The sequence below is a fragment of the Paramormyrops kingsleyae genome, chromosome 9 (assembly GCF_048594095.1).
Source record: "Paramormyrops kingsleyae isolate MSU_618 chromosome 9, PKINGS_0.4, whole genome shotgun sequence".
In the NCBI taxonomy this organism is placed as follows: Eukaryota; Metazoa; Chordata; class Actinopteri; order Osteoglossiformes; family Mormyridae; genus Paramormyrops; species Paramormyrops kingsleyae.
Window position 1 is genome coordinate 17,248,316 of NC_132805.1, and position 72,089 is coordinate 17,320,404.

At 44.1% G+C, this 72,089-nt stretch overlaps 1 protein-coding gene, 1 long non-coding RNA gene and 2 pseudogenes across 6 annotated transcripts; 3 read left to right on the forward strand and 1 right to left on the reverse strand.

The window, feature by feature from the left end:
* The first annotated feature begins 7,146 nt into the window (after window positions 1-7,146).
* LOC140592489 (uncharacterized) lies at window positions 7,147-8,971 on the forward strand (annotated as a pseudogene).
* A 20,797-nt stretch (window positions 8,972-29,768) lies between these two features.
* On the forward strand, window positions 29,769-43,343 carry tyrobp (transmembrane immune signaling adaptor TYROBP). Of its 5 annotated transcripts, none has more exons than XM_072716477.1 (6): window positions 29,769-29,988; window positions 31,151-31,171; window positions 31,298-31,441; window positions 31,800-31,867; window positions 32,104-32,187; window positions 39,100-43,343. In XM_072716477.1, exons 1-5 carry the CDS (start codon window positions 29,844-29,846, stop codon window positions 32,158-32,160), a joined length of 435 nt encoding a protein of 144 aa, XP_072572578.1. In that variant the 5' UTR covers window positions 29,769-29,843; the 3' UTR covers window positions 32,161-32,187; window positions 39,100-43,343. The 5 variants fall into 5 exon arrangements, with proteins under 5 accessions (XP_072572578.1, XP_072572576.1, XP_072572577.1 ...); XM_072716475.1 differs by lacking the exon at window positions 32,104-32,187 and having other exon boundaries at window positions 39,100-39,174; window positions 39,260-43,343; XM_072716476.1 differs by lacking the exon at window positions 32,104-32,187 and having other exon boundaries at window positions 39,100-39,174; window positions 39,353-43,343.
* A 1,734-nt stretch (window positions 43,344-45,077) lies between these two features.
* LOC140592638 (uncharacterized) lies at window positions 45,078-52,669 on the forward strand. Its single transcript, XR_011993009.1, has 2 exons — window positions 45,078-51,117; window positions 51,250-52,669. It is a non-coding gene; the product is annotated as an uncharacterized lncRNA (long non-coding RNA).
* Window positions 52,670-56,498: 3,829 nt separating this feature from the next.
* LOC140592490 (uncharacterized) lies at window positions 56,499-57,292 on the reverse strand (annotated as a pseudogene).
* Between the last annotated feature and the right edge of the window lie 14,797 nt (window positions 57,293-72,089).

The window sequence follows — 72,089 nt, forward strand, 5'->3', positions numbered from 1 at the left end:
TTTATTATATAATTTATATATTTTATTTTATTATATAATTTTTACTGTCTAAATATATGTATTTCGATAGTGTAAACATGCACGGTGCTATCACAGCGAATGAGAGGCTGAGACTGAAGCTTTACCCTTTGTTTCCACTGAGAGACGTGCGTGACTCAATTCCCCGCACGTACAAGTTATCTTAGGTCGGCGTTCATGGTTTGACTTCTGAGATTCAGATCGAGCTCTAGGTAATTTTTTTCAAATTGGTTGGTTAGACTTTTAAGAAATTCGAGTTCTAATGAGTTTGAGAACTGAGGTACCATTGTATATTTATTTATATGACATGAATGACACAATTGGTATTGGTTTTCACAAATTTTGCTGCTTCAGTGTTTGTAGATCTTCTTCCCAGATGTTTTTATGGTATACTGAAGTGTAATTACAATCATTTTATTGACAATTACATTAAGTTTATGCAGAGTTAGTATTTGCAGTGTCAGCCTTTCTCTTTGCAGACCTCTGCAATTCGCCCTGGCATGCTGTCAGTCAACTTCTGGGCCAAATCCTGACTGATGGCAGCCCATTCTTGCATAATCAGTGCTTGGAGTTTGTCAGAATTTGTGGGTTTTATTCTGTCCACGCACCTCTTGAGGATTGACTACAAGTTCTCAATGGGATTAAGGTCTTTGGAGTTTCCTGGCCATGGACCCAAAATGGCAATGTTTTGTTCCCCAAGACACTTAGTTATCACTTTTGCCTTATGGCACAGTGCTTCATCATGCTGGAAAAGGCATTGTTAATCACCAAACTTATCTTGATTGGTTGGGAGAAGTTGCTCTCGGAGGATGTTTTGGTACCATTCTTTCTTCATGGCTGTGTTCTTAGGCAAAATTGTGAGTGAGCCCACTCCCTTGGCTGATAAGAAACTCCACACATGAATGGTCTCAGGATGCTTTACTGTTAGCATGACACAGATGATAGTGACTGAAGGTAGCGGTCACCTTTTCTTCTCCGGACAATCTTTTTTCCGATTGCCCCAAATAATCATAAAGAGGATTCATCAGAGAAAATGACTTTACCCCAATCCTCAGCAGTCCAATCCCTGTACCTTTTGCAGCATATTAGTCTGTCCCTGATGTTTTTCTTGGAAAGAAGTGGCTGTTTGCTGCCTTTCCTGACACCAGGCCATCCTCCAAAAGTCTTCACCTCACTGTGCGTGCAGTTGCACTCACACCTGCCTGCTGCCATTCCTGAGCAAGCCCTGCACTGGCAGTGCCCCAATCCCGCAACTGAATCAACTTTAGGAGACGTGGTGTTTGCTGGACTTTCCTGGGTGCCTTCTTCACAACAATTGAACCTCTCCCATTGAAGTTCTTGATGATCCAATAAATGGTTGATTTAGGTGCAATCTCACTAGCAGCAATATCCTTGCCTGTGAAGCCATTTTTGTGCAAAGCAATGATGACTGCATGTGTTTCCTTCCAGGTAACCATGGTTACCAGAGGAAAAACAATTATTTCAAGCACCACCCTCCTTTTAAAGCAGCCAGTATGCTATTCTAACTCAATCAGCATAGCAGAATGATCTCAGTGGGCTAAGCCTGTGTGCTTGTAATCACAAGGTCGCCGGTTCAAACCCAGCCTCAGCATGTCTGCGGGTCCTTGAGCAAGGCCCTTAACCCCCAAATCCCTGGGCGCCCCAACAGGTGGCTGCCCTTCGCAGACAGCTTGTTCTACAAAAGAGCAAGTTGATGGAGGCGTAAAAAGAATTTCCCCATGAGGGACAATAAAGGTTAAATTAATTATTATAAACAGGCTATTTTGCAAGGTGTTTTGTTAAGTCAACACATATATGTAGCTACACTGTAAGTAATTGATGTAAATTTACAGGAATATTTTTACAGTAACCTACCATTATTTAAATACACTGCATGTCACTGTAAAATAACAGCATTTCTGTGATTTAGAATACATGTTTACAAATACAGTATTTAACTGCAAAACGCAAAGAATTTTGGGAACTTCGTCCACGAGGCGGGAATTCAAGAAGCAACTGAAATCGTCCGTCATCTTCTTTGTGGAATCTACAATCATCCGGTGATGTAAACTTTTATTTTTCTATCTTTTTATACTAATGTAAGAGGAGATTTATTTTCATTAAGATTAATTACTTTATGATTTCATGTTTATTTTGTTATTGATTCTTGTATATACATTACATAAAGATAAGGGAACTATATGATGCTTTGGGACTGGAGCGATAGAGTTATGGTTGTTAGGAACCGGCACTACTTGTGTGGAGCGGCGGGAAAACAAAAAAATAAAGAGGAGGTCTGTCTTCCATGTTTTAGCCCGGTATGTTGTCTCTGTGTCGTCTCTGTACCCACGTCCTGAAATATAGCTAACGCCGAGGTTCCAAAACCAGCGTTACACTAAGTATGCAAAATATAGATAGTACTTTTGAAAAATTAATCTGGTGCATTTAAAAAAAAAAAAACTTCCCGTTGCTGTGTGGTAAACCTACTAAAGTTATTTTACGCATCCAAAACAGCCCAAAAGCGAGCCCTTACTGTCCGACAGTAAATCTGTTAACATGTAGTTAAGCTATCCACTGCAATCGTGAGGTCATGGACAGTGCGCTTCTCGGTTACGTGTAATCAATAGTACTTTAACTGCCATCATTCCACCTACGTGAATTTTATCCGAGAACCTAGAACAGACGCTGAAGACTTTAACTCTGGAAAGAAAACATGCTAGAGTGTCAATTTTGCGAACAAGTTTGCACTACAAAATTCTCGTTCGTCAGACATATGAAAATACATTCAAGCCTTCCAAATGCACCGTTTTTGATTGCACCCGTTCTTTCAGTAAAATAGCAGCTTTAAAATGCCTGTGCTGCCCTCCTGATGGTGTCAAATAACCAAAAGTAGACAGCCAGCCAAACTCCCTCAATAAGCAACATCAGAGCCAGGACGTAGCTTCTTTGCTGTTTAATACTGACTCTTGTAGAGCATGTTGTTTGTTAGATGAGTGTAAAACTGAAATACCGGAGTTAATGATATTAGAACAATAAAAACACAAACATCACATTAACAGTAAGTGCATCAGCACTGAAAGATAAAACTACAAACTACAAAAAAAGAACTCACAGGCAATGCTCACGATGGGCCAAGTCAATGATTACAACAGATTGAAAGCGCTGCACTGGGCCTCCCTGCTCCCAACATATGGCACCACTTCCTGCTTCCTATAAAACTGCAGTACCACTTTTAACCAGGGGCAGTGCCAAAACCATCAAACATTAAACAGACTGCCCCTGGAGGCAGAACAATGCCACATGTACAGAGATCATCCTAGGGACAGAATTAAAAAAGCGGCATTTTCTTCTGAACGTGTATCATGTAATGTCGAGCTCTGCAATGTTAAATGCAATGATTCATCTGATTTAATTTGTCATTTGAAGTCACATATGAGAGAGGGTAAGTTGGTTTCTTGTCCTTTTCAGTTGTGTTGGAAACATTTCATAGTTATATCTTCATTCACTTCACATTTGTCAAGAGTGCACAAGGGATGTACAGTATCTGTTATGAAACGCACAGAATTAAATGAACAGGATGCGGCAATTGAAGAGGAGAGTCTTACAGAGCTTGTACATGCTGACATGGAGGAAGACCTAGGAGAGGTTTTACCAGAAAAAGCTGATCAGTCTCTGTTCCTGAACAATTTAGCGCTGTTTTATTTAAAATGGCAAGCTAAATTTTTACTTCCAGCATCAGTTATTCAGTCTATTATTGAAGACTTTCAGTCAGTGCATGATATCAGTCAGTCTCACTTACTTCATAGTCTGGATGAAAAGCTGACATCATTAGGCATCTCACTGGCACTTTGAAAAGTGACCAGAGACGAAAAACTGTGTTTAAAAGTCATTTTAGATATGTTGAACCAGTCCCCGTTTACCTGGGACAAAATGAATCAGGATAAGAATCTTTTATTCAATACATTCCAGTGAAAGAGACACTTAAATCACTCTTTCAATGTCAGTTGGTCATGCACCAGTCTTGTTGCTATAAATAGCAAATAAAATACTCATCTAGATCAAAAGATATTTTAGAAGACATATGGGATGGGAGCAATGTTGCATAAAATGCATTTTTTCACTCAAATGATAACTCATTGGGCCTTGTATTGTATCAGGATTCCTTTCAAGTGGTAAATCCACTAGGCTCTGGCAAGAGAAAACATAAAGTGTTAGCTGTATACTTTACTGTAGCAGACATACCACCTCATAACGGATCAATTGTGGATCAGATGCAGCTGGTAATGCTTTGTCGAGAACAGGATTATAAGTACAGGGTGGGCCATTTATATGGATACGCCTTAATAAAATGGGAATGGTTGGTGATATTAACTTCCTGTTTGTGGCACATTAGTATATGTGAGGGGGAAAACTTTTCAAGATGGGTGGTGACCATGGTGGCCATTTTGAAGTCGGCCATTTTGGATCCAACTTTAGTTTTTTCAATAGGAAGAGGGTCATGTGACACATCAAACTTATTGGGAATGTCACAAGAAAAACAATGCTGTGCTTGGTTTTAACGTGACTTTATTCTTTCATGAGTTATTTACAAGTTTCTGACCACTTATAAAATGTGTTCAATGTGCTGTCAATGCAACCCTCTTCTCCCACTCTTCACACAGGGAAAGACAGAGGGAAACACATCATCATGTAGCAATTTCGCATATCCAGTGGCCTTGAGGTTTCCATTGATGAAGAATGGCCCCACTATCTTCCCACTAAATTGATGGTATGGTGTGGTATACAGTATGGGGTACAAAGATAGTGGGGCCATTCAAACCTCAAGGCCACTGGATATGCGAAATTGCTACATGATGATGTGTTTCCCTCTTTATGCACTGAGGCTGGCACGTTCCCTGAGTTTTTCCAGCAAGATGGTGCACCACCACATTATGGGTGTCAGGTCCGAGCATTCCTAGATGAACAGTTTCCTGGAAAGTGGATTGGTCGTCGTGGGCCAGTTGAATGGCCCCCAAGGTCTCCCGATCTGACCCCCTTAGACTTTTATCTTTGGGGTCATCTGAAGGCAATTGTCTTTGCTGTGAAGATACGAGATGTGCAGCACCTGAAACTACGGATACTGGAAGCCTGTGCTAGCATTTCTCCTGCGGTGTTGCTATCAGTATGTGAAGAGTGGGAGAAGAGGGTTGCATTGACAATCCAACACAATGGGCAGCACATTGAACACATTTTATAAGTAGTCAGAAACTTGTAAATAACTCATGAAAGAATAAAGTCACGTTAAAACCAAGCACACCATTGTTTTTCTTGTGACATTCCCAATAAGTTTGATGTGTCACATGACCCTTTTCCTATTGAAAAAACTAAAGTTGGATCCAAAATGGCCGACTTCAAAATGGCCACCATGGTCACCACCCATCTTGAAAAGTTTTCCCCCTCACATATACTAATGTGCCACAAACAGGAAGTTAATATCACCAACCATTCCCATTTTATTAAGGCGTATCCATATAAATGGCCCACCCTGTATTTTGGTTTGGAAGGACACTCATCTCAGACTTAAAAGACCTAGAAGAAACTGACCTAGACTTACCAGATGGACACATATACCGAGCTACATTGTGTGCTATTGCTGGTGATAACCTTGGCTCACACAACATTGGGTGGTTTATGAAAACTTCAGTAAAAGTAACTACTTCTGCCGATTTTGTACTATAGATCGTGCAACATTTCTCTCGTTTCCCTTCACAACAGGCAAGCAGAGAATTATAGTCATACAACAACAGGTTACATCACATTGATGTAAGTGGTTCTGAGTCATCACTGGGAATTAAATTTGACACATTGTCTCACTTTCATGTGTGCCAACCAGGTCTGCCTCCTTGTTTGGGTCACGACCTTTTTGAGGGTGTTGTTGCATATGATTTAGCGTTATACATCAGTGATTTTGTCACAAATCAAAAACTGTTCACATATAAAGAACTGAATCGGCAGCTTAATCAGTTCAAGTACATTGGCAATGATTCAAGCCCAGTGAGGTAAATCCTGTCAGCAATAAACTCAGTGGACATGCTGTTCAGAACTGGTGTTTCCTTAGACTCCTGCCACTCTTGATTGGAGACAAAATTAGAAATCCAGAGCAGAATGAGGTTTGGCAACTTGTGTTGCAGCTGAGGCAAATTGTTGAGTTTATTTGTGCTCCAGCCATTGCAACTAGTCAGGTAGCCTACTTAAAAGTCCTTATTGGGGAGTATATTCAAAGTCGACAGGAAGCTTTTCCTAATAATCCACTTAAGCCTAAACATCATTATTTATGTCATTATCCCGATCTAATACTTTGCTTTGGGCCTCTTATTCGTTTATGGACACTTCGGTTTGAAAGCAAGCACACATATTTTAAGCAGTGTGTTCGCAAACTACACAACTTTAAGAACTTACCTGCCACACTAGCAGAGAGGCACCAGCTTTTACAAGCATACTTCTGTTCTGGTGATGTATTTCCACCAAATGTAGTTTTTGAAAGAGGTACAGACTTCTGTCCCAATGACTATAATGAAAGCATTAAAAACTCTGTTGGTCACCTTGGCCTCCAGACACATAACATTTTTACTGTACATGAAGTCACTATTAAAGTTACTAACTACAAGAAAGGGATGTGTGTTGTTCTAGGAAAAGATGGTACGGGATTAGTTTTTGGCAAGATTAAACTGATCCTTGTTTACAACACTTCTGTTTATTTTGTCACAGAGAAGTGTCAGTGTGACTTCCTTGTCGATCAGGGAATTTTCTGCCTAAATGTGGACCGGCAACACACATCTTCAAATTATGTCTGTCTTAAAAATTCAGATCTGGCAGACTATTACCCTTTGCAAGTGTACAGTGTGTTTGGCCTGTCTGTAATTGCCCTTCACCATTCCTTTCCTGCTCTAGAATAATGTCTGATGTAAGCGGGTTCATCAAGGAGGCAATAACTTCTGTCCTTCCAAGCTTATCAAGGGAGACACTTGATCTGTTGGTAGAAAAGATTATAAACCAGGGAGTAGTAACCAAAGATGACTTGCGGTATGTGAGAGAAGAGGACATTGCAGAATTCATTCGGCCGATCCAGTGTAGAAAACTTCTTAAAGCATGGAAATTGCAAGGTATTAGTCTGTATTTACTCATCTACCATGTTCTTATTAATATTTGCATATATTTAATTTTGAAATACTTTATTGTTTGTTGGTTTTATGTATTTACTCAGTAGCTTAATTTTATTTTAGCAGAGGGAGAAAACTGTCCTGCTCCGCTACACCTGGCCCCAGTGCATAGGTCACCAATCCCAAGTTCAAGTTACAGTAGGTCTTTGTCTCCTCCCTTACTTTCACCAAGGTCAACAGTAAAGAAGAATTGGCCCGAATCTTTCCAAGTCCCGTGGGAGAAAATGCCACCTGGAATTAATGCTGCCACCACCAGTGGAAAGAGGCCTTCACCAGCAGATAGAAGGCAAATGGTGCGCGTCTTGGTAGACAATATGCGAAAATATGAGCCCAACCCAATGAAGTCACAATGTCTCATAATTGCTGAAAGGATAGTCAAGCAATTTCCACAATCCTTTGCTGATATTTTAGACGATGAGCAAATGATTGGGGTAGGATATTCCTCACTTCTGACTCAAATTAAGGTTTGTGTGGAACATCTAAACAGAAACAACACATTAGCACACCTGAGGTCTGTTAAAGTTAATGCAGTGAGGAAGCAAAATAAAGGTCCTGCGGACAGGTATGGCTGTACACAGTGGCAGCCAGCGCTTCCTCCTGAAGAGACAGAAATGATATTGGAAGAAAAGAGGCTGAGAGTTATGGAGTTCTGCTCTCGTGAAGGCTTGTCTGGTGTTGAAAGGGCAGAAGTACAAAACCTCATTGCAGACACATACTATTTACAGCGCAAGATGATAAATGCATCGCCAGCGCACTCCCTTGAGTATTTACTTGTTTGTACCAAGGAGCATGAGCACTCACTTTGAAACTTTAACAGACATCAATGTTCTCAGACAACTAGAGGCCTCTATTGAAAAATATGGTAGAATCATAATGGAATTTTTCAAGCAAAAACCTACCAATGAAGCAGTTAAAGCTGTTCTGATGAGAAGCAGCACCAGTGTGGCACCTCCCTATGTTCTACAGATACTGATGGCTCACTTCAAAGAGCAGACTGATGCTCTTATCCTACAGGCAGATGTAAGTGTAAAGAATATAAACAGTTATCTTTGTCTTTGTAACAGATTGGTTAATATTGCAATGTGGGTTAATATTTACCATCACATGTATTGATATTTTAAACAAAATGGGGTGATTTTTTTTAGGTAGCCGCCTCTGCAGCTGATATTGAAGGGTCTCTGACATTGCCTGATTGCCTCAAATGATTGCCCTAGGTATGGATATATATATATCAGAATTTTGGTTTAAATGGATCGATATTAGTCACATGCTCGGTCAAGGACAATATTATATTGCTCTGAATTGTCCTATTGTAGGCCCAGTGGAAGAGACAAATCGCTGGATGGTGTCCATAGAGGGCCAAGTAGTGACTGAGGGAGAGTCATTCACTGTGGGTCTTTCCACACTGTTCTCCAGCTTTTATATTTTTAACCTGCAGTATCAGGACGAGGCATGCTGCACACTGGAATTTATTCAAAGGTACTATGGTCATTTATATCACTTCATACATTGATAAGTGCATTGTGTTGCATTGAAGGCCAGGGGTAATCATGTAAAAATGTCCACCTTTGCATGTTTTGTCAATATGTAGATGCTTTATTGACATCAACCCAGAACGTGGATCTAAAGCTCACCATAGAAAAGTCATCAGCAAGCGAACTGGCAAGGTGGTGCAGAAGAAACAAACTGTCCTAAATCCACATGTGTGCATGTTCATGAGGAAACTGATGGACTTCCAGTGGGATTTCATATAATGTGAGTGTTGAGGAGATACACAGTTAACCAACACACTGCAGGGCAAACACAATCACAGTCATTCACTAGTGCACAATTTAGAGTTGTCAATCAACCTATAGAACATGCTTTTGGACTATGGGAGGAAACTGGAGCATGCAAAATCCACACGGAAAGGCCCAAATGCTGTTGGACCCAGGGATTGAACCCAGGACCTTCTCACTGTGAGGTAGCAGCACAAACCACTGTGCCACCATGCCACCCACATATATTTACAAAAATCATCGCTTGTATTTAGCCATATACACTCACCTAAAGGATTATTAGGAACACCTGTTCAATTTCTCATTAATGCAATTATCTAATCAACCAATCACATGGAGGTTGCTTCAATGCATTTAGGGGTGTGGTCCTGGTCAAGACAATCTCCTGAACTCCAAACTGAATGTCAGAATGGGAAAGAAAGGTGATTTAACCCTTAGGAGTCTGAAGGTGTTTTGGAGCCCTGAAGAGATTCTGACATGTCCTGATCGAACGCACCATAATGTCACTCAACTCAGAATTTCCGAGATCCGAGAGAAAAACGAACGCACCATTAGACTGTATGTGTTTTTAAGCCGGGGGGCGTGGCCTTGTACGCATGCTGCCCGGACTGTTTTCCGTGTGAATGGCTGTGGGCGTGCCCTGCCTCGGGTCATTAGCACATAATGAAGTGCGACAGAAATTCTGTGCCTCTCCTTGGTTTCACATGAATTACATAAACTGAAAATATTTATTTTTAATTTAAATTGCTTTATTTAAAAGTAGACACTTTAAGCTTTCTATAGATATATTTCTCATGTCTGTCTGTGCAGTATTTGCGGAGTTTCAGTTCATTTTAGTGACGTGCTTCAAAAAGATTTTCGCGGAGACTGAGACAGCTGAAAGCGCACCCTGTTTATTTTCTTTATTTTACAAAAGCACAATGTTTCGTGGATATTGTGAGTATACATGAATAAAAGTAGACCATTTACAGATTAAAATGATGTACTACACTTACGTGTATGATTAAGCATTTTAAGTTCTTTTCACGGTTACCAGAAAAAAATGCAAGTGTCCCCGCCGGCGGGTCCGCCGACTCATAAGAACATAAGAACATAAGAACTATACAAACGAGAGGAGGCCATTCGGCCCATCGAGCTCGCTTGGGGAGAACTTAACTAATAGCTCAGAGTTGTTAAAATCTTATCTAGCTCTGATTTAAAGGAACCCAAGGATTCAGCTTGCACTACGTTATCAGGAAGACTATTCCATACTCTGACTACACGCTGTGTAAAGAAGTGCTTCCTTAAATCCAGTTTGAAATGTTCTCCCGCTAATTTCCACCTATGGCCACGAGTTCTTGTATTTGAACTAATGCTGAAGTAACTATTCGGTTGAACAGCATCCAAACCTGTTAGAATCTTATAGACCTGGATCATGTCCCCCCTCAGTCTCCTTTGCTTGAGGCTGAACAGATTTAGCTCAAATAACCTTTCCTCGTATGACATTCCTCTAAGACCAGGAATCATTCTTGTGGCCCTACGCTGCACCTTTTCTAAGGCCGCTATGTCCTTTTTAAGATATGGTGACCAAACCTGTACACAATATTCTAGGTGAGGTCTCACCAAGGAATTGTATAATCTTAGCATTACCTCCCTTGACTTAAACTCCACACACCTGGAGATGTACCCCAACATCCTATTGGCCTTTTTTATTGCTTCCCCACACTGGCGAGAATGAGACATGGAAGCATCAACATACACACCAAGGTCTTTCTCATAATCAGCTACCTTTATTTCAGTAGGTCCCATAAAATACCTGTACTTTATATTTCTGCTCCCTACATGGAGTACCTTACATTTGTCTATGTTAAATTTCATCTGCCAGGTGTCAGCCCAGTCACTAATTAAATTAAGATCCCGCTGTAGCTGCTGAGCCGCTAGTTCAGTATCTGCTACACCACCCACCTTGGTGTCATCTGCAAATTTCACCAGTTTACTGTATATATTGGTGTCTATATCATTTATGTAAATTAGGAACAAAAGTGGTCCTAAAATTGAACCCTGCGGTACCCCACTATGAACGCAGGCCCACTGTGACATCGAGCCTCTTATAACTACTCGCTGCTTCCTATCCGTTAACCAGTTATCAATCCAAGTCGCTACAGTTCCTAAAATACCTGTCGCTTTGAGTTTAAGTGAGAGCCTCTTGTGGGGAACAACATCAAAAGCCTTTTGGAAATCTAAATAGATGACATCATAGGCCTTCTTATCATCAACTTCCTGAGTAGCTTCCTCAAAAAACTCCAACAGATTTGTTAAACAGGATCTACCTCTCCTAAATCCATGCTGGCTATCCCTCAAAATGTTATTTGAGTCCAGGTAATCTACCATTTTCTCTTTGATTATAGCCTCCATAACTTTACCAGTTATACAAGTTAGACTGATTGGCCTATAGTTTGACAAATTACTTCTATCCCCTTTTTTGAAAATGGGCGTTATGTTGGCATGCTTCCAATCAGAAGGTACCACACCTTCAGATAAGGATTTTTACTCCTAAGGGTTAAGCAATTTTGAGCGTGGCATGGTTGTTGGTGCCAGACGGGCCGGTCTGAGTATTTCACAATCTGCTCAGTTACTGGGATTTTCACACACAACCATTTCTAGGGTTTACAAAGAATGGTGTGCAAAGGGGAAAACATCCAGTATGTGGCAGACCTGTGGGCGAAAATGCCTTGTTGATGCTAGAGGTCAGAGGAGAATGGGCCGACTGATTCAAGCTGATAGAAGAGCAACTTTGACTGAAATAACCACTTGTTACAACCGAGGTATGCAGCAAAGCATTTGTGAAGCCACAACATGCACAACCTTGAGGCGGATGGGCTACAACAGCAGAAGACCCCACCGGGTACCACTCATCTCCACTACAAATAGGAAAAAGAGGCTATAATTTGCACGAGCTCACCAAAATTGGACAGTTGAAGACTGGAAAAATGTTGCCTGGTCTGATGAGTCTCGATTTCTGTTGAGACATTCAAATGGTAGAGTCAGAATTTGGTGTAAACAGAATGAGAACATGGATCCATCATGCCTTGTTACCACTGTGCAGGCTGGTGGAGGTGGTGTAATGGTGTGGGGGATGTTTTCTTGAAATGCTTCCTTACATGAGCTCCTGCAGACAGTGAACATAGACAGCAAGACAGACAACAGGATGACAAGAGATGACATGAATGATAAAGTGAATTTTAAATAAGTGGTCAGGCATAGAACTACCACTCCATTTCGAAATTGTGCCTCTAGTGGTCAGCCATAGTAATATAACAACATCTGAGTTGGGTCTCTAGCGGTCAACACCGGTAATACCAACACACATAATTGGACACACAGGTTCTTCCCTGAAAGCAGGAATCAACTTCACAGACCAAATCGATTAGATCACAACACATTAACATCTAATTAGGTTATTGCTGCATAACTAATTGATGTTTACAATTAAACAATAAGAAACAATTAATTTGGTTTGATTTCTGTTTTACCTTTTTGATCTATTTTAGGTTTTATTTCATTTCATGCTTTCATTCACTCCCTCTCCCCCAACAAGGAGACTTGCATAGAAGTTCAACCATTATTAATAACAGTAAACCAGTTACATACACAATCACATCAGGGAGGCATTGAGGTTTTGGACGTGATCGGTTGAGCTTTTCCTGTGCTGGGTGCTTACCATTCGCTCTCTGTTGGTTGAGCTTGCCTGTGGCTCTGCTGTCACTGCTTACGATCGTACAGTTTGTCAGAACCGAAGGGGAGTTCTCAGCAATTGGACACCCAAAAGCGCGCCAGCCCGGCTGCACCCGCTGACTAATTAAGGGCAAGGCTGACAGGTACCTCAGGCGGTCATTACAACTTTTGAGGAGGACCTCGTCTAGGGTGAGTTCTGAGAACGGCCCTAGCTTGGACTCTCACTAGGGTGGGTGACACCTGAAGGCTATTTTGACAGCCTTGGTCGAGTCAGGTCTCAGGTAGTGCAGCCAATAAGCTGAGCCCCACCTGGGTTGTCTCAGTTGTGCGTACAGAACACCCCCTTCCAAGTTGACATTGCTGGGGATCGGGGGAGTGGGAGCCAGACTTGGGCCTGCTTGGCTGGGATTGAGCTTGTGGGACGTGCCCTACTCAGGAGGGACACCTGACAGCGTTCAAACCTCTCTAACTGCATGACTAGCTTAACACCGCAACACCTCATATAGGGACAAATAAAGCAGAACCTGCTAATGGTCCCCCTTCTGGTCAAAGCGGAGTTGTACAACAGAGCCCAACTCAGGGGTAATCTGATCTGCAACAGCAAGCTACGTTTGAATGCAGTCCCATTGGTTTAAAGCTGTTATTTCTCATTTCCTGTTCCCAACTTCTCCTGTGGTATTCTGACACTGTCAGTAGCCACAGATCTGCAATTTCCAGGATAAGGCTTTATCCTTTCCCCCTCACTAGGGCATCTCTCAGGCCCTAGAGTAACTCACACTGTTCTAACCTGCAACACCTTCTCCCAGGGAACAATTTTTGTTTGTTTATTTTGTCGTGGGCAACTATTCCCGTGGTTCACTACACCCTTCCAGTTACCCATTGACAGGCCCCAGTTCTACTTTATTTTATTTTGTTGGTTTAATTTGTTTGCCCAGATTTAGGTGTTAGGCCTCCCACCTAGGCAACACCCAGCCTGAGTAATAGATTTCTGCGGCCACCCTCCTGTTGACCGAGTCACAATGACCCACATGGACAGCCCACTGGACCAGTGGAAAGATTTTGGTATCTGGCTTGAAGATGTGACTCCCAACTTGCCGCCCGGTCATGTCGATCTCACATGGTCCAAAGAAGCTGACCAAATTGAGGACGACATTGCCGAACTTATGGACATGCCACCCACTCAGAAATGCGGGAGTAAAGAGCTAACCAAAATACTCGGCTCCCTCGCACACAAACTCCTAGTCAGGCTGAAGATGAATGAAGAGGAAATGTCCTGCCTGAAACAAAGGGTGCAAGCACTGCAACAGCAGGAGGAAAACACCCAACGACTACTGGCGGAGGCACAGAGAGATGCTGCCCAGGCCCAACATCACATTGGGAATCTGGAGCAAGAACTCCAAAAGAGAAGCTCTCCACCCCATGAAGAGGAGGAGACGGAAGAAGGCGAGAGGCCTCACACCAGCAAAAAGCTTCAACACACCCTGGAAGAGCTCAGAGCTGAAGCTGACCAGCAAGAACAGCAAGCCAGAGCCACCAGAGAAAACCTCGAAGCCAGACTGGACCAGGCCGACACCCTGCTGGACAGAGCCCACACGGAGCTCAAGAACAAGGATGGTCGGATCCAGGCCCTGGAAAACCATCTGGTCAAGGCACAGAGACGTCTGCACAAGATGAATCACCAACTGATCAGCTCCCAGGAATAGCTCACCGATGCCATAATGAAACATCGGGCTGTCGCAGAAGAGATTGACGGGTGAGACAGGAATTGAAGCAAGCATATGAGGTGAAGTTGGAATTCGAGGCACCCTATGAATCAGCAATGAGACCGACATCATCTCCAACAGTGCGTTCGCTCCCAAGGCACACGGGGATCTCTCATCGGGACGAGGTAACTCCCTGCCCCACAACAGACCTTGAGGAACCAAGAACCCAGAAGGTCTCTCTCAGAGAAGACACCCCAGATGGAACAGGCCTACCAAAGCGAACGTTACACCAGCACCGAGTTACCACAAAGGAGCATGATAAACTAGCTCGGAATATCAACACGTTTACCCCGAATCACGGAAGAGGCCACGACATTCACGCCTACCTCCAGGACATCGACTTCCACCTCCAAAGACTGGACAATGTGACCAATGAGGACAGAGTCTACCTCATCAGGGTCACATCTAGTCTGGAGCTCCGCAGCTTCCAGGATCGACAGCCCAGTCGAATCAAGGCCAACTCCAAGCTGCTACACAAAGCCCTGATTCGAGAGTTCGCTGATCCTGAGTCAGAACAAGGTATCGGCGTCGCCTTCGATGTTAAACAGAGCAGACAAGAAGCTCCCCAAGCCTACTACAATCGCCTCCGCCGGGCATATTTTGGGTCGAGAAATGAGCCAGACATGGAAGAAGATGCGAACTTCAAGGCTCTCTTCATTCGGAACCTCCACCCAACCATTAACCACTACCTGGGGCTCATGGCTTGTCCCCGCACCATGACAAGTCAACAACTGCGAGACCTGGCGATCAAAGCATACCACAATCAAAGAGCAGCAGCTGAGAAGGCAACCAAGGCTCCGGCAGTGCTGAACCTTAGCACTACAGATCCCAACCTAGCGTTGGAAGGTGGGTACCCTCATCCGCAACCACCAATCCATGACCGAGGTTGGAGAGCAGCAAGCCACAGTGAGCATTACCCTGGTGCACCCCCACAGCAGTCAAAGACTCAGCCAGACTGGTGGGAGACACTGCGCTATCTTAACCCCTTGGGACCGGCGGTCCCGCCGGCGGGATCTGACAGAATTCTCGCGAGACCGTTTAAATACCTCCACGAGTTTGTGTCATATACACATTTTAAAAATACCCTCGGAAACTTTGGACGGTCTACTTTTCAAATATATATAGGTAGAAACTAAATATATTTTTACAGCTTCGTGATACGAATAGAAAGAACAAGAGTGACTGACTTAAGCGTCTGCGTCTCGAAGCGGCTCTAATCACCCACCCACTTGCAAATCGCGCTATTCGCATGATAATAACATGATAATCCGACAGTTAGTATTGGGTGAAGAAATATGTGAATACGCCCATTGTGACCGAAATAAACAAGAGCACATGTCTGGGTAGTGTTTACACTGAATGGCTACAATATAGCACACGGATACGTCTCTGCCGCTGAAGCTTTGCGCCAGTGTTGCCACTTTCAGCAGCGAAGCTCATACCTGTGTTCATAGCTCAGTGGGCTAAGCCTGTGTGCCTGTAATCACGTGGTCGCCGATTCAAACGCAGCGTATTTAGAACGTGAATAGCGATCTTCCGCTGAGAGCGGTCCTACACGCTCCCGACGCAAGTAAAACAAAGAAAGGTGACACGATTGGCTTTTTTGCCTATTTAACCTAATTTTAAAAACTTTAATACTTCTGACAATGGAAGTTTTGAAAAGAAGACAGATAACGGATTTAGTCAGTGTTTTTTCATGATTCTACATAATGATTTCAGCGAGATATAAACTGAAATACACGAGAAAGATACGTGGTCGATGATGCCCTCGTCCCCAGAGCGTCAATAATAGTCACTGCATCATATTTATCGCTTTCTATATTTATATAGTCACAGTTTTTCATTTTTCATTCCATCTATCAATAAACTGTGAAAGGGATTTTATTGTTGCTACTTTTCTTGCGTTTCAAACTGCCTTTCCAAAGTGATGGGTGTGGGGTGCAGTGACATTCCAGACTGATGGGCCATTGACAGTATGCAAACTACTACAGGTGTGAGGACACCTATCTCATCAATATTCATTGTGAAGACCACTGACTTTGAGAAAAAGAGTGTCACTCCAAAGTTCTAACACTTTAGTAATCAAACCATATAAAATTTCTGAATGTCACTTTCACCTATGTGTAGCCAACCCCTGTGTCTATAAGCTTCAGAGCTCAAAAGTCTTACCTAGAAATGTCTATAATGTGATTTTTTACAATTTCTCAGCATGTCTGAAAATAGGTTTTTGAAAAGTATATGTTTAAAGTTGATTTTAACAAAAAATTGAATAATAACATTCTAAGAGGTCTCAGATTATTGGTGCTGAGTTTGTGCTGAATAAAAGCAAATGTATCACTTTGGGATAAGTGTTTTTTAGATAGGTGAAATATTTTAAAATGTCAAGGCATGTCAGACTACCTCGAAAGTGGAAAAAAGGCCTCAGGCCCCAGGGGGTTAACAAGGGTAAGCTAAGACCAATGGAGCCATGGAACAAGCGGAGAGACCGACAGGGAAACCAGTTTCCTAAGCCAAGCTCTCCCCCAAGTTCCCGACGGAATCCACCACAGAACTGGCAAGACAGAAGGAGAGGTTACGATCCAGACTCGAGGCCTGGATGAACCAAGGAAGAAGAGGAGTCTAATCTACTACAGTTGCTGCGTGATTTCTTTACTCAGCATCCCCTCAAGAGTCAAGAGGACTTTCAGAAGAAAGATCCAAAATGACTAGGACGGAAGCACAAATCAAGCAGGACCCCACAACCCTCATCTGAACCCACACCAGACAATGCCTACAAACTCCCTCAGAGGTCAGCCCCAAATGATGTTCAACAGTCATCGGCCTTCCCTACCAGAGATATTGGAACAACTGAAGAAGTCCCACCTCAATTAGAAAGTGCTACTTACTCATGCCCAGTAAGAGCACCTGATGTTGCCGTCACCAACACAGAGCTTGATCAAGGGGATGAGCCCCCGCCGGTGCCCGGCAGCACTGTCCTGGTTGTGTGCCTTGACTCAGAGCACCAATCCGACTGTGGCGACGCCTCACCAATTCCTGGCCAGGCCCCTGTGCCACAGCTTCTGGGTGACCTGATGGAAAGGGGGGTAGCCAAGAAATTCTACCTCTCCATCACCCTGGAAGATGTTCTCACCCGCGAGGCCCTCATCGACACTGCAGCAGACATCACCCTCATGTCAGCCAGTCACTTCTACCAGGTGCAGCACCTAGCCGCCCAGAAGAACAAAACCCTCCAGCCGAGGGTTGGACGTGCAGGCATATTCACCAGTGGGCACCAGGATGGATCACATGATCCCCCTCAATTCGTCCATTGGCCCCATGAATGTAATGCACCCTGTATACATTTCCCAACTTGAGTCCATTCCATTCCTCATTGGGAAAGATTTGCTGAACCTGTTCGAGCCATTGTTAGACTTCCAATGTCAGAAAATGTGAGCTCAAGTCAGAGAACCGCTGCCACTGGGGACACCTGACGCAGCCACACAGGAATGTCAAACCCTGGCTGCCTCCTCGGACCTCACTCCACACCATGGAGAGAATGCAGCGGGAGATCAGTGTCTTGACGCAAGAGACCCATGCCAGCATCATGACTCCTTCCTGTGCAGGCAGGACCCTACCCTGGGATCCTTCTGCCCCAAGATCAGGAAAGGCATGTGGCCCCAAGGCATGGAAGTCACAGATGTGGTAATGACCATGGAGGTAGAAGAGTCACCAGTGACAAAAGAGACTGTATGTCACGTGGAGCTTGCTGACGACCAACACCTGACAATCCATGCCATAACTGCCCAGCCTGACGCAGTACAGTCAGCCAGCTGCCACAACGGCTCGTGCCGCGGCTCGTGGTCCCTCAGGCACAAAGGGAGGTCATGCTACTGTACGCCCACGACGCACCCTGTGCAGGACACCGCAATGCCAAAACAACCTACGAGACACTTAGTCAAGTAGCCTACTGGCCTAACATGCGACAGGATGTAACAGAATATGTGAAAGGATGTCTGGTCTGCTGCCAATTTCAACCAGCAAACCCAAACCACAAGGCCCCTCTGCAGCGACGGGGTATCAATTTCCCATGGTCAGATCTACAGATTGACTGGGTAGGACCCCTGACGAGATCAGCTCGCGGAAACAAATACTTCCTCACAGTCACCTGTCAGTTCACTAAGTGTGTAGAATGCCTCCCGGCACCCAACGACACAGCCCAGACAACGGCATATCTGCTCACGAACCATGTGTTCTCCAGGTTTGGCCTCCCACTGAAAGTCAACTCAGACCGAGGCACCCACTTCACAGCCGAAGTGATGCAGGACATCTGGAAACTGTTGGGCATCAAAGCCCAGTCACACATCAGCCACCATCCTATGGCATCCGGCCAAGTAGAACGGACTAACCGAACCATCGTCGGTATGCTCAAGAAATATGTGGCATCCAATCAGAAAGATTTTGATGTGAAATTGCCTCTGGTGCTCATGGCAATCAGAGCCACACCCCACAAGTCCACAGGAGTGTCCCCCTTCGAACTGATGACAGGACGACAAATGACACTCCCTCTCCACCTACTCTACCAACCTGGTGACAACAATCTCATCACAGCCTACACCACACAACAATATCTGGACAACCTGCACCAGCATTTGAGAGCTACCTTTACATTCGCCCAACAAAACTTGCAAAGAACCGCAGAGGGCAGGAAAACCTACTATGACCAGAAAACCTCACAAGATGAACTCCAAGTGGGAGACAAAATCTGGTACTATAGGTTTGTACAACCAAACTCAGCACAAAGACTTTCCAGGAAGCTTCTACCACGCTGGTCAGGACCACATGAGATCGTGGACAAACTGTCACCTGTGGCCTACCGAATCCGAACCAACAAAGGCACCCAAGAAACATGCCTCAAGTGGGTTCATCGGAATCAAATCAAGAAATACCAAGCCCAAAGAAAGCCTGAAACACCCACCAACCAGCCTTCTCAAGACGAAGCCAGCAGCTTGGAATAAACCACATTCCAACCAAAAGAAAGTCATCTTTTCAGTATGAAATCTCCTCAAACTCCCAACAAGAAAGACCAAAGAGAAAGGGGAGGAAAGATGGTCACAGATAGGGTAGACCAGGGTGGTGGACTTGACTACTGACATCTGGGTGACCTTGACGTTTTTGTTTAATTGTTTGTTTGTTTTGACAACTTTTCATTTTATTTGGTTGTTGTTTTTGGTAAGGACCTGGGGTGGCTCGAAATTACTGAAGAGGATCCGGTTTTGCAATTTTCTTTGTCCTGTTTGTTTCTTTGCAATTGTTCTCTGGCCAAGAATTGTTGCCCACTATGTCTTTCTCCTGTTCTCTTTTGCACCGGTGTGCACAACATTCAGAGTCTCGACTCACCCCCTCAATCCTAATCTGGTCTTTATTTTCTACCCCCTATTACTAGGATGATGCTGCCCCCGCTATTAGCATTACTCTGCCTAGGAGGCTGAGGCTCCAGTCTGACACGGCGTTCCCTGGACCTCCGCCTGGCATCGTCTTCCGGGGACAGCCCGGTCTCGTGATTACCAACTGTTGTACCCACACAGAGAGAGTATTCGTCGGACGATGTCAACTGAGCCATTACCTGCACAAGAGACGCCAAACTAGTGGGACAGGTGTCCGATGGACCCAGGATGCCCTGCATCATGCTGCCGCTGACACTACCCACAGGTTGGAGCAATAACCCAACGACCGTGACCCAAGCTGAGTGCAATAAACAGCCCAAGAGGCTCCTGAGCACCCTGCTGGGAGCTGCAGCAGCCGTTGGCACCCTGTTTGACCTAGGATTCACCACTCCTCGCGGTCCCAGAAGCCAGGCGCCAGCCCCTGCGCCTGCTCCCTGTCCATCCTGTCACTGTGCCACCCAGAGTGCCAAACAATGGGATGTCAACAATGCCTCGTCGCATGTTGGTGATCCTGTTTCAACTTCTGTCGCCTGAATGATGGCACTGCCATCATCAGCCGAAAGGGGGGATATGTAGGATCACACATGCACATATCACTGGGCCTAAATTCCAGGTGGCCTGAGACAAGGCCGAGCCTGGTACGAGAGGCACCAAAGGGGGGTTACACACATGAACACACACACACAGATAACAAGGGAGGCCAGCACTCCAACTTTTATTGCCCTTGACTTGGCACACAACCCCCCTCCACATACACTCTGCCTTACATCTCACTCACCCAACAGACGAACACCCTAAAGGAAATTTCATTTAAGTTTGGCTTTTGTATATCCTGTATATTGATCTACTCACGACTACTAGTCTCAATATACAGATAGGTTATGTTTGTATGTGTCCTTAGACAATCTTAGTGTTTTGTGTGCCACCCTTATAACCATGTTCACGAAGTATCACCTATTTTACCCCTTTGCACTTGAACACATATAAATTTAAATAAATAGATAGGTATAGCTACCATTGTATATATGTTCTCATGGTATACCAGAAGAATCTGGAAAATTAGTGTAACCAATGTGTCCTAACTTTTAGAGAGTCTTCTTTGTTAAAACCCCTCCTTCTCTTCCAACATTCCGTTGTGGTCCTTATCTGACAGTCACCAAGTTTCTTTGTTTCTACCATGCTATGTTAAAAGAACTGAATTTAGGTGTATCTTATCCATTCTGGAGAAGATGAATTGGCATAAGCCACATCAAACAAAATGTGTTGTGTCCAGATGTGCAACTTATATTGATATTACCACAAACTAATGGCCACGCCTATCAATGGATAAGATGTGCTGTTTGTAATATGAATATTTGATGTAATGTCTGCACAAAGTGTAACATCTGTTGAGGTGCAACCCAAAACACCTGTATCCTATACTGATGTGAATCAGTCACATAGATAAAATAATTAATTTTTTAATCAATTAATACAGATGGTATGAGGTATGTACCTGTGAAGCTGGTATGGCATGTTTGGTGTCAAACTAATTGTTAATCACCCCTGATTCCCCCTTCCGAAAGCCCGCCAAATGGATGGCCAGCCATTGGGCCAGGAGTCGAATTCCTGGTCATCCCTATTCATGAACTTTAGACCATAAAAATCTAGCACCTCAGAACAAAGGTGCGCAGAGAATAACCGCCAGCCCGAAGGAGAACATCAGCCGGGGCAAACAGATCATCAAGCGCAGAAAAGACCATCAGCCCGGGAGAAGAGAAGCCCACAAGAACCCTCCGGTGAAGGCCCAGCTGAACAGAGAACAGCACCCAAGACAAAGCTTCACCAGAAGAGAGAATCTAAAGGGACTCCACTCCACTGCTCCAAACGCCGTGCCTTCCTGAGTGCCATCAGCTCAGCAGCTCTGCCATCAACTGCCAAGACCCCCCCCCCCCCCCCCACTCTTCAACCAAGTAAACCAACTTCCTTTCATTCTAACAACTTAAGCTTTTCTGTTAACCTGCTATAAGACTTTAGGGTCGTGTTTCCACAAACTGTGCTTGCTTTGCAGAACAGTATTTCCTATTTAAGGTTACTCATTTAAATCCGGTCATTGCATTTTCATAATTACATCGTTTGTTTTATTCCGTTATTTCGTGTTTGTTGTTTGTGTTAGGTGTAATGTCTGTCTTATGTTAGTTGTAGTGTTAGTTAGGAATAAATGCATGTCTTTTACACAACTTCAGCCTCCGTCATTGAGTACTCACACTAAGTTCCTGCCTCTGTGCGATCTTGCTACACACTCTGAATCTCAAACTCGCCTGAAACATCGCGAGACTCTCTCTCATCGGCCGTGAGGGGAGCTTCGCTACCAATCGTTTACATTACCTGGTGATGCAGCTCGCTGGACGAGCCTTCTAACCCAGGTTACTAAGCGATACTGGTAATTAGTGAATCCCATTTAAGTCTCACATTAACAGACTCACAGGGATACTGCAATTGAGTTTGGAGGAGCCGACCAATCAGCATTAAATAATAATTAATTAAACTTTAATTAATTTCAAACATATTGGTGGAGATATTAAAATTACCTGAGCTAATAATTCCCACACATCCAACAATCTTGAACCCTCTTCTAATTTCATGAAAATTTGAAGAAAATGCATTGCTCCATATGAGGTTGGAATTGTTGCTTAGAGATTACAAAAAGCCTTTGAATTTTTGAACATTCTGTGAATTTTGACAAGTATTTCACAGAATTACAGTTTTTATGACTTTTGTGATGGTGACTCAAATAAATGCTTTGCTCGGTTTATCGTGTCTGTTCAAATTACTGCAATAAGTTAATTTGAGTTACTGTAATGTAATTAAAAACAGTATATTTAATTACAGTAATCTGTTTGGGGAGTAACATGCTGTAAAACTACATTTTATTGGGTAAATATTAACTGCTAAAATACAGTAAAAAGTACAAAAGTACAGTAATATCCTGGATAACTGATTACAGCAAAGTATTATAATTTTTATATACAGTAAAAATACTGCAATTAAACAGCATTTCACTGGCGAAACTGCTGCCAGTATTTTACTGTAATTTTACATGCCTTTTTTTTTACAGTAAGTGTACTTTTTAAAAGCAGTATCAAGACTAAAAACCCACCACTTTACTGTAAAACAACTGACAGTAAGTTACTGTAAATGTGTAGCGATACAGTGATATACTGTATATTTTGTATACAGTAAGCTACTGCATTTTTTATATACAGTATCAATGCTGTATAAACACAGCACTTTACTGGTGAAACTGCTGCCAGTAAATTACTGTAATTTTACATGAAAATTATTTACAGTGTAGTTAACCTTAATCTACAATTGACCTATATGATCCTTGAAGAATGTTGTAATAAAACACTTGTGATTGATTTTCAAATTGGATTTATCCACCAATAGTAAAATTGCTAAATAATGACAGAAAGAATTCAGTATTACAGGTTTCTTTACAGTATAACCAATGGGTGTTACAACTATCCCAACTATCCCCCGTATAATGACAGATGTAACAAAAGTACACCTTGTCTTGGTTCATATTTTCCATTTAATGTGGAAAAATCTGAACCATACACAGAAATTGTTCACCTTGATTTTTATACTAAACAGATGGAAGAAATATTAAGTGGAATAAAATCTGCTGTTTTGCATCTATGGTTTTTGTGTGCGGCAAACAGTATTACAGCAGTACTCAGTCTACCCTATCATCAAAACATCAATGGTCATAGCAGTGATTGGTGGTGGCATATGCAGCATATACGGTCAACACTGGGGTTGCTAATGAAGGATGGCCTCTATGCTAATTTGACAAAGCCTGAATTTGGGCAGAGTGACGTTTGGTATCTGTCATATCCAGTCCAGTAAAGAAATTACTGATTTTGTTTATTATTAGGGACTCTCGGGTGCCCCCTGTTCATCTCCTCTGGCTTCTCTTGTCCTTTTATTTCACAGACAGATGCCTTAGGCTATGTTCACACTGCAGGACAAATGTGGGCCAAATCCGATTTTTTTGCTCATATGTGACTCAGATCATATTTTTGCATGACAATGTGAACAGCACTAGTCACATGGAATCCGATTTTTTCAATTACGATTTAGGCCACTTCAGTATGTGGTTATAAATCGGATACAGGTCTGATTTTTTGCAATGCGACCTCAGTATGAACAGCGAAATCGGAATTCATGAGTCTTTTACGCAGGAACGGAGCCAAAAGGGTGGCAGGGGTGGCACAAAGATTTGAGGGGAAAACTGTAATTTCCGAGTGCCAGTGAATGCATCCAGACGTAGCAGTACCCTGTGCGTGCTGCTTACTGACATGTCATTGGCTAAAAGCTCTGGCAGTGGCATGCGTTCCTACATGATCCAAAACACACCTGAGGCATTGATAACAGCAGGAGTTAAGCAGGTACAGTGGTACCTCAGAACTCTAAATTAATCTGTTCAGAACTCCGGACCGAATCCTAAAAAGTTTGAGTTCTGATCAAATTCCCCCCCATAAGAAATAATGGAAAACCAATTAATTGATTCCCGGCCCCAAAAAAATTACACTGAAATATGTTTTTTTTTTTTAGCATTTAAACGGAAAATGAACAAGAACAAAACAAGAAAAGCATATACAGTACTAAACACATATAAGCACATTTATCAAAACAGTATTTTTTTAAAGTAAGAAAATAAATGTATCCAAACAATGTGTAAAGTTAAATAAAACAATGTGTCATGCCCCGATCGTCCGCTCCTCCCGTGTGCCACGCCCCCTCGTTAACCCCGTGTGGAATCCCCGTGTGATCAGCTGTTTCTGGTTGATGTCATTAGTCCTCTGTATTTCTCCTGCGTTTCAGTTTGTTTTCCCAGTCCGGTCATCATATTGTCCGTCTGCGTTTTGCCTGCCTTACCTGTAATTGAACCCCGTATTCCCCGATACCCTGACGCCTGCGCCTTTGTCGCCTTTCTGTCCCCGCTGGGCACAACAATATTATTATAATTAAATGTATTAATGGTTTATTTTTAATATTAAAATAATAAGAAATCATTATTTTAAAATGTATTTTATTATATAATAATAATTACTGTTACTGTCTATCATTGTCTAAATGTATTTTTACTGTCTAAATATATGTATTCAGCTAGTGTAAACATGCACGATGCTATCACAGCTAATGCGAGGCTGAGACTGAAGCTTTACCGTTTGTTTCCGCTGAGAGAAGTGCCGACTCATTTCCCCACACGTACAAGTTATCTTAGGTCGGTGTTCACGGTTTGACTTCTGAGATTCAGATCGAGTTCCAGGTAATTTTTTTTTTCGAATTGGTTGGTTCAACTTTTAAGAAATTGGAGTTCTAATGAGTTCGAGAACTGAGGTACCACTGTATTTATAACATATTACACTGTATTACCTTCCTAATGAGAGGTAGTCACAGACTTGCAGTACATAAAAAACAGCAGCATAAAAGCGTTGCACACTTCTGCTCCATGTCTCATTTAAATTAGCCAGGAGCCCTGCTTGTGATGATATAGATCGTCTTTTAGACAGCGTCTTTGTATGCATGTATGTTGTAGTGCACATGCTGAATTATAGTGTTGTTTTATTATTTTAGCAAAGCTAGCCCTTGCTTGAAGTGTTAAATCGCTGATCCAGGAAGGGGGCAGACCGCGAAATGCAGGAGACTGACAGAGCTGATAACACACAATGCCAAAAGGGACATCCGTGACAATAGTGAAGGGTCGACGCTGAAGGGTCGAAGGGGAGATCAGTCCTACAAAGAGGGACAACAGGATGAGACGATGGGATGGATCGGGCAGGGCGAGTGGAGCAGGCTGGCAGGACAGGCGAGGTAAGCAGGAACGGGGATGAAGGCAGGGCGAGCGGGACCAGGCAGGGACGCAGGGCAGGCGAGACGGCAGGGTACGACGACACAGGCAGGGAAAGGAGAGGAGACATGAGACAGATAAATGCTTGGTAATGTTCAGTACATGGCAACAATACTTTGCGACTGCTGTTAGTGCATTCAAGCTTTAAGTATTAGACCGGCTAAAGAGGATGATCATTAACTGCTGTGCTGCCCTGCCCCTGTGGACCTGACATGAAGTCTGTGTGATAAGTGTATATGTGGATAAATCTGATATTGCCCACATTAAACAGAGTAATGTGAACAGGCAAACAAAAATCCGATCTGAGCAGAAAATCAGAATTGAGCATTAAGGTCTGCAGTGTGAATGTAGCCTTAAATACAGTTGGGATCATCCCTGTCTCTGGATTTGCATTCCTTTAACAGTGGTTCCCAAACTGGGGGGCGCAGAGGTATTGCGGAGGGGCGCACCAATGGGATAGCCTCAGGGGCATGTGCCACCCTAAAATAATCTCTTCACAGACTGGACGATTAAACAAATAAAGCAGCGCAACATTACAGTAACTAACAAAAAATGAACCACTAACTTATGTGTACTATTACAGCATTTATGTAATTTATTTAAACTTTATTTTGCCAGGTAAATTAACAAAACCAGTTCTCACTGCTTTACGTGATATTCGGGAGAAATAGCAGATAACGCATCGGAACTTCCTGGGATACAAACGTCATACAAACGTCACGTTCTTCAGCCAATAAGGGCAAAGTTGTGTTGTCACGGAGGCTGTTCCAGTTTGTGCAGCTGGCTGAGAGGTGCTGTATGATCTGTCTTAAGTCGTCTTGCTCTTGCAAGGTTTTTGTACCATGTGACATGGTGACGCGTGACGACGTTTTGCAGCGCCGGACAAAAAAATCTAACCACATCATGAAAAACGAGGTTTAAAATTTTCTATCAATGAATGGGTATGATTTAGTGTTGTTTTGTGCTATAGTATAGGCTGAAACCTGCGGTTATCATTAAAAACAAAATGCGGTAATCGTAAGGCAAACTTTAATTTGTGTACGCCAATGAATATTAACAGGAATGTTAAATCTTCATTTGCATAATTTCAAATTTATGCTGGACTTTTATTTTTAATTGATTGTTCTTTTTTCTCCCACAGTGGTGAAATTATACCATTTGTATTTTGTAGTTGCATTTATTTCGCTCAATTAGAAAAGGGAGTTGTATTTCAAATAAAGTTTGAATCTGAACCTGTGTAGTTTGAATGGGGGGGGGCTCAATAATGTTCCTATCTAGAATAGGGGGGCCCTGCAGAGAAAGTTTGGGAACTACTGCTTTAACTTTAAGATTTCGTGGATATTCTGCACAGATTTTCTTTTCCTACGATATTTCCTTGGCAGGGTTGACCCAACACCTGTATTTTCTTTCCCTGCAGATCTTACATTTACAAAGAACTACTTTGTTATGTGAAAACATGCCTTGGCACGATGGTTCTATGAGTAGCACTATCACTGTAAACCTCCAGGCTTGGGGGTTTAAATCCCATCTCTGTGTGAGGGGCTTGCAAGTTCTTCCCATGTTGCACCATGGCTTTCCTCCTGTTGTCAAAGAATATGCAGTTAGGTTGGCATAGTGTACATGTGTGCTCTGTTATGGACTGGCTGTACCCCAGGAGGAACCTTGAATATGTATAAATATAGATGAGGAAGTAATGGCCACCTGCATGTGAGTAAAAAGGGTCTGGAATCTCCCTGCCATGACTGCACATAAAGAGAACTGGGCCATTGGTCTGAGGTTAAACAACCCAGAATTGTTCCTAATAAGTACAATGAAAATTCTCATGCTTAAAGTAAAGGACACTTTTTGGTTTTGCATATTCAGCAGCATAACAATACAAATTGATACAGGTCTATACTGGTAATAGGCAGGCACTGGTAATTGCTAGTATATGAAATGGGAGGAAAATACATATGTGTGTGAGAAGATTGATTGGCAATACAAATTATCAAACCATTAACCTTTTGATCTAAGAAGACTGTATGGTAAAAATAGATTAATAGCATTAAACACAACTTTAAAGCACATAGGCACACTGGGCTTGTGAGAAACGAGAATCTTTTCAAAATCCTGCTTGATGGTGATTTAACTGTTCTACTGTGTTTAAAATCTAATAAAGTGACCTGTCACTCAACAAACTTTTAAATATCCATTGATATGCCATTGACACTAACTGATACTAAAACACTGTCAGGACAGAGACTCAAAGCATTCAAGTAGAAACACATTTATTGGCTTTCACATACATGATCTAAGACAAGGAACCCCAAACTGGGCCATCCATCCACTAACAGCAGGTCTTCTGCCCACTGGCCCCTGAGACCTTAAGAGAGCTAACTGCAGGAAAAATGAAACCAATGGGACTTGGGGATGCTGACTGGAAGGATAGCTGCAGGAAAAAAGTGCAGAAAACTCAAAACGACTAAGCCACTGACTATGCTGACAACCCTGACAAAATCCACAGGAAAAACACCAACAAACTAAACCAGGCCCCACAAATTTGACCCTGAATCACATACAATACTGAGTCCTACACTCTAAGAACAATGATAATGATTGATGGTGACTAAGACTAACTAATTGCCTCCGAGCAAGATCACAGAGCAGGTTCCATTACCTGTTTACAAATCTGCATCATTTGCTTATTCATTATAAATGAATATTGTGAATTTTTCTGTTTGATTCCTTTCAAGACGTATGTAAATGTTTCCTGTATATTAATTAGCCCTGTTAATAATTACTATGAAAGCACTGTTTTGCTATGATCACTCTAATAAATAATAGACTAGTATTTAACATAGTATTTATGGTACTTTCCTTAATGCTTCCTTTCAAGTAATTGTTTTGTTGCATCGTGCACATTTTCATACTTCTGCTCCTGTCATCTTGATATAGAAGGCTATGTTCAAGATGATAAGATCAGGTAGGTGTGCCTAGGTATGCTCCATCTATATTATCTGATTTACCAGTTGACCAGTTCCTGTCCCAGAGGCCCATGATTGGTCAATTTTGAGCAATGCAGCAATTTGTGAATGTTTGTGTGAATCATGATAAAGAAACAAAGGGCTTGATCTCTATAGAATGTTTGCCACAGCACCATCTCAGGAAAAGGTCATGAAAAAACAACGATTAAATGAATCCTGAAGGCAGCTTTTTTCTGGTTGTTATGGTTAGGTGACCTAAATTACAAACAAATAATGCACATATGCTGAGACCATTAATAATACATATTACTTGTTTAATTAAAGAAGTTAGAAAACATGATATTTCTTTCACTTGAAAACAAAGTGTAACTTTGGCTTGCATTTAATTTTTTAGTATTCAAAGCAGGGTGTCTCCCTACCTGACTCAGAAATAAGGGTCATTCTCGCTCTGGGAGATACAGCAAATTGAGCATTGTCAAAGGAATAGGGAGAAACAGACAAATCATCTGGAGATGTGAGTGGAGATGGGATAATGAAGCCATAAAAAATGAAGAACAACAAATGATAGCAATTTATTTGCCAAAACAGGAGGAAACATACATACAGAAATCGAATAGACATTAGGTCAAGGAAACGGCTGCAATTGGGGTCAGACAAGAGAGTCTGGGTGTTTTTATCATTTTACATAGATTGATTATAAGGCATAGGTAAATGCTTCCACTTCACAATAAGTAACTCACTTTTTTCTGACTGTTAAACAGATAAGAGCAATTTAATTTTAAGTATATTTGGTGTTGTAGTTATATTTTATTGTTTGTTTATATACTGTACTTTAAGCAAAAAGGGAATAGGTAATGCACTTAATAGTATATGTAAAAAGCATAATATACTGTGTCCAGTGAAAAGGTACCGAAGGAGACCTGTGAAGACATGACTTCACCAGGCTGAAATAGAAACTCAGAGACTTCCTCCCTGAAATGCCCCCACCTCCCACTCACAGTCACACTCAAGACAAAGAGCAAACTGACCGTTATCCTTTACCCAGGGCCGCCTGCTTACATACCACACAGGAATGCCATACATTTCATGACCATCTCACCTGAAGGTACCTGTTGTGTCATATCTCACGCTGTAGGAGGGACGCAATCTACACCTGCTCATCTTATCTCCCTTACCAACTCAAGAATGGGCCAGACTATCTGTGTTATGACCCCAGTGGCTGTGCTTCTTGGTAAGTAAGTCTGCTATTCCTTGCTTACACCACAGAAGGCATGATATAGTTGTTTTCCTGTATCTATATATCAAGATAAACTAATATTAGCGATAGGTTATTTTACACTGTATGAGCAGAAGGGCTTTGGCAAATTTCAAAAGCTGCTTTTGTATTTTTATACTTGTTTTTATGTGGACCCAATAAATAAACACTGTGCTTTGTTAGTAATATAGCACATCTACGTGTGATAAAAAAGTGAATGTAAACATTTATTCCTTTTTTTTTTTATATATATGTTGTAATTAAACATAAAGTTGTCCTCCGAAGAGGGGGGGTGGTGGTGGGCAAAAAAAAAAAGTAATATAGCACTGATGAAATATAGTTATAATCTGTTTGAATGTTATGAACTGTTACAGTAGATCAGACCGCTGCTAATTACATTGAATGTAAGTGTACATCTGTCATATGATTAATTTGTATGGTTAAAGTATAACTAGCCTTAAAAACACAGTGTAATTCAGTGTTACACTGGCCAAAAGTGACAGGAAGTGTATAGGGTAAACATAATAACCTAAATAAACACAAAACACGTTTCCTTTAATAAGTCGCATACATTTTAACTTCAGTCTGCCTGTAATATTGATATATATGGCAAGCATTGGCATTCAAGTGTTCGCACCCCCCTCTGAGGAACTTATATTTTATGTTGCTGTGTGGAATAACCTATAAATATAAATATAGTATTAAATAATCTATAAAGCACATCAATAGTAGTGTCATACTGGATATTTTTTATTTTTACAATATTCAGATTGCTATTTATTTTACTTCAGTCAATGCATTCACCACCTTGTCGATGGAAACTTTTTTTTTTTCTTTTTAAGTAGTAGAATAGACAGGAACTAGTTAGTGACTAAGTTTCCTTTTAAGTCAGCATGCCAAACTGAAAGGGTGTGCAAACCAAACTATGAATTTCCTATGAATTATTTTCAGAGCCAGTGTTCTGTTGTGGTTACCTAGCACTGCAGAAGTACTTGGCTATTTTTTTAGCATAACCAAAAGTGTTATATACATTTAATGATTTGTTGATGCAAACCAAAGTACATTTAGCTATCAGTCTGATATTCAAATGGTGGCTCTTTTATTTCTTAGTTTGACTATTTTGTTATTTATTTTTAAGGTCCTGTGTCTGGCCAACAGGGTGAGTGTCAGCAGGCCAGAGCAATTATACATCGATTGTTTTGCAGTCACTTCATTTATTATTATATCTATTAAAGTATATCTTCTGACTTTAACCCACTGTCCCCTTTAATCTTTCCTTTACCAGAGTGTGGCAGTTGCTACATGCTAGACACAGGCACCTTGGTGGGCATCATCATAGGTGATATTATTCTCACTCTTTTCATTGCACTCTCAGTCTTCTGCTTTGTCTCACGTCTGAAAATGCAGAATGGCCTGGAGGCCCTGGAAGGTAAGCTGTGATCCTTGTGTTTGTGTCTGTGTGTTCTCTGTGTGTGGTTAGTACTGCCAATTAAGCCTTATGGTCTATGGCTAAATGAAGTTGATATTCAATATTTAAAAATGCTGACAGAAGAATTACAGGGAAATTATGTTTCTGAAAATACATGAACAAGCTTTAAGATGGATCTATCAATTGTAATAATGGAAGTGTAAAACATAAATGTTGCATGTCACTTTCATAATTATTTTCAATATCTACTCATATTTATCAGTTGTAGATCCTCTCTAAATCATCAGATGAGAAATCAAGAGACCTATATGATTTATTTTTATATAATGTGGCATGATCCTTTAACAATCTTTTCTAGGTAAAGGAAAAATACACACTTCATCTAAAAAGAAAAAGGCTGAGGACTTAGCAGAATCTCCATATCAGGTATAAACAACTGGCACATTCCCTTTTTCACTGCTCATCCAATACATTTCTTGTTGTTTAATTTGTATAGGTTGTACGTCTACACAAAATATGATCATTAAGAAATTCAAGTACATTTAAAAGAATCCCAGGATAATTCCCCTCTTCCAGTTCATAGCTCCCTGCTATATTTTCATTATTAATAAATAGCATTTCTTATTTATTTTTTCAACCACTTCTTTTGCACATCTCCGTAGGAGTTGCAGGGAGTACAGAACGATGTGTACAGTGACCTAAGAAAGTTCCGGAAATAAGCCCACTCAAAACGGACTTTTTTTGTGGTCAGTGTTTTACCCAATCTTTCATAGTTGTTTGTCAGGTCATTCTGTCATGTCAATCTACCTAGCTAGAGAAACCTCCTTGTAACAATCAGGAATGGTACTTGCATGTAGCAGTGGACAGCAGGTGGGCTAAGTAATGTGATTTGTTCTCAGACTATGTACAGTATATAGAATTCTAAATAATAATTTCTTTCCCTAATTTTCCCTAGGGGCAATAATACAAACACAAACATACACACGGGTTTGTAATTATACCATTGTGGGGACTCTCCATTCATTTACAGTATATGGTGAAAACTCAACAATGCCAACATAATGACCTTAACACCTACACAGCAATAAGCTTACCCATAACTAACCAAACAAAATACACAAGACTTTTGGCATTTTTAGTTTTTGGATTGCATTCACAGATCTTTGTGGAGTTCCCACAACATCAAAAAAACAGGTTTTTATCACATTGTAGGGGACATTTGGTCCCCACAGTGTAATACAAACATAATACACACACACACACACATACACTCAGTGATGACTTTATTAGCTATTCCACATAGTACCATGCAGTACTTGTGGTCTTCCTGTTAGCTTTAAGCCTAGCCATTCTCCTCTGACCTCTTCATTAACATGGTGTTTTTGGCTGCACAACTTCTACTGACTGGATGTTTATTTATTGCATCAATCTCTGTCAACTGTAGACACTGTAGTGTGTGAACATCTCAGGAAGTGGCTGTTTTTGAGATGCTGTATTCACTGTCTGGCAGAGTCTATTCACGCTAATAAAGTGGCCACTTGATGTATTGTTCTATATGCACACAAATATATACACCTGCATATAATGTGTTTTATATTTTATGTTGTTTTTTTATGTACTGTATATAGTGATGCTTAAAAGTTAGTGAACCCTTCAGAATTTTCCATACTCTGGCATAAATATGACTTAAAACTAGTGCTGTCAAATGATTAAAAATTTTAATCAGATTAATCACATGGTTCCTGTGGATTAATTTTGATTAATCATCATTAAATATCATTCATTTTTAATCTATATTAATCACATTTCATTTTGCATGAGCAAACAGACTCAAGAAAAAATGGAATATATATGCACTTAACATGTTTATTGAACATCTTGAACATGAGTCGGATGCATTCCATCTGCCACAGAAGTGCAATACCATAGACCCATATCAAAAAGCAAGATTTTTTGCGTAGCCGGACAACTTGTCGAATTTAAGGTACCTCAGTTTAAATGGTCTTTATCTTCGTTCGCTTACAATTAGCACGAACTACCGTAAATCCGACAAATAATCCAACTAATCATGAAGTCCAATTCTAGCCCGGTTAATTGCCATTGTTAGCAATATCAGTTGATAACACATTACGTCCGGTGCTTTACATATAAAACTCCATAGCAACACATCCACAGATAAGTTGGACGGTATAGCGTGTGCGACCGATTTAATGAGCCACAAATGAGAAGTAGTGCTTAAACAGTATAAGACTACAACTTTCCCTTCTGTTGATAAAGGGCGCAGCCATCTTGGATTCTGAACTCGGGATCCTCTGTGCTGCTCCGAGATATTTCTCGGATGTCCGAGAAACGGGAGCGCATGTAGTCACTTCCGGCTTCAAAACTCCGGAATCCGACTCGGAATACAAGTTCCGAGGGGAAATGGAACGCACTAAAACTACCCGAAATGGGTTGACAGAGACATTTCAGTGATTTTGAATCATTCTGCGCTGCAGATGGGTTAATTGCGTTAAAAATTTTAATCAGATTAATCATGGTGATGGATTAATCCACATTAACCCATTAATTTTGACAGCTCTACTTAAAACATAATCAAGTCCTAAAACTAGGCAAAGAGAACATAGTTGAACAAATGAGACAAAAATATCATACTTGGTCATTTATGTATTGAGAAAGATTATTCAATGTCACAAATCTGTGTGGCAAAAGTATGTGAACCTAGCAGGTGATTTGAAGGCGAGATTAGAGTCAGGTGTTGTCAGTAAATGTGATGACAATCAGATGTGAATGGACACCCTGTTTATATTAAAAGAATATGGTTCTATCAAGGGCTTCATCTTCACACATGTTTGTGTAGTATCAGTGTATCATGCCATGAACAAATGACATTTCAGAGGATCTCACAAAAAGAATTGTTGGTGCTCATCATGCTGGGAAAGGCTACAAAACCATTTCCACCAAGAGTTTGGACTGCACCAATCCACAGTCAGACAGACTGTGTGCAAATTTAGAAAGTTTTAGACTATTGTTACTCTCCCCAGGAGTGGTCCACCAACAAAGATCACTTTAAGGGCAAGGTGTATGATTGTAATAGTGGTGGTAGTATCATGGTTTGGCCCTGTTTTGCTGCTTCTCGGCCAGGATAGCTTGCCATTGTGGATAGGACAATGAATTCTGAATTCTACCAGCGAATTCCAAAGGAAAACATCAGGACATCTGTCCATGGACTACATCTCAAGGGCAACTGGGTCATGCAGCAATACAACCACCCCAAGCACATACGTAGTTCTACCAAAGACTAGTTGAAGAAGAATAAAGGTTTTGGAATGGCCAAGTCAAAGTCCTGACCTTAACCCAATAGAAATGTGATGGAAGGACCTGAAGAGTGCAGTTCATTTGAGTAAACCCAGCAAAATCCCTGAGTTGAGGCAATTCTGTATGGAGGAATGGGCTAAAATTCCTCCAAGCTGATGTGCAAAACTGATCAAGACCTATTGGAAACATTTAGTTACAGTTATTGCAGTAAAAGGGAGTCACATCCAATACTAAAAGCAATATACTTTTGCCACTCACAGATTTGCAACACTGGACCATTTTCATCAATAAATAAATTACCAAGTATGATATTTTTGTCTGTGTTCTCCTCACCCACTTTCAGGATTTGAGTGAAAATCTGAAGATATTTTAAGTCATATTTATGCAGGAATTTGGAAAATTCTGAAATGTTCACTAACTATCAAACACCACTGTATTTGGAGGAATAGATGGGTGGGGGATTAGATGGAATACAGCTGTTTGTAAATTTGTTGGAATGCATTAAATTTTACATCCTATTATTAGTAGCGGGTAGTTTGGATATTATGTGACCAGTTACTAAGAGACTTGAATGTTTTGTGATTTAATAAAATTTAATTCTATTTCATGATATTATACAGATTATAATTGTACTTGTATAGTGACAATAAAGATATTTTGTAGATTATGATTTATCTAATTAGTAGATAATTGGCATTTATGCAATTAAACAATAAAAACTTTTTATAAATTATTTATTACATGATTTTAAGGTAAAAATATTCTTTATTATAAAATAATTAGTTATGACCAAGAAATCTGATTGGAAAAGAGGTGCTCTATGAGTGCTGTTATAACCGCACCCAGACATTTCACATCAGTTGTACCACTCCGCTTTACAGGTGTATCTAAAAAGCTTTACTTAAACGTAACCCGCTGTCCGCAATTCCCCCATGGGATCAAACAGATATCTTGCCAAACTATCTAAAACACTCTGAGTTTTGTCATTTAAACATAAAAAGACACCCCCAGAAACCTTGAATGGTCTACTTTTCAAATATACAGACGTGGACAAATTAAACAAATGAAAATGGCATGGACAAAAAAGATGATCTTTTGCAGCAATCACTCTCAACAAGCGATCTCTGTACTTCACAGTGCCAACAGATAGTTTGGCCCACTCTCAGGTTTGAAAGGTGGCATCTCCACTGTCACGCCCCGCTCCGTCCGCTCCCGATGTGTGCCACGCCCACCTCGTTACCTCGTGTTCAGCCCTAATTGTGATTGCCTGTGTCTTGTTAAGTCTAGCTTGTCTTGTGTATTTAGTCCTTGTCTGAGTCAGTCTTCCCCAGATTAGTCATTGTATTGTCCGTACCTGTCAGTCTGCGTGGAATAAACCCCGTTACCCTAACTTCCTGGCTGCTTTCGCCTGCTTCCCTGCTCGCTTTAAGCCCGAACGTGACAGAATGACTAATCTCCCCCACACGCTCAGCGCTACCAGGGAGGATCTCACCCTAGACGACGAGGTGCTATGGTGGACCAACATGCTGGAGCTCCAGGAGGATCCAGTAGCCCGCCCGCTGGTGGAAAGATGTTGGGTCCTCTTAAAGAAAAGGTATGACATCGGTGAGGAGCAGCTGCACAAGAAGGTGGGAACACACCTACAGCGGCTGAGGGAGAGAGCGGCAGTATGGCTGTCCCCTCTGGGATACGCCTCTTGGGAGCCGCCCCCCGACTCACCACCTACCTCCCTCCCGGTCTCCAGAGAGAGGGTTCTTCCGGGGCGCAAACCTGAGCGTGACGCGGCTTCTGCCGCTCAACCCCCCAGCGTTGGGGAGCTGCCCTGGGTCCCAGAGGGCTCCGCTCTCTCCCGCTCCAAAAAGAGAGGCCGGAGAAAAGGGAGGAAAACCCAGCCGGCGACGCTCTTCTTGGGAGCATGCTCCCTTCTCCCCGCCTGGGAAAACGCCGCTGATGCCGTCCTTCCAGGGATGGACCCCGGCGTATCCATGCCGGAGCTGCCGGCTCCGGACCTGCCCGCGGCTGCGCTGCCTGCTGCCGCCGCCGGTCTGCCCGCGGCTGCGCTGCCTGCCGCCGCCGCCGATCTGCCCGCGGCTGCGCTGCCTGCCGCCGCCGCCGATCTGCCCGCGGCTGCGCTGCCTGCCGCCGTCGCCGATCTGCCCGCGGCTGCGCTGCCTGCCGCCGCCGCCGATCTGCCCGCGGCTGCGCTGCCTGCCGCCGCCACCGATCTGCCTGCAGCACCACCTGCTGCAGCTACCGCAATGCCAGCAGCACCACCCGACCTGCCCGTCCTGCCTGCCCTCCCTGCTGCAGCTGCCGGCCGCGTGGAGGCCGCGCCCGCCGAGGCGCCCCCTGCCGGCCGCGTGCTGGTGGCGCACGCCGAGGCGCCCCCTGCCGGCCGCGTGCTGGTGGCGCCCGCCGAGGCGCCCCCTGCTGGCCGCGTGCAGATGGCACCCACCGAGGCGCCCCCTGCTGGCCGCGTGCTGGTGGCGCCCGCCGAGGCGCCCCCTGCTGGCCGCGTGCTGGTGGCGCCCGCCGAGGCGCCCCCTGCTGACCACGTGACAGTGGCGCCCGTCCTGCCGGCTCCTGAACTGCCTGTCTCGCCTGTCCTGCCGGCTCCTGAACTGCCTGTCTCGCCTGTCCTGCCGGCTCCTGAACTGCCTGTCTCGCCTGTCCTGCCGGCTCCTGAACTGCCTGTGGTGGCCGCAGTGGCACCCCCTGATGGCCGTGTGATGGCGGCGCCCGCTGTGGCGCTCCCCGCTGGTTGCGTGCTGGCGGAGCCCGCCGAGGCGCCCCCTGCTGGCCGCCTGCCCGCGGCCCCGCCTGAGGCCGCGTCTCTCGTCCTGCCTGCGGCACCGGCTGCTCCGCCTGCGGCCACGCCCGCGGCACCGGCTGCTCCGCCTGCGGCCACGCCCGCGGCACCGGCTGCTCCGCCTGCGGCCACGCCCGCGGCACCGGCTGCTCCGCCTGCGGCCACACCCGCGGCTCTGACTGCCCCGCTGGTTGCCTCCCTCCTGACTCCCGCGCCCTTACCCCGGCAAGGCCGACGCCCCCCAGGACCCCGCCTGTCAGTGTCCCGAAAGGGACGGGGCCATAGGCGTGGGGCCCGGTTCCCGCCCTCCCTGCCCCCTGGCTCGCCCTCGCTCGCCTTGGCTGGGGCTCCGGGGCCGCCTGCGGTTCCTCCGGCTCGGGGTCGGCGGTCGCCTTCGGGTCCCCCCCTGGATCCGCGGTGCCGGTCCTCGGTCGCGCCTCCGGCTCCATGTCGGTCGCCTCCGGGCCCCCCTGCTCCGGCTGGGCGTCGGACGGCGCCTTCCCCGGCTTCGGCTGCGCCTCCGCCTGCCGCGGCTTCCCCCTCCTGCCTGCCTTCACTGGTGTTCCCTCCTGCTCCCTCCGTGTCCCCTCCGTCACTCCCTCGTCCCGTTCCCTTGGCCCCTGGGTGGTCCCCTCCTGCTCCCTTCTCCCTCTCCCCTGCGGCCCCTCCGGCCGCTGCCCGTCGCCCGCTTGGGCTCCCTCGTGCTCCCCTTGTTCCTCCTCCCTTTCCGTTTGTCCCGCCTGTCTCTGCTCCTCGTCCCTCTCTGGCTCTTTCGTTCACTCCTGGCCCTTTTGTTCCGCCTTTCTCCCCTTCTGTGTCTCCCTTCCTTGTCTGCCTGTCCGCTTTCCCTGTTCTTTGTCGGGTTCTGTCCTTCGTCTCGTCCCTGTTCCTGTTCTGTGTCTCTGTCTTGTTCCCTGTTTTTGGTTGATGTTGTGCTTTGTCTTCCAGGTCCTGTTCCCCGGTTCCGTCTCGTCCGTCGCCTCCTCTCGGGCGCGCCCGGTGTGCGCGCCTTTGGGGGGGGGTTATGTCACGCCCCGCTCCGTCCGCTCCCGATGTGTGCCACGCCCACCTCGTTACCTCGTGTTCAGCCCTAATTGTGATTGCCTGTGTCTTGTTAAGTCTAGCTTGTCTTGTGTATTTAGTCCTTGTCTGAGTCAGTCTTCCCCAGATTAGTCATTGTATTGTCCGTACCTGTCAGTCTGCGTGGAATAAACCCCGTTACCCTAACTTCCTGGCTGCTTTCGCCTGCTTCCCTGCTCGCTTTAAGCCCGAACGTGACATCCACACTGCAATTTTCTGATTTTTCCATAGATGTTCAATAGGATTAAGATCTGGACTCATGGAGGGCCATTTAAGAATAGTCCAATGTGTTTTTTTCTCAGCAATTCTTGAGTGCTTTTTGTTGTATGTTTTGGGTCATTATCCTGTTGGAGGACCCATGACCTGCAACTGAGGTTGAGCTTTCTTACATTGGGCAGTATGTTTCACTCCAGGATGTCTTGGTAGTTTTGAGACTTCATTGTGCCCTGCACAGATTCAAGGTTCCCCGTGCCAGATGCAGCAAAGCAGCCCCAAAACAAAACCGAGCCCCCTCCATGTCTCACAGTAGGTATGGTGTTCTTTTCTTTTAAAGCTTAATTTTTTCCTTATGTAAACATAGAGCTGATATGACTGACCAAGTTTTGTCTCATCAGTCCAAAGGATATTCTCCCAGAAATTTTGGGGCTTGTAAACATGCATTTTGGTGAATTAAACTCTGTTTTTTTTTTATGATTTTCTGTCACAAGTGGAGCCCTCCTGGGTCTTCTTCCATGGAGCCCATCATTGTTCAAAATGCGATGGATGGTGCGATCAGAAAGTGACGTAGCTTGAGCTTGCAGCTCAGCTTGAATGGTTTTTGATGGTTTCCTTGGCTCTTTTCTACCATCTGCACTATCCTTCTGATCAACCTAGGGTTGCATTTCCACTTGGGTCCACGTACTGGGAGGTTGGCTACAATCCCATGAACCTTATACCTTTTAATAATATTGGCAACTGTGGTCACAGGAACATGAAGCTACTTGGAGATGGTCGTATAGCCTTATCTATAATCTTCTTTCTGAGCTCCTCAGACAGCTGTTTCCTTTGCTTTCTCTGGTCCATGTTCAGTATAGTGCACAGAATGATACTAAACAACACCATAGCATGTTCTTTCCCTTCAAATAGGCTGAATGGCTAATGAATAGCTTGAAGGCACCTGTGATACTAATTAAACACTAAGTTAAACACTTAGTTTGAAACATGACTATAACACAAGGATAAATAGTTTCTTTAGGGGCACCAACAAATATGTCAATACTATTATAGCATTTCTTTGTAAAATAAACAACAAATCATTTCTTTTCACAATTTTCATTGGCTTATGGTGCGTTCGATTATTTCTCTCCAAGTCGGAACTCGGATGAAAACGTCACGATACGTCACGAAAAACATCACTTCCCGTCGGAAACACGCCCCTTTTATGACGTTGAAGTCGGATAAGATTTTGTTGCCCGAGTTGCCCTTGTGACGTAATTTCAACATGGCGACTTGGTTTGTTTGTAGTTTATTTACTGTTCGAAAAAAGAATATCGCTATGAATGTACTAAAATATTTTATAAAGCTTTTAATGTGGTTTGACTAGTTCGTGTTTCTTGTTTGTCTCTCGGAAAAATCTAAATTTCTCCATTTTCTTCATTTGGAAAACTCCAAATCTGCTAAAATATAAAGCAACAACACACAGTAACGTGTTCATGGAGGCAGTCATGTTTGTTCCGAGATGTATTAAAAAGTAAAATCAGAGGGATTTCCAAAAACATAGTTGGGTCATTACTTTAGTGAGTTGTACATTTGGAATGATGCAACTGAATGGTTTCAACCCCAGTAGTATAATATGAATATATTTTGTGAACAATTATATGAGGCAAAGTACTGTAGTCGGGAGTGAGCTGTGTTGCGTTGGAATGTCTGTTCGAAAAAAGAATATCGCTATGAATGTACTAAAATATTTTATAAAGCTTTTAATGTGGTTTGACTAGTTCGTGTTTCTTGTTTGTCTCTCGGAAAAATCTAAATTTCTCCATTTTCTTCATTTGGAAAACTCCAAATCTGCTAAAATATAAAGCAACAACACACAGTAACGTGTTCATGGAGGCAGCCATGTTTGTTCCGAGATGTGGGTAGCTCGAACGGGAGATTGTCGGACGTGATGTCACTCAACTCGGAATTTCCGAGTTCCGAGAGAAAAACGAACGCACCATTACTCTATCACATACTAAAGGCATGAATACATTAGACCAGGGGTGGGCAATGTTATCTGCAAAGGGCTGGTGTGTATGTGGGTTTTCGCTGCAACTACCTAATTAGATTACTAATTAGAGGACTGATTGGCTGAAGAGTCCTCACACCTTGGTTTGAACAGCCGACCTACAGGTTATCCCAAAAACCTGCATACACATCGGCCCTTTGCGGACAAGATTGCTCACCCCTGCATTAGACAATTGCTTTTAATTGAATCGCTTTTCAGGAGAAATGAAACATTGTTTCAATGAGCTGTAAGGGTTCCAACAAATTTGTCCACAGCTGTATATAGGAAGAAACTAAGAATATTATAGCGCTTTGTAAGGAGAATAAAAAGAACAAGAGTCACTGACTTGAGTGTCTGAGTGACAAAGCGCCCATGATCGCCCACCCATTTGCAAATAGTGCTACAGTATATAACGATACAATAATTCCGTGGTTGTTACTGGGTCAAGAAAACACGTGAAAACTCCCATAAACAAGAGCACATGTCTGGGTTCTGTTAATACTGACTGAGGAGCTTAAACCTTATGATGTGAGTTTTCACAGAGGAAATACACATCTCTTCAGTTCATGGATAACTGCGAATTTGGGTAAACAGTGACTTTATAAATTACAAATTTTGATCGTTACTGTAAAAACTTGTCTTTATAGATATATGTAACCTATTGGTCACTAGGTTGTTATTTCAGGGTTTTTCACTACCTTTATGACACTTTTTGCAAGTATAAGACTCCAAAGCAATCATTTTATTTAACTTATTATGTTTCTCAAAATACGTTTTGTAAAATAGCTTAAAATAGTATGGATTGCAGATGTATTTGCTGAAAATAAGATATTTTACATGAAATATTAACTTTTGCACTAAAAACACTTGCATAATTCACATAAATGATGTATGTTACATGTTCTCTCTTTATTCAAAAACAGAAGTGAAGTTACAATGCAAAATTAAAAAGTAAAATCAGAGGGATTTCCAAAAACATAGTTGGGTCATTACTTTAGTGAGTTGTACATTTGGAATGATGCAACTGAATGGTTTCAACCCCAGTAGTATAATATGAATATATTTTGTGAACAATTATATGAGGCAAAGTACTGTAGTCGGGAGTGAGCTGTGTTGCGTTGGAATGTTTGTGTTGCTTGGCAACACTTGGCTTGAAGGAGCTTATTTTTTTGCAGAAGCCAATAAATGTTTCAATAAATAATCAAGAAAAGTATTATCTGTTGTGGCTTATTACTGTTAACTTATAAATGTTATTCAATTAACTGTTATATAAAAGCAATAACATATATCACAGTGTATGTGTTGTGATTCGTGCGTGTGGGCGAGCGGGCAAACAGGCAAGCGAAGCCGGAAGTGCAGGCAAACGGGTTTTTACTTGGGAATGGACAGAACCAACACAACAACAAACATCAACGAACATTAATGACGGATCTGGGGAAGACTGACTCAGACACGGACTAAATACAGAAGACAAGCCGAAATAACAAGGAACAGCTGGGCACGATCGGGGAAGCACACGTGGATAATGAGGGGGCGTGGCACACATCGGGATCGAACGGAGCGGATCGTGACAGAACCCCCCCCCAAAGGCGCGCACACCGGGCGCGCCCGAGAGGAGGCGACGGACGAGACCGGGGAACAGGACCTGGAAGACAAAAGCAAAACATCAACGAGACACCGGAAACAGGACAGAGACACAGAACAGGAACAAGGACCAGAAAAATGACAAGACCTGACAGAGGACAGGGAACGCGGACAGGCAGACAAAGAAAGGAGACAGAGAGGGGACAGAAAATGGAGGAACAAAAGGGACGGGAGTGAACACGGGAGGCACAGAGGGACGAGCAGCAAAAACCGGAGGGACAAAGGGACCAGGAGGGGACGGAGGAGACACAGAGGGACGAGGAACCGAGACAGGAGGAACAAAGGGACGAGGAGACGGAACAAAGGGAGGAGGAAGAACAGGGCGAGCTCGAGGGAACCCAGGCGGGCGAGGGAAGGCAGCCACAGGGGCCACAGGCAGAAGGGAGGCCGGAGCAGGAGGGGACCACACAGGGGACAAGGAGACAGACGTAGGGACCGACAAAGGAAACAAGGAGGGAGCAGGAGGGAACACTGGCACAAGCAGGCAGGAGGGGGAAGCCGCAGCAGGCGGAGGCGGAGGCGCAGCCGGAGCCAGGGAAGGCACCGTCCGACGCCCAGCCGAAGCGGGGGGACCCGGAGGCGGCAGCCGAGCCGGAGCCGCAGGACCCGCAGGCAGCCACCGAGCCACGGCCAGGGGGCGCACGGGCGAGCCAGGGGTTAGGGCAGGCGGGACCAGGACCCGACGCCTGTGTCCCCGTCCCTTACGGGAAACGGACAGGCGCGGTCCTGGGGTGTGTCGGCCTTGCTGAGGCAAGGGTGAGGGAGTCAAGAGGGAGGTCGGTGCTGGGCGGACAGAAGTCAAGGCCTCTAAAGAGGCAACAGGCGGGGCAGCCAGAGCCGCGGGCGGGGCAGCCAGAGCCGCGGGCGTGGCCACGGGCGGGGCAGCCAGAGCCGCGGGCGGGGCAGCCAGAGCGGCAGCCGCGGGCGTGGCCGCGGGCAGAGCGGCGGCCTCAGGCGGGGCCGCGGGCCTGGCCGTAGCAGCGGGCGGAGCCGCGGGCGCGGCCGGCTGGACCGGCGAGCAGGGCTGGGCCGGCTGGACAGGCGAGCAGGGCTGGGCCGGCGAGCAGGGCTGGCCGGACAGGGCAGGCGAGTGGTCAGCAAGGGGCGCTGCGGGCGTGCAGGGCTGGCCGGACAGGACAGGCGAGACGGGCAGGTCAGGCGAGACGGGCTTGGGCGTGCGGCCAGCAGGAGGTGCCGCAGGCAGAGCGGCCACCTCGGGCAGGTCGGGAGAGGCGGCCTCGGACAGGGCCGCGGGCAGGACGGGAGATGCGGCCTCAGGGAGGGCCGCGTGCATGACGGGAGAGGCGGCCTCAGGCAGGGCCGCGGGCATGACGGGAGAGGCGGCCTCAGGCAGGGCCGCGGGCAGGACGGGAGAGGAGGCCTCGGACAGGGCCGCGGGCGTGTAGCCAGCAGGAGGCGCCTCGGCGGGCACCTCAGGAAGAGTGGAGGCAGCTGCAGGCGTGCGACCAGCAAGGGCCGTCTGGGCAGGCGCCTCGGGCGTCCGGTCAGCAGGGGGCGCCTCGGCGGGCGCCGCCAGCATGCGACCAGCAGGGAGCGCCACAGCGGGCGCCGCCATCACACGGCCAACAGGGGGCGCAACCGCAGCCACCTCAGGCAGTTCAGGTGCCGGCAGGACAGGCGAGACAGGCAGTTCGGGTGCCGGCAGGACAGGCGAGACAGGCAGTTCGGGTGCCGGCAGGACAGGCGAGACAGGCAGTTCGGGTGCCGGCAGGACGGGTGCCGTCGTCACGTGGCCAGCAAGGGGCACCTCGGGATGCACCTTCGTCGTGCGGCCAGCAGGGGGCGCCTCAGCGGGCACCTTCGTCGTGCGGCCAGCAGCGGGTGCCGCAGCCTGAGTGGTGGCAGCTGCAGGGACTGCAGGCAGAGCAGGAAGGACAGGCGGGTCAGGCAGGACAGGCGGGTCAGGCGGTGCTGCTGGCAAAGCGGCAGCAGGCGGTGCCGCTGGCAAAGCGGCAGGAGCTGCAGCAGGCGGTGCCGCGGGCAGAGCGGCGGAGGCTGCAGCAGGCGGTGCCACGGGCAGAGCGGCGGAGGCTGCAGCAGGCGGTGCCGCGGGCTGATCGGCGGAGGCTGCAGCAGGCGGTGCCGCGGGCAGATCGGCAGGAGCTGCAGCAGGCGGTGCCGCGGGCAGAGCGGCGGAGGCTGCAGCAGGCGGTGCCGCGGGCAGAGCGGCGGAGGCTGCATCAGGCGGTGCCACGGGCAGAGCGGCGGAGGCTGCATCAGGCGGTGCCGCGGGCAGAGCGGTGGCAGCAGCAGCAACAGGCAGTGCCGCGGGTAGAGCGGCGACAGCAGCAGCAGGCGGTGCCGCGAGCAGAGCAGCGACAGCAGCAGGGACCACAGGCAGGGCAGGCGGGTCAGACAGAACAGGCGGGTCAAGTAGGCCAGGCGGTGCCGCGGGCAGAGCGGCAGCAGCAGCAGGCGACGTCGCGGGCAGGGCGGCGGCAGCAGCAGCAGGCGACATCGCGGGCAGAGCGGCGGCAGCAGCAGCAGCCGGTGCCGCGGGCAGAGCGGCGGCAGCAGCAGCAGCCGGTGCCGCGGGCAGAGCGGCGGCAGCAGCAGCTGGTGCTGCAGGCACGTCTGGAGCAGGCAGGTCCGCGATAGGTGCCAGGATCAGCGCCGGGCGTACAGGCGCTGCCCCTTTAAAGGCCTTGGGGATCCGGGTAATGGCGTCCCAAATGGCCCTGGCCCCCCTATTAAACAGGCGTGCTGCCCGAAAGTCATAAGCCACCAAGGGTGGCAGCATCTCATCGGCGGGGCTGGCGAGGGGTACCGGCAAACTGGAAGCGGAGATGACGCCCGGGGTGATGGCAGCGGAGAGAGAGCAAGCCCTCAGAAAGATCGTCGGTTTCTCTTCCTGTCTTTGTTCTCTCCTTTTCTTCTTCCGCCTCCGGCTTGTGGCGGTGGAAGGAAGCGGCGGCGCCGTTTCTGTGGGGACAGAAGGCGGTACAGCAGCCCCAGCGCAGCACAACGTGACCAACTGGGCTCTCCGGTCTGTAACGCGCTGTAGTAGCAGCCGAAGATTCTCGCGTACCTCCTGCAGGGGACAGAAGACAAGCCGAAATAACAAGGAACAGCTGGGCACGATCGGGGAAGCACACGTGGATAATGAGGGGGCGTGGCACACATCGGGATCGAACGGAGCGGATCGTGACAGTATGCAGTTGTACTCCAAAATATCACGGCTGTGATTATCTTTGGCACTCAGCCTCATGCCTAAAACCAAATCACAGCCATGATATATTGGAGTACAACCGTGCTGCTTCTCATTTGTTATTGCTTAAATATCTTCTGATATATAGAAGACATTTGCTGCATCTTATGAAAGAACCAGGAACTGAATCATCTAGTGATTTTTATTTTATGTTTTGCAACCTCTGAGACCTCATTGCTCATAGATGTATCATTTATTTTTCATATATTAAAGTGAATAATAGCAGTTAGTATTACTAATTATTCTTTTAAATATTTATGTCCTACAGTACAAAAGATACTGATGTTTGCACTATGCTGTATCAACTTTTCCGGAGTGTTTGAACTTCTCAAAATCAGGGATGTGATCAGTAACACATTTTGATTTCCAGTGAAAAGTCAGAATCACAGTGTGAAAGGGAAAATTAAACACAACACAAAATTTCAAGACTTGATGAACTGAAACTAAGAAATTTCTTTACATAAAAACTTTATACAATTGGTTCCTGATTCCAATACATTTTCTAGTAGGTGTCTGTATTTTGTATGGTTCCATAATTCATTTGCTAATAAAATTCACACAGAGTACATTGGAGAATCAAATATAAAAATATAAATATGCATAAAATATACATACCCAGTGGTGCTTGAAAGTTGTCTACATTTCTGCATAAATATGACCTGAAACATCATCAGGTTTTCACATAAGTCCTCAAAGTAGATAAAGAGAACCCAGTTAAATAAACAAAGACTAGACAAAAATATTTCACTTGGTCATTTATTTATTGAGGAAAATGATCCGATATTACATATCTGTCAGTGGCAAAAGTATGTGAACCTTTCATTTCAGTATCTGGTGTGACCCCCTTTTTGCAGAAATAACTGCAACTAAACGTTTCCGGTAACTGTTGATCAGTCCTGCACATCAGCTTGGAGGAATTTTAGTCCATTCCTCCTTAAAGAACAGCTTCAGCTCTGAGATGTTGGTGGGTTACCTCGCATGAACTGCTTGCTTCAGGTCCTTCCACAACATCTCAATTGGATTAAGGTCAGGACTTTGACTAGGCCATTCCAAAACATTAGATTTACTCTTCCTTAACCATTCTATGGTAGAACGACTTGTGTGCTTAGGATCGTTGTCTTGCTGCATGGTCTACTTTCTCTTGAGATTCAGTTCATGGACAAATATACATACTGTTCTAACTAATTAGTTCAATTTTACACCACATACTTTGCTATGGTTTTGAGAAGATTTTTCTTATTTGGTACTATAGACAATATATAGGCAGTAGTTCATTGCAGAGCATGTTGGACGTAATGCGTTGAACATTGTACCTCTGAAGAGCAGTGAAACTTTGCTCCATTGTTCAATGTCTATTGTGAAAGTCTGGCAAAAAAAAAGAAAAAAAGAACTTCCTAAATTTCAATATTACTTAAACTTCTTCTATATGAGTCTTCTACAGTGCCTCAGTGTCATATATTACACTGTATCTGCTAGTTAAATTGAAACTGACACCCGTCCCCTGGATTGCAAGTACATGTGGAGTACTTTTCATACTTAATCATATGGTTAATAAATCTATTTCTATTTCTAAATCTGGATTATTCATGATTATTATTTTGGAATAGGCCAGAATTGATTGATTTCTTCACATAAATTTCAGGATCCTTTACTGAATAAGTAGTTTTTGAATATGGATGAACATAATTTTTGCATTTTAGCTATTCAAAGCCTTGTTCTGCCAGTAACCGCATCATATGATTGTAGAAGCGCATAGAGGTTTTAAATTGATTGTTCTGCAAACAACACTGCCTCACGGTGTGAGGACATATCCACCATGTTGAGGATTTCCTCAAAGTGTTCCTCCACCACTCAGCAATTCTCTGTTCCTGCTGTGCACAGTCTGAGCAAAGTTTCAGGAGACACTCAGTCAAGCACTGCCTTGAACTACAACTACAAAGTTGTGACACCACACAGAATAAGCAAAAACCACCTCAGGGAAGTGTCCTCTGATCCCAAGAGTGTAAAAGAACCCCCAAAGGCCTCTTGGCATTCTATTACAGCTGTGAAGACCTTAATCTGAAGCTTGTAAAAATCCCCACACAGTTTTTTTTACCATGGGGAGATCTGGAGACACTCCACCCCTGAGCCACCCTGAGGTTTGATTCCAGAGCCTATGGTAAGTACCAGTATAGGCTTTTTTTCCAAAAAACATCCCACCATCTTTGTACATTGTGGGAGATGAGCCCACAAGATGGTTTCCATGAGTTTGTTTGGGTTACATGGGTGGCCCAGGTACCAAAAGCATGTCAGTGAACACCAGCCCCAGGCCAGATTCCAGGTTTTGGTCTCAGCAGCCCTACTCACTGCAGTTACAGGGTACTCTGGCCTTTTTCAGTACCTTTACCTGGGGTTTGTGTGGGATCGTAGTACGTGTGGCCTCTCTCCATGAGTGGTGCAGCCACTAGCTCTGTGGATCCATGAATCCTACAAACCTTGTTTAACACAATTTTGGTTTTACTTATCAAAGTATGTTCAACCAGTTCTTGAACTCATTAGAACTAAAATTTCTTAAAAGTCCAACCAACCAATTAGAAAAAAAAATTACCTGGAACTCGATCTGAATCTCAAAAGTCAAACTGTGAACACTGACCTAACATAACTTGTACTGTATGTGCAGGGAAATGAGTCACGCGGCACATCTCTCAGCGGAATCAAAGGGTAAAGCTTCAGTCTCAGCCTTGCATTAGCTGTGATAGCATCATGCATGTTTACACTAGCTGAATACATATATTTAGACAGTAAAAATACATTTAGACAATGATAGACAGTAACAGTAATTATTATTAAGAACATAATAATAAAATACATTTAAAAATAAAGATTTCTTATTAATTATTTTAATACTAATAATAAACCATTAATACATTTAATTATAATAATATTGTCGTGCCCAGTGGGGACAGAATGGGGACAGAATGGAGACAAAGGTGCAGGCATCAGGGTATCGAGGAATACGGGGTTAAATTACAGGTAAGGCAGGCAAAACGCAGACGGACAATACGATGACCGGACTGGGGAAACAAACTGAAACGCAGGCCAAATACAGAGGACTAATGACAACAACCAGAAACAGCTGATCACACGGGGATTCCACACGGGGTTAACGAGGGGCCGTGGCACACGGAAGGAGCGGACAATTGGGGCATGACACATTGTTTTTTTTAACTTTACACATTGTTTGGATACATTTATTTTCTTACTTTAAAAATGACCGTTTTCATAAATGTGCTTAGATGTGTTTAGTACAGTATATGCTTTTCTTGTTTTGTCCGGTTCATTTTGCGTTTAAATGCTAAAAAAAAAAAAAAAAACATATTTAGGTGTAGTTTTTTGGGGCAAGGAACCAATTTAATTGGTTTCCCATTATTTCTTATGGGGAGAATTCGATCAGAACTTGAACTTTTTAGGATTCGGTTCGGAGTTCTGAGGTACTACTGTATATGATTAATCACCCTTATTATAATTATTTACTTCATTGTTTAGTGTGGTTTTCATAATGGCACCTTGCTGCCCACAAGTGGTTGTATTAATATACTACATTTTTTGAGCCCTATAATCAGGACAGGCTCTAGCTATAGGCACAACAGGCAGATGCCTGATATCCTCAAATCACCTGCGATCATCAATTTTCTTGGTAGGGGGGCCTCCCAAGTAAAGCTCTGCCTAGTGTCCCTTGAAAAGGTAGAGTTGGATCTGGTTATAGTACCGACTTCACTGTTTCAGAAGACTCAATGATATGGCTATTTAGGATCAGAGTTCAACCAGAAATGCATTCCATTCTTGTCTGTTTAGATCCATTCATGTATTTGTTTATCCAGGAGAAAACATTTCCATATAATGATGGTCTACTTATGCACAGAAGTATAAGTTGACATTCTTGTTTTTGTAATCAAATGTACAGGATCTTTTATTCATAGCAAATTCTGTTTTAGATAGGATACTTCAACGATAGGGTCAAAAGGAGACCTGGGGCATCATTTATCAAACTTTGCCTAAATTTAAATGTGAAAAATGTGTGCTGGCAGATTTAGTTATGGGGGACATAGACTGCCACTCAGGGTGGCACCCTCCCAGGAGTGGCACGGGGTGCCTGCACACAAAAAAAAGAAGATTTGCATGATCAGTTTTCCATCACTGATTTGCATGTCACATCAGTGATATCATGTCACCGTGTGGATCCAAAAGCCTTGTCAGAGTGGGTGCCCTGATTCTAGTTTGTAAGCTAGGCAGGCTACCACTCAGAAGTACGAGATGGGTAGAGGGGCTGGGCTGTGTTGATCTATCAAATAATGCACCTCTAACTTTGAATAGTACTAACACAATTAGTAAAATCAGCTATACTATGAAATGCTACCAAATAAACCATAATTCAATCCTTATACTGTACATACATAGTTTCACAGACATGTTGCATTTTATTTTTGGTTGAAATTGTCAATAATAATATTAACACTAGGTTTCCTAAACCTACGCAAATTTACGTAAAATCCCCTCGGCCCGACCTCGGGTTGAGAGGCCATTAGCTCCATTGTCCTCCTGCTTTTGTTGTGCAAAAACACTAGTTACCTGTGAACCCTGCCACATTTGCATTTCTTTACCCTCACTGCTGCTGGCAAGCTTGCCATGTTGTCCCGAGATAGATTCCTTTCCATCATGAAACACCTTCGATTTGACGACAAGGACACGAGGGCAGAACGGGTGAAAACAGACAGATTTGCGGCGATCTCGGACATCTGGAAATGCTTCACTAGGAACTGTATTGAGAGTTTCACTCCAGGACAACACATGACCGTAGATGAACAGCTGTTCCCGACCAAGGTTCGTTGTCCATTCACACAGTATATCGCATCCAAGCCGGACAAATTTGGAATCAAGTTCTGGATGGCGACGGATTTGGAGACCAAATACGTCTGCAATGCATCCCCTTACTTGGGAAAGGACCCCAATCGTCAGAAGGGGGAGAGGCTTGCAGAGAACGTGGTCATGAGTCTGATGGAGCCATTTCTGGATGACGGGAGAAATGTCACAACAGACAATTTCTTCACCTCACTGTCGTTGTCACACAGACTGCTTCAGCGCAAAACCACACTACTGGGCACGATGAATAAAGCTCGTCGTGAGCTTCCTCCATCGGCAAAGGACACTGCAGGCCGAGAGAAATTCTGCACGTTAGTGTTTAGAAGCGGCAGTGTCTCCTTGACAATCTACGCACCAAAAAAAAAGAAAACTGTGTGTGTGTCTTCTGAGACGTGATGATCGGGGATGGCATGAAGAGGAAACCCAACACGATAACAGACTACAACCATATGAAGGTATGTGAATGTGCATATAATTTTATACCAGTGCTACAATGTTTCCTGATATGTACTATACAGGCCTATATCGGGTAGGAAAAAATATACTCATGTCTCTCTCTCTCTCTCTGTTTTTACGGTGTGGTGTAGATGTGTTGGACCAGATGGCACGCAAGTATACAGTACGAACAGCAACACACAGGTGGCCAGTAGCCATATTTTATAACATGCTGGACCTGGCGGCAGTGAATGCCTATGTTCTGTACGAGGCGTGCACAGGGTGGAAAGGCAAAAGAAGATCATTTCTGAGTCTTCTAGCCATGGAACTCCGTAACCGATTCATGCTGCAAAAGGCAATGGAAGCAGAGAGGGAAGCTTTTGCAGCTGCTGCATCATTTGCTGCTGCTGTGCCAGGAACTGTTCAGACAACTCAGTGCCAGATACAAGAGAGCTGCAACAGGAATCGCAGCAGATATCTCTGTGCAAAGTGTTACAAATTCACCTGCGCCAAATGCAGGCACGGAGGTTACTGGGTCTGCAAACGCTGCAAACACTGACTATGAAACCACTGAGATGATGAAGAGGAACTGAGGGACTGAGAATTTTTTTTTACTTCTTTTATTATTATTATTATTATTTATTCTGTTTTCAGTCTATTTTTGACAAATAATGCCACCAAGGTGAATTTGTTTAGTCTTAACTTTTGATTGACAGTGTTGGGGGATGAGTAATGTAACACAAAAGGATAAGAAAATGTCTTAGACATCAGGTGCCCAGTTTATAATAAAATGTATATAATAAGATATACAGCTATTTATTTTTTCTATGCATATATTATGCAGGTAATGAAATGTATAGTGTTGCAAATCTAATCACACAATGTTTAATCTCATCTTATTCCACAGGCATGTAAAAATGTTGAGCCTCATGCAAGAACATTTTCATTTCTGATCTTAAATCCCTCTTGCTTTTTTTCCATATGGTGGGCTTGTACATGTCTGTCACATCACATTCTGCAAAAGCTCATCATTTCTCAGAACCGTGTACATTACTCTGAGTAAACGTGACAAATGCCACAAGTGCGTAATACAGCACACGAAAATTGCAAATTAGCCTAAATAATACCCTGACAATATCATATAAGGCTATATGCCCTGCCCCTTATGTCAGGATTTGTTCATTCAGGAAAAAATGATAATAAAGACTAAAAAAGAACGAGTTTGGAGACTGAAGTCCTGCTTTTGCAGCTGCATAAATGAAAACCTATTTTCACTAGTTTCTTCAGTCTTCAGTGCAAACAAGGGACCTCTAGTGCATGATTTAAGTCATTTTGCAGTTTGAGATATTCATATTGATATTGTACTATTATACAATAGCATATATAGCTAATTTATATTAAGGACAATATTGTTAGACTATATGGATAATTTTAGAATTATATTATGATTAGAACTGTAGAGTCAAACAGGATACTGTCAACAAGTTCCGGAAATACAGTAAGAATGAACCTGCTCGTATGAGTAGTTCCTCCATGGGGTCTATTGTTCCTGAATAAAAATTCATGATCTTTTCCTTCCTGCATATTTGCCATATAACACACACTGTTCTCTCAGTAACCACAAGCAGTGCTCCCTATTCTGCATTCAGTTTCCAGTAGTAGCTTTATGAATGCCTTTCTGTCCAATTTCACATTCCTCTATCCAGTTACCTACATTCATATGCTCTAAATGATCCAATGACAACTGTCACAATTGTTATACTAAATCCTGACAGACACATATGCTAGTGATGGCAAGACGAAGCGTTATGGAAGCCAAATGTGGCAAAATATGTCAACATGTGTATGACAGGAAACAGCAACACATAAAATAAAGAACAATTAACTCTTAAAACCCAAAACAAATGCGTTGACTTTTGTATCCATTAATCTCAGGCTCGTAACTTTGGATACGTATAACACACAGATAGGAATCACATGTCTTTGGAATTGAGAGAAGTTGTTTTATGCTAGCAACTGTAGGATCACACATGCACATATCACAGGGCCTAAATTCCAGGTGGCCTGAGACAAGGCCGAGCCTGGTACGAGAGGCACCAAAGGGGGGTTACACACACAAACACACACACACAGATAACCAGGGAGGCTAGCACTCCAACTTTTATTGCCCAAAGATTTAGGGACCTACAGACAAGCAGAGTGGACTTCACGGACAGGGGTCCCTCGACTTGGCACACAACCCCCTCCCCATACATTCTGCCTTACATTTCACTCACCCAACAGACAAACACCCTAAAGGAAATTTCATTTAAGTTTGGCTTTTGTATACCCTGTATATTGATTTACTCACGACTACTAGTCTCAATATACAGATACGTTATGTTTGTATGTGTCCTAACTTTTAGAGAGTCTTCTGTGTTAAAACCCCCCCCTCTCTTCCAACATTCCTTTGTGGTCCTTATCTGATCTTGGTGGACCTCACCAAGTTTCTTTGTTTCTACCATGCTATGTTAAAAGAACTGAATTAAGGTGTATTTTATCCATTCTGGAGAAGATGAATTGGCATAAGCCACACCAAACAAATTATGTTCTTTCCAGATGTGCAACTTATATTGATATTACCACAAACTAACGGCCACGCCTATCTATGGATAAGATGTGCTGTTTGTAATATGAATATTTGATGTAATATCCGCACAAAGTGTAACATCTGTTGAGGTGCAACCCAAAACACCTGTATCCTATACTGATGTGAATCAGTCACATAGATACAATAATTAATTGTTTAATCAATTAATGCAGATGGTATGAGGTATGTACCTGTGAAGCTGGTATGGCATGTTTGGTATCAATCTGATTGTTAATCACCCCTGATTCCAAATCTGGTCAGTGATTACCATAAAAGTGGATGTATCAAAAGTTATAACAGCTTAATGAAAATCATCAGTAAAGGTAGAATCAGGCGGGCCATAAATCACAAAAGGACTGATACAGACCCCCTTCCGAAAGCCCGCCAAATGGATGGCCAGCCATTGGGCCAGGAGTCGAATTCCTGGTCATCCCTATTCATGAACTTTAGACCATAAAAATCTAGCACCTCAGAACAAAGGCGAGCAGAACAACCGCCAACCAGGGCAGAGAACAACCAGCAGCGGCGCAGAGAACACCCAGCAGCCGTACAGAAAAGACCATCAGCCCGGGAGCAGAGAAGCCCACCAGAAACCCTCCGGTGAAGGCCCAGCTGAACAGAGAACAGCACCCAAGACAAGGCTTCACCAGGAGAGAGAATCCAAAGGGGCTCCACTCCACTGCTTCAAACGCCGCGCCTTCCTGAGTGCCATCGGCTCAGCAGCTCTGCCATCAACTGCCAAGACCCCCCCCACCCCCACTCTTCAACCAAGTAAACCAACTTCCTTTCATTCTAACAACTTAAGCTGTTCTGTTTAACCTGCTATAAGACTTTAGGGTCGTGTTTCCACAAACTATGCTTGCTTTGCAGAACAGTATTTCCCATTTCAGGTTACTCATTTAAATCCGGTCATTGCATTTTCATAATTACATTGTTTGTTTTATTCCGTTATTTCGTGTTTGTTGTTTGTGTTAGGTGTAATGTCTGTCTTATGTCAGTTGTAGTGTTAGCTACTGTAGGAATAAATGCATGTCTTTTACACAACTTTAGCCTCCGTCATTGTGTGTCTCATAATAAGTTCCTGCCATTGTGCGATCTTGCTACACGCTCTGAACCTCAAACTCCCCTGAAACATCGCGAGACTCTCTCTCATTGGCCGTGAGGGGAGCTTCGCTACCAATCGTGTACATCACCTGGTGATGCAGCTCGCTGGACGAGCCTTCTAACCCAGGATACTAAGCGATACTGGTAATTAGTGAATCCCATTTAAGTCTCACATTAACAGACTCACAGGGATACCGCAATTGAGTTTGGAGGAGCCGACCATTCGGCATAACAATTGATTAATAATCAGCATTAAATAATAATTAATTAAGCTTTAATTAATTCAAACATATTGGTGGAGAATATTAAAATTTATTTGAGCTATTAATTCCTACACAACAGAAGCTGGCAACATTAAGGCATATCCAGGTCCATTTTTTCAAAATCAATGTCGAAATGGAACAATCCAAGATTAATTAACATTAATAAGAATAACAGAAAATATATACAAATATCACAATTAAAATGGTCAAAATATATGAATAATTCATGCCCACACTTCTAATAATATAATACTATTTAAATCTATTTAAAACATCTGTTTCAAATACCAACTTAGAGTAATACATTGTATGGCTTTTTCATGTTCAATAACTCCAGGAAGATGTAACCAAGTAAAACAGCAAATTCACACAATCCCCACACTCAGATAAAATGGAAAACACCATTGGTTTTAACCCAGCGTGTGTGCACCTCAGAGGCTGAGCCGGCATACACCGTAACTCAACTTGGGCAGCCGCATCGGGTCTCGGAGAAACGGGGTCGATTCAGAGGCTGCAAGAGAGTGTTAACCCCAGTCTCTGAGGAACATGCAGAGGTTCAGCAAAGTCAGACAGCCAAGAAGTAATCAAAACACAGGTTATTCACAATTAATATACATTACACCAATTTAACCAAATATAGCGTTGCAATAATTTTAACATGTGGCCACAATTCCTAAACTATTTAATCCAATTAAAAGTATATAACAATTCCATATCTCAGCTGAGTGGACACATAGTAACTGTAGAAAATATCTGATTGTAGATGAAGATTCATACAGCACTATGTGGGAGCTCTGATTACAGAGTGACTCCCCGTGCTACTCTGGAGCTCTTCCTTAAGTATTCCAAACCAGGTGACAGGCTGTATCAAAGGTTGTGATTGATTATTTTAGGGCCTGCTCTGATCTTGTGTGTATGTCTTGGAGAACTGTTGATCTTATCAATTCTCAGACCCTCAGCCAATCAAATTGCTTTAGGAGGAATGTGACTCCTTTGTTCTACCAGGTGATAAGATCCTCGACTTTGGTGGGTTTAGTCTTACTTTCTATATTTCTCTTATGTGAAAACATGGCGCTTTAAGGTTGAGAGTATTGTGCCCGTCGTACTGTGACTATTCAAACGAGACCAAACATGGGTGTGTGTGTCCCTAATGTATACCTCCTGTGTAAGTGTGAGTTAGTGAATGTAGGATGCATCTGTGTCTTGACGCAGCCAGGCCTTGTCGCTGGAATTTGGCTGCAGGGTTCTGGCCGCCCAGTGGGGGTGAGGTGTCCCTTTTGATGTGGTGATCAGGTGATTTGGGTCCAGTCTTGTCGGAGCCGGTGGACCTTTGCTTCAGGACACTGGGTGGAGCATTACAGGCTTGCCAGAGCTCAGACCGACGGGGCCTGCAAGGCCTCCAGCCTTACAGTTCCCCCCTTGGCCCCTTGGGACAGACCTTTGTCCCACAGAGGGTCACTGCCTGGGCCCCGGATAATCTTCTAGGGATCCAACTTCTGTAATGTTTGCACCCACACGATGATGCACATGGGCCACTTGTGTTAACACATGTTTGAAGCACCCAGTCCTACCATGTGTACACATACTCGGCTGAGCGAGTGGGGCGTTGGTCAGAATCTTTGCAGTCCTCTTTGCTGAGTTAACCTCCACTTGTGCTTGATGGAGGTGATTTTCAGTCTTCAAGATAACCTGCTCTACCAGATCCATGGCTTTGGTCATGGCTCGGATGCTCTCTTCATGGAAGGTGTCGTCCCACCATGGGGAGACGTCAGTCTCTAGTGTCACTCTCCCTGGGATGCTGATGTGACCCATGGTGAAGTCCTTGGTTATCCCCAGGCAGAAGGTGTGATTGGCTAGATATGCAAGTCCTCCGTATGTGACCGAGTTCATCTCACTGATGATACACCACTGTGTGTATGTGACCTTAACTGCATCAGCATGACCATGTAGTGGGTGTATGTTGATGAGTTTGATGTCATTATGTGAGAAGGGCTGTAGTGTGTTACAGGTGCAAATGATGTAATGAGAGGTCTCATGGCAGCAGGTACGAGTGGAAAATAAGGTCTCAGTCCCTTTCAACGTCATGTATCCCATAAGATGATCCCACTTAATCACCTGGTCCTTCACTACAGTTCCGAGGGAGCGTATAGTGGTAGAATTTGGATACACTTGGTCTGGATTACTTGGAGGGAAGGTTACAAAGAGTCATATATAACTAATACATTCATTTCTAATATTACATCATTAGAGTGGTTAATAATTCTGAATATTCTATTGTTCAAATAAATCTTGTACATGTAACCCAGCTTAAAATGGGGCAGAGAGGAAAAAAATATATGCAAAAACCCCAAAAATACAAAGAAAGGGGGAAATTTATTGATTTTAGTTAGTTTTAATTTTTTTAATATACATTTTGTTTTTTATCTGTGTTGGGGACTGACATATCACTTTAAGAGTGGGAAATGGTATAAAATGCTGAAATAAAATGTAGGGATGACTGGGCCAATCAGAGGTGGTCTGGTCTAAGCAAGGAGGTTTTTTTTTCCGTGATAAAGAAGCCATGTTGGCAGAGTGATAGGAGTTGGGGAAAGGAAAAAAAGAACGGGACGCAAAATAAAAAAAAATAAAGAAAGAAAGAAAGAAAAAAGAAATCATTAATACTTGCCTTAAAGTTATTCAACTTTTCGTGTTGAGAGAGAAAACCAGGTTCTGTCAAAAGGACTTAAAAATATTGGTGAGTTTTTTTGCTTTGTTCACTAGAGCTGTGTGTATTTATTTTAAAGTTTTGGTTTAAGTATAGCTCGCCGGTAATAATCGCATTATTATAATTACTGTATTGTAAATTATGGATGTAGTTTGAGGTGCGTAATAGGAGTGACGCTACTGTTGATTAGTGTTTTACCGTAGTGAGTATACTGGCGCCATTTCTGTTACCCTTTTTGTGAATCTGCCATCTTGGAGGCTGTGTACGGCAATCTTTGGTTTTGTTATTTTTTTTTTTCCCCCTATGTGATTTGTGTGTAGTGGAAGGAAAGGGGATATTGTATTTTTTTTTTGGTAATTGACAAGTTTTGTACGGCACTGTACTACTATACAGGTCGGGTTTTTTTATTGGGAACCTTCGGCCTCAGCGCTGCAGAGATCCTAACTGCGATGGCGAGCCACCCAGTGAACTCCACTTTGGACATTGAGCTAAGTTTTTTCTTCACCTGAGGTCACCAACGGTGACTGAAATTAATCGGTGTACCTCTATTATTTTATTTTCTTTTGTTTTGTTTTGTGTTACTTCTCCAATTGTCATTTGTACATCTGTCCCTGTATTTTTGTCGTTGGAAATTGATATTGTACGGAGGTCAGAAGTGGTAATCATATGGTTTTTGGGAATTTCTATTTTATTTAAAGAAGAAATATAATTTAAAAGGGGAGTAAACTCATTGTGCCCTTTGGCAAGATACCTTTACTACAATTGTTTTTTCTGTATATGTATTTAGGTGGGTGTATATATATATCTATTTTGATTTTTCTTCCCCTCCCTCTTTATTTTTATTTTTTTTTCCCTCAGTAAAAGTGAGGTGTAAAAAGTTCTCTGAAGTCTGTGGTCGGGACTGCTCCTTTGTCACTGCTCCCACCGAACTTAGTACACTGGTCCCTGTACACCTACCACTCGCCGTAGTGAGTGGAACTGGGGTTACAGTAAACTTGGCGAGCCAGCCAGGAGCAGTGGGTAAGCATCCTCTACCACAGACAAGCTGAAACTTACCAAATTGGAAAAGAAAAAAAAAAAACCTGATCAATATGGAGATAGTAGATACTGAGAACATTAAGGTCCCTAATTCGGTTCTTGTTAGTGGCATCACAGACACTGAAATTGATAGTGAACTAGTTGACTTCTTGAGCAAATATGGCACAGTGTTAAGAGTCATACGTGTGGACAACCCTAAATCAGAGTTCCACAAAAATGTGATAGCTGAGTATGATAGTGGCCTTGCACTGAAGATTCTTGAGTCATTGCTACCTCTAACCTTTGAAAGTCCCAGCAAGCCTGGTGTAACGTTTAAGTTAAGGGCACTCTCAAAAGTGTACCTACCAACCGCAGCTGGTAATGCTACAGAGGACTATTTAGTTAGACTACAGAGGATTGCTAGGATGAGTGGAAGGTCGTTTGATGATGTTTTGAAGGAGGAGTTAGCGAGGTGCAGCGAAATTTTCGCATCCCAGCCGGATGCTGTTCCGGATGAAACCATAATGCAGTCTCGTCCGCAAGGTCAACGTGAATCTGTCCCCGTGCCCAGTAGTGAGATGACAGTGGAGACTGAACCCTCTCAGTCCAGAGAAGTGGGCTTGAAAAAGATAAGAAATGAGGAACCCTCTGCTGCAAAGCTGTCTGCAAAGAACAGATGTCCCCCTATGATTTCAGTAAGTGACATTAATCCCCCTGAGATTCAACGCGTTATTGTAGAGCACATTGTGAAAAATGAAGGAGGGGGATCGCAAATGCATGCACCTCTAAGGCTCAGAGTTTTCTCTGGTAGAGGGCCTCGCCCAAGCAATGAAGCTGACTATGAGACATGGCGAACCAGTGTCGAGCTCCTCATGCAAGATCCAACTCTGTCTGACCTACAACGGTCACGGAGGATTCTTGACAGTTTACTTTCCCCCGCATCAGATGTTATCAAGCCTCTAGGACCCCAAGCCTTACCTGCTGCTTACCTCAATATCCTTGATTCTGCTTTCGGCACGGTGGAGGACGGGGATGAACTCTTTTCCAGGTTTCTGAACACTGTGCAGAATGTGGGAGAGAAGCCATCCCTGTATTGTCAGCGCCTACAGGTAGCGTTGAGTAAGGCTGTGAAGGGTGGCAGCATCTCTGGTGATAAGGCTGACCAGCATTTATTGAGGCAGTTTTGTCGTGGGTGTTGGGACAACACATTGATCTCCGTTCTGCAGCTTGAGCAAAAAAAAGAAAAACCACCTCCCTTCGCCGAACTGCTTTTGCAGTTGCGTATAGAGGAGGATAGGCAAGCTGCAAAGGATATTAGGATGAAAATGCATTTAGGAGTGTCCAAGCCGAGAGCCACCTCCCACTGCCAAACTGTATGTCAGGGTGAGCATAAGCCGAGTGGGTCATTGCAGGTGGAAGGTGTAGCTCAATTGCAGAAGCAAGTTGTTGAACTCATGGCCCAGGTTGCTGAACTGAGAAAGTGTCAGTTGCCATCAAAAAGGATACCTGGGGATATCACTGAAGAGCTGAGACGAGAAATATCTGAGCTTAAGAGTCAATTGTTAGACACTGCCAAGCCACAGAAGCATAAGACAGGCAGGAAAGGTGATGGCCAGACTGAGGACACTAAATCAGCCACAGTCTCCTCTAAGGCTTTACAGTCATTGAGTCAGAAGCCAAAACCCTGGTACTGCTTTCAGTGTGGCGAAGATGGGCACATTGCAGCTAGTTGTAGTAATGACCCCAACCCAGCCCTAGTAGCTTCAAAGAGGAAGAAACTGAATGAGAGGCAGAAAGCCTGGGAAGCCCATCATAGCCCCAAGGGAACAAGTCCTTTAAATTAGTGTCAGCCCCTGTTATGGGACAAACAAGGGCTGGGAAATTTCAGAGTCGTCCCAGAATCATTAAGCGGCATGTGCATCACTGGCTTAGCAATACAATCCCATACCCTGTTGGTCTGCCGAAGGGCCTAATAGGAGCAAAGTGCACAGTTGAAGTACTCATCGCTGGGAAGCTGTGTCAATGTCTGCTGGACACAGGGTCTCAGGTTTCCACCGTACCGCAGTCTTTTTATGAGCAAAACCTTTCAGGCATTACGATCAAGCCTCTGCACAACTTACTAGAAGTTGAAGCAGCAAATGGCCTAACTGTACCTTACTTAGGTTACATTGAGGTGGTTATCACTTTTCCAAAAGAGTTCCTAGGGGCCGAGGTAGAAGTCACTACCATTGCCCTTGTTGTCCCAGATATTCAAGCTTCTCATCAGCCCACTATACTGATAGGTACAAATACCCTTGATTTAGTGTACAGGAATCACATGAAGACAGGGCAGAATCAACATATGTCATGGCAGGGTGGCTACAAAACAGTCCTGAAAACCCTTGAACTTAGGCATAGACAAAATGAATGCAGTGACATAGGACATGTGCACCTGTCAGGAAGGGAGCCACAAGTTATTCCTGCTGGCCAGAAGAGGGTCTTGGAAGGATCAGTCAGGGCTCACAACCTCAGTGTAGTTCAGTCTGTCATACTTGAATCTCCTTCGGCATCATCCCTGCCAAGTGGAATTGTAGTTCCAAATTGTCTCCTGACCTTGCACGGTAAGGCACCCCAGAAACTCCCTGTATTGCTGATTAATGAGACAAAGCATGATGTGACCATTCAACCTAGGAGCATTGTTGCTAAGTTGCATGCATTGCAGCAAGTGATTCCCAGTAGGACCAACCCAGTCGATAGCTCACGGACTTCTGTTGGAGGTTCAGCTTTTAATTTTGCTGATTCCCCCTTGCCCCCGGAATGGAAAGAGAGGATAATTCAGAAGTTGAGTAGTATGCCAGAGGTATTTGCTCAGCATGATTTGGATTTTGGGCGGACAGATAAAGTACAACATAAAATTAAATTACATGATCAGACACCTTTCAAACAAAGAGCCCGTCCCATCCACCCACAAGATTTGGATGCAGTCCGCAGGCACTTGCAGGAATTACTCGAAGCTGGAGTTATTCGAGAATCAGAGTCTCCTTTCGCATCACCTATTGTAGTGGCACGGAAGAAAAATGGCGATGTCCGACTGTGTATCGATTACAGAAAACTCAACCTGCAGACCATCAAAGATGCTTATGCACTTCCCAACTTGGAAGAAACCTTCTCTGCACTCACCGGCTCCAAATGGTTTTCTGTGCTGGACCTCAAGTCGGGGTATTACCAGATTGAGGTTGACGAAGCTGACAAACATAAAACGGCATTTGTTTGTCCGTTAGGCTTCTGGGAATTCAACAGGATGCCTCAGGGCATCACTAATGCGCCTAGTTCCTTCCAACGATTGATGGAAAAGTGCATGGCTAGCATTAATCTGAAGGAAGTGCTTGTGTTTTTAGATGACATCATTGTGTTTTCTCAGACTTTGGAGGAGCACGAAGCCCGACTGCTGCTTGTTCTGCATAGGTTAAAAGAGTATGGGCTTAAGCTTTCACTGGAAAAATGCAGGTTTTTCCAGACTTCAGTGAGGTACTTGGGGCATATTGTTTCTGAAAATGGTGTAGAGACTGATCCAGAAAAAATTGAGGCTCTAAAAAGTTGGCCAGTTCCCAAAACTTTGAAAGAGTTACGTTCATTCCTTGGGTTCTCTGGCTATTATAGGAGGTTTATTGAAAACTATTCTAAAATTGTGAAACCTTTAACTGACTTGACGGCAGGTTACCCCCCAGTTAGAAGGAATAAAATGGCAAAGGTGAAAAGTGCCACATACTTTAACTTCAAAGAACCTTTTGGGGCCCGTTGGACTGATGACTGTCAACAGGCTTTTGGTGCAATCATTGCCAAGTTGACCTTGGCTCCTGTGCTTGGTTTCTCTGACCCCAGGCTGCCCTATGTACTGCACACAGATGCAAGTACTACAGGGTTGGGTGCAGCTCTTTACCAGGAGCAGGAGGGACAGATGCGAGTAATAGCGTTTGCCAGTCGAGGGTTAACCAAAAGTGAGTCCTGTTATCCAGCTCATAAGTTAGAATTTCTCGCATTAAAATGGGCAGTAACGGAGAAGTTCAATGACTACCTATATGGGAGTTCCTTCACTGTGGTGACTGACAGCAACCCTTTGACATACATATTAACGTCTGCAAAGCTGGATGCAACCGGCTACAGGTGGCTGTCCGCCCTGTCGACATTTACCTTTAGACTGCAGTATAGGTCGGGGAAGCGCAACCTAGATGCAGATGGTTTATCTCGACGTCCCCATGGGAAACTTATTGATGACCTTATTTCACAGAAAGAACGAGAGCGCATTGATCAGTTCACAAGAAGCCACCTGTCAGAAGCTGATACCCTGATCACTGATAATGTAGTTAGAGCCATCTGTGAGAAACATCTTGTTACTCGGGCATTGAATAGTGGGCAGCAAAGTGTTGAAATCCCGTTGGTGGAGTCGCTTGCTACGCACCCAGAAGCTATTCCTGACAGTTTTGAGGTTGAAGTCTCATTTGGAGGTATAGAGTTAGCTCCTACGTTATCCACTGATGAGTTGAAAGAGAAGCAAAGGGCTGATTCAACCATCAGGGAAGTTATCTTCCAGAAGGAGACAGAACAGATGCCCCCTCCAACCCTACGAAAGGAACTACCTGATCTACCCCTTATGCTTCGAGAGTGGAACAAGCTGGAACTGAAGGATGGAATTCTTTACAGAAGGAGGCAAGACAAAGGCGAAACTCAACATCAGCTGGTCTTACCGGAGGAACTGCGAAGTACCGTCATGTCCAAATTACATGATGAAATGGGCCATTTAGGAGTCGATCGCACCCTAGATCTTGTACGGTCCAGGTTTTACTGGCCTAGGATGGCCGCTGATGTTGAGCAAAAAATCAAGACCTGTGATCGATGTGTCCGTAGGAAAGCAATGCCACAAAAGGCTGCCCCCTTGGTTAACATCCAAGCTACCAGACCTCTTGAGCTGGTTTGTATGGACTTCTTGTCCTTGGAGCCTGACCGTAGTAACACAAAGGATATCTTGGTCATAACTGATTTTTTTACGAAATATGCTGTGGCCATCCCTACACCTAATCAGAAGGCCAGAACAGTTGCCAAGTGCCTTTGGGAGAACTTTATTGTTCATTATGGGTTTCCTGAAAAGTTACATAGCGATCAGGGTACAGATTTTGAGTCCAAAACTATTAAGGAATTATGCCTACTGGCTGGAATTCATAAGGTCCGGACTACGCCATACCATCCTAGGGGAAACCCGGTTGAGCGGTTCAACAGGACCCTCTTAAGCATGCTAGGTACCCTTAAAGATCCAGAGAAGACACACTGGCGTGATTTTGTAAAGCCGCTAGTACATGCTTACAATTGTACCAAGCATGACACTACAGGCTTCACTCCGTATGAATTAATGTTTGGACGGCAGCCCCGATTGCCAATAGACCTTGTATTTAACGTACCACTGAATAAAGCTCAGTTGAAGTCCCATTCTCAGTACGTCCAGAATCTAAAAAAACATCTTGAGGAGAGTTATAAACTAGCTTCGATGAAAACTGCTAAAGTTGCAAGGAAAAACAAGCTCCGTTTTGACAGGCATGTCACAGAGTCCATGCTGGATGTTGGGGACCGTGTGTTAGTTAGAAATGTACGATTGAGAGGAAAGCACAAATTGGCGGACAAGTGGGAGTCATCTGTATACGTTGTTGCTGGTCGAGCCGGAGATCTGCCCGTGTATACCGTGAGGCCGGAAGGCAAGGATGGTCCTCTGCGCACATTGCATAGAGATCTTCTGTTGCCCTGTGGATTTTTACCATCGAACTCTACAGAGAAGCCTCAGCCAAAAAGACGCCCTGTAACACGTCAGATGATGCATGCTAGTGATAAGTGCTCAGAGTTTAGTTCAGACGATGGCTACCTTGAATACCATGTAGAGCCCCAGATTACACCATCTTCAAGGTTCTTCAGAATGTGTACCAACAAGAGGTCACCTGATCATGTTAGGCTTGATCGTGTGAGTCGGTCACCTCACAATCCACACTTTTCAGTTCAGCAGGAGGATAGTGATATAGCTGCAACCGGCTCCGGTATCCCTCAGACTATAATAGACAACTCTGCAATAGGAGAACTATGTGACGAACAAATACCAGATGATTTAGGTATTCCATGCAGTTCTACTAACGCAGTTGACTCATCTCCAGAACCTTTGGCCTGCCTTGAGGGGGAGTATGAGTCCACGCAAAGGGATGATAGCTCACCGGGTGTTTTGAGGGAAGAATCAAGGGAAATGGATGAACAAGCTGAACACGAGGATCGAAGAGAAACTGTAGTTGGTACAGAAGAGGGAATGGCAAGGAGATCAACTAGGCCCAGAAACAGACCAAAAATGCTCACGTACCCTGAATTAGGAAATCCTTTAGTGTCTGTGGTGCAGTCACTATTACAGAGTTTAAGCACGGCTGTGACCAATTCGCTGACAGATTCTTACTCCATGGGACCACAAGCAATTCCAGGGAATGTTTATGAAGTGTAATATGTTACTTTATCAGGAATGCAACGGGACGTGCATTGATTAAGGGGGGGAGAGTGTAACCCAGCTTAAAATGGGGCAGAGAGGAAAAAAATATATGCAAAAACCCCAAAAATACAAAGAAAGGGGGAAATTTATTGATTTTAGTTAGTTTTAATTTTTTTAATATACATTTTGTTTTTTATCTGTGTTGGGGACTGACATATCACTTTAAGAGTGGGAAATGGTATAAAATGCTGAAATAAAATGTAGGGATGACTGGGCCAATCAGAGGTGGTCTGGTCTAAGCAAGGAGGTTTTTTTTTCCGTGATAAAGAAGCCATGTTGGCAGAGTGATAGGAGTTGGGGAAAGGAAAAAAAGAACGGGACGCAAAATAAAAAAAAAAAAATAAAGAAAGAAAGAAAAAAGAAATCATTAATACTTGCCTTAAAGTTATTCAACTTTTCGTGTTGAGAGAGAAAACCAGGTTCTGTCAAAAGGACTTAAAAATATTGGTGAGTTTTTTTGCTTTGTTCACTAGAGCTGTGTGTATTTATTTTAAAGTTTTGGTTTAAGTATAGCTCGCCGGTAATAATCGCATTATTATAATTACTGTATTGTAAATTATGGATGTAGTTTGAGGTGCGTAATAGGAGTGACGCTACTGTTGATTAGTGTTTTACCGTAGTGAGTATACTGGCGCCATTTCTGTTACCCTTTTTGTGAATCTGCCATCTTGGAGGCTGTGTACGGCAATCTTTGGTTTTGTTATTTTTTTTTTTCCCCCTATGTGATTTGTGTGTAGTGGAAGGAAAGGGGATATTGTATTTTTTTTTTGGTAATTGACAAGTTTTGTACGGCACTGTACTACTATACAGGTCGGGTTTTTTTATTGGGAACCTTCGGCCTCAGCGCTGCAGAGATCCTAACTGCGATGGCGAGCCACCCAGTGAACTCCACTTTGGACATTGAGCTAAGTTTTTTCTTCACCTGAGGTCACCAACGGTGACTGAAATTAATCGGTGTACCTCTATTATTTTATTTTCTTTTGTTTTGTTTTGTGTTACTTCTCCAATTGTCATTTGTACATCTGTCCCTGTATTTTTGTCGTTGGAAATTGATATTGTACGGAGGTCAGAAGTGGTAATCATATGGTTTTGGGAATTTCTATTTTATTTAAAGAAGAAATATAATTTAAAAGGGGAGTAAACTCATTGTGCCCTTTGGCAAGATACCTTTACTACAATTGTTTTTTCTGTATATGTATTTAGGTGGGTGTATATATATATATATATATATATATATCTATATATATATATATATATATATCTATATATATATATATATCTATTTTGATTTTTCTTCCCCTCCCTCTTTATTTTTATTTTTTTTTCCCTCAGTAAAAGTGAGGTGTAAAAAGTTCTCTGAAGTCTGTGGTCGGGACTGCTCCTTTGTCACTGCTCCCACCGAACTTAGTACACTGGTCCCTGTACACCTACCACTCGCCGTAGTGAGTGGAACTGGGGTTACATACATATGCTCGGCAGGTTACATCAGACTCGAGGAGTTGCATCTGATTTAAGAGCGCTTTGCGAAGTGCTAAGAGTGTTTGTGACTTTACTGCTTCAATGAGATTCTCATTGCTACTGGTGATATTTTGGACGCTGGTGGCTATCTGATTAGCCAACCATGCTGTATACTGGGATTGTCCCGTTATTCTATAGCTATTTGCAGTAGAATTTCCTGATTCAAAAATCCAGTTATGCCTGCGAATAAGTCGCGTTTGGCCGCCTAGGTGACACTTGGATTGCAAGCCGGCTCTTATAATCAGAGATCAGATCCTCGAGGCGTGTCTGTAACCAGGTATATGTTTTATCCTTAGCGTTACTATGTTTTAAATATGCAGGCAACAGGTAGGAGATATTATACATTACATGGACCATCACTTAAGTTAACATTGTGTAATACAGTTTTATCCACATTTCCTTTGATGAGTCCTTCAGAAAGAGCAGAGTATACCTTAGCACACTGAGTAGGCTTATGGTATCCGCATGTGGTGAGGTTAAAACACAGTCCATGAACAGTTCTGGGGGCTGGTGTAGTCGGTCATGCTGATCTTGCATTGTCCAACACAGTATGTCCCCTCTCTCTCCGGCTTGTCCATATGAATGCCTTGGATCTGTTGTTGCTCTCTGCCGGGGAGGTTAGATTGAAGAATAGCCCTGTATATCACATGCTAGTGGTGTTATGGGTTTCTGAGTGGGTGCACTGGTACAGGTTCTAGTTCCCGAGTGTTGTAACACTTTCTCGGATCTAGACCATTGTTTCTCTGTTTGTGTATGGCATATAATTTTCCGTGGATTAAGTCTGGGATGTTCTTGAGTTTATACCAGGCTGTGGGATTGTGAAACTCTGATGGAAGATGTATGTGTCCGGTTATATTACAATAGGGAAGATGGGTGGATTCTGTCTTAAAACAAATCCGTGTGGCATAATTTGGTTCCGGAGCTACTCCGGGGGGCCGTATAACTGTTTCCTTCAATGGTGTCTCATGAGATGTGAATGGCCCCTTAAAGTGTCTCCACCCCCATCTTCCGCATACTAAGTTGAGTTCTCTCTTTGCCCTAGCCTGAGGCCCATCTGCTTAGACACCTCTCGCATTACCTGTCCTGTGAAATGAGTGCCCACATCAGATTCAGTTTGCCTTAGTGCCCCATAGTGGGATGATTTGGTTCGCTAGCGATCGTGCAACTGTGTTTGTAGTATTATTGCCTGTGGGAATGGCTTCAACCCACTTCGAGAATTTATCAATTATGTGGCAATACCGACACCCCCCTTTTGGCACTGGGTAGCAGACCAATGAAATCTATTTCTAAATCCACCCATGGGGATCTGGTCTGTGCAATTTAGTGTGGCCTGGTTTGCCCTGGTTGATGGTGGCACACACATAACATGCTCTGCACCATGCCTCTACATCTGATGTCATTGCTGGCCACTGATGTCCTTAATTTGTATGGTTGCGCTTATACATGGCAGGGGAATATCAGTGCGAGAACAAGCCGCCCCGGTATCAATGAGAGCGTGCATCCAAAACTAACTTTTACTTTGGTCCGGTTCTCGCTGACCATAATACTTCCCAGCACGATGGAGGCCACGCGCCCCTATTGCGGTGGCTTGTATTTTTCTAACAGGGCTGCCAATTCAGACTGCAGTGAATCAGATACGTCGTTTGAATCTGACTACTTCCCTTCAGTGTGTTTCTGGTCATAGAAGGGTTTATCAGTATGCCCCCCCTGGTTTCTGTTGCAGAGACCTGCTGTTGGATAATGATGCTTCCGATTAATTTTAAAGCAGTCCTCAGTGCTATGACCTGTCCTCTGATGGATCTTACATGACACTGGGGCCTCTGTGCCTCTGGGCCATTACCCTCTGCCAACCACTGGGTTGTAGCTATCAGTCGTGTTTTACTTGGTTAAAGCCTGTCCTCTATTTTAGATGCCCATTTCACTAATGCTTTATAGGTGTTCTCCGGAGGATCCCTTCCATTACTCATCACTTGTTGGATGTGGTGTCCCGCATTATTTTTCAAGAGTTGTATTAAAACTTCTTGATCGCGGTGGGCTTCCTCCATACCTGAATGTTCTATAAAAGATATTCACCTGCGCTCAGCATAAGTTTCAAATGGCTCTTTACTGGCTTGTTTAATGTCCAGTATCTTATGCCAAGCTGCATGCGCCGGCCCCCTCAGCTCGAGGAGGGCCTCTTTGAGTTAGCTACACACATCCTTATCTGCATTGTTGTTCTGTTTAATTATAATACACCCGGACTTTAACTCTGCCGACATTTTAGACTGAAGCTCCTCGGAATGGTGAGCAAGGCTATTTGCCACATATCCCTGGGCTCGAGGTTGTACACCGAAGCCTGTAGCATGAGCTTGTCGCAGTATGGCTGAAACTATCCTTATCTGGGCAGTATACTGACCACCTCCCTATATCTTGCGTGTTTGTCGCATGTTAAAGGGTGACTAATCACTGTGACATCATTGTCTGCATCTATCATCATTTTCAGGACAGCTACTCTGACTGATTTTTGGGGCATTGTACCCGATCGCAGCCGTGTCATTATAGGACTACGGCGCTTTGGTTCTCCTGGTCTATGGGGCCGATAGTGAGCGTCACTTACGGGGCTCGGAGATCGGCCGGATTCCCCCTCTGTCTGGGTAACACTACAGATGCTCGGCTACGAGCTTCTTCCACAGACATCTCTCGGGTTCTGTGTGTTAGTGCGGCCAACTCCTCATCCTCACTATAGCCTGGTAGGTTGAATTCCCCAGCATTATATATTTCCTGTCGGATGACGGCCACTGGGAACCTGGCATCACCGCAATGATCGTCTATGGCTGACGTATAATTATGCTTCAGTCGAAGCTCTTTCTCAAGCTTCGTTATTATTATAACTATTATTATTATTATTATTATTTATTTATTTCTAAGGCCTCACCTTGGCATCCCTAGCTCTGCTTTTCATATGCGAAACTATCCACTTGCGCCCTGAGCCGTTTTAACTCAACTGACTGTGCTGTTTCTAAGCTTCGCACACTATCTAAGGTCCATTCTTTTCTCCGTGAGGGCTGCAAGATCATTGCAGCGAAGTAAATATACTCTCGCTGCGGGGAAGCTGCGGTATTTAGCTCTGGACCCTAGCCATTGTCCTTCAACGGTGTACCAGTAGAGGATCTGGATGTTATCCAAACTCAGCCCTAAACCTTTGGCATGCAGGCGAACCAGAGTGCCCTTAAGACACACGCAAGGGAATCACCTCCTCGTCAGTCTCTCCACTGCCATATCCCTGACTAGCCATGTCTTATTTTCTAAATCTTCCCTCCACCGGATTTCTACGATCTCCGATCTGACTCTGGGTATGCCGGCCCATCTTACACTATGTGTCTAAATGGAATGTGGTTTGCTTTCCCTCGACACTTAATTTATAAATAATTAAGCTTTATACTTACCAAAGCTGCAGAGAGAGAATGAGTGCACCAAACCTCATCTTCTGCACGCTGGGCGCTTCCTTGGGGATGTTCGAAATCGGCGCTGGATGGACGTCACTCGCTGGTCTGGATCGGCTCTGGCGAGATCACGTTGGGGTCACCAAATTGTAGGGGAACCATCCACTGGCCCAATGGCGGAATCCAGTAGGACAGCCGAAGGCTTGAAATGCGTGTGGATCCTTCCAAGCGCTTCTGTAAAGTTACTTACCTGTTGTAGGTAAAGACCAAATTACATCTGACTCCATTTTAAGTAAAGATCTTTATTGGCAAGTTTAGTCATGACATGTCGGTTATTTAGATTACTTCTGGGCTGTGCCTTCTATTGCTGAACTCCCACTAATCCCGGACGATGGGGCGCATCGGATTCGCCTCGGCCGATAAGGCGATCCGTGACTCTGCTATGTAGGTTTAGATGTTGGACAACCACTACAAGGTAATACAATGCTAGCCTGGATACCCGTCATGACCCGCGGCCCTTAACGCCCCAGAGGCTCAGCTGACCATTGCCGAATCCGAGCTAGTGAGGGCCACAGAGGTTAAGCCGATGTCTGCCGTAACTCAGCATGTGCACGCCTCAGAGGCTGGGCCGGATTTGGTGCCGTAACTCAGCGTGTGTACGCCTCAGAGGCTGGGCCGGTCTATTACCATAACTCAGCTTGTGCGCGCCTCAGAAACTGGGCCGGACCAGCCGTAACCCAGCTTGTGTGTGCCTCAGAGGCTGAGCCGGTCTTTTACCGTAACCCAGCGTGTGCGCACCTCAGAGGCTGAGCCGGCATACACCGTAACTCAACTTGGGCAGCCGCATCGGCTCTCGGAGAAACGGGGTCGATTCAGAGGCTGCAAGAGAGTGTTAACCCCTATCTGACAGAAATTTCGCAAAACCGTTTAAATAACTCCGCGAGTTTTTGTCATATACACATTTTAAAAATACTCTCAGAAACCTTGGACGGTCTACTTTTCAAATATATATAGGTAGAAACTAAATATATTTTTACAGCTTCGTGATACGAATTGAAAGAACAAGAGTGACTGACCTAAGCGTCTGCGTCTCGAAGCGGCTCTGATCGCCCACCCACTTGCAAATCGCGCTATTCGCATGATAATAACATGATAATCCGACAGTTAGTATTGGGTAAAGAAATATGTGAATACGCCCATTGCGACCGAAATAAACAAGAGCACATGTCTGGGTAGTGTTTACACTGATCGGCTACGATATAGCACACGGATACGTCTCTGCCGCTGAAGCTTTGCGCCAGTGTTGCCACTTTCAGCAGCAAAGCTCATACCTGTGTTCATAGCTCAGTGGGCTAAGCCTGTGTGCCTGCAATCACGTGGTCGCCGATTCAAACGCAGCGTATTTAGAACGTGAATAGCGATCTTCCGCTGAGAGCGGTCCTACACGCTCCCGACGCAAGTAAAACAAAGAAAGATGACACGATTTGCTTTTTTTCCTATTTAACCTAATTTTAAAAACTTTAATACTTCTGACAATGGAAGTTTTGAAAAGAAGACAGATAACGGATTTAGTCAGTGTTTTTTTCATGATTCTACATAATGATTTCAGCGAGATATAAACTGAAATAAACGAGAAAGATACGCGGTCGATGATGCCCTCGTCCCCAGAGCGTCAATAATAGTCACTGCATCATATTTATCGCTTTCTATATTTATATAGTCACAGTTTTTCATTTTTCATTCCATTTATCAATAAACTGTGAAAGGGATTTTATTGTTGCTACTTTT

What these genes read in the sequence shown, in the direction of transcription:
- tyrobp (XM_072716475.1), top strand. Translation starts at nt 29,844, where the DNA reads ATGACCATCTCACCTGAAGGTACCTGTTGTGTCATATCTCACGCTGTA. An exon ending in TGGCCTGGAGGCCCTGGAAG is followed by an intron (nt 31,442 to 31,799) that starts GTAAGCTGTGAT and finishes AATCTTTTCTAG; the next exon opens with GTAAAGGAAAAATACACACT. An exon ending in TAGCAGAATCTCCATATCAG is followed by an intron (nt 31,868 to 39,099) that starts GTATAAACAACT and finishes TGCCCTGCACAG; the next exon opens with ATTCAAGGTTCCCCGTGCCA.